The following is a 72,089-nucleotide window of genomic DNA, read 5'->3' on the forward strand; positions in this document are numbered from 1 at the left end:
AACAATTAATGCAGGAAAGTCTGGGCTGATTGATATGGATTCTCAGTCATAGTTGAACTACTATTTGAAGTATTTTTGAGCTTTTGAAAATCCACAAGGTTTTCACTGCAACACCGAAGTTTGCAAAGCAAAGCTCAAGCTGAGCTCAGAAAATCATTCTTACATGCTCAATCTTTGAACCTAAACCTAGGTTCAAGTGCTCAGCGCGCCTGGTCAAGTTAGAATCAGGGAACTCCCTCGCTACTATAAAATTCAGGTTCAAATGCTTAGCGCGCCTGGTTAAAATGGGACTGGTGGCTAATCCCTCCCATTTATTCTGCAATCCAAGTTTTGCCTCTCAGTGCGCTTGGTCAGGTTTAATGTGGTAATCAAACTCCCCCTGTAAAAATCAAGGTTCCAATGTTTAGCATGCCTGGTCAAGTGAATGGCATTGACCCTCTGGCTTGGTACAGACTTGAGCGATCCTCATGTTTGTGAAAACCCTCTACATCGACTGGGGTCGATGATAAGGCAAGTGCTGTGAGTGCGTCAGGCTTGAAAAATGTCCCGTACGACTAAAGTATCGGGTCCAGGTATATGGCTTTGACCCTCTTGCCTGGCTTCGGCGTGAAACACAAATCCCCAAAGTTTAAAAAGCCAAAGTACAGAAGGTCAATGTACCTTGGTCCAAGTAAATGGCGTTGACCCTCTGGCTCGGCCCTATTTGTGAACTGGGTAACTCCGAACTTTTGGGACTTGAAAAACCCAAGTGCTTGATGCAATCTATCCCTTGGAGGCACCGCCAAATTTGGATAGAGAACATCGCTTGGTACAGTTGTAACTCTCTTATCAGGGTGGTTATCTCCAGAATTGTCTCTCATCTTGTGGCTCTTTGAGCAACCAAAGACATGGTTAGAGCTAGCAGACTGTACATCATATCTACAACATCAGGAATTGGTTCAGAAGTACCTTATCCTTCCACATTGGCATGAGCATGGTCTCGTTATTTGGGCCACACTACATCGAGCGACTCCAAAAAGCTTACTTGTTAGACTCTTCAGTATTCAACACCTCTCATGCTTACTAATCCAGCAGCAACATCACGATCTTCATGGTGAATCATCACAGAAGATGGAACAAAGCTAAAGCAAGGGGGCATCAACCATCAACTTCCACAACATCAGGTGGTACAGAAGACGGAGTGGAAGACAATAGTGTGCGCTGAACATATAACTGGGACTGACCTCACTGTCACTAGGCGGATCTCAATTTTTAAGCATCTCCAAGACTTCTCCAGGTCCAAAACTCTACAGACTGAATGAAAATATTTTTTCTCTACGTTGATGAGCTCAAGATCATATATCCTCAAGCTAGATTATTTGTGCTCTATGCTCTTAAGACAGAGAATTAGAGAACATTTATGTGGCATAAGCTTACGAATGTCTTTCCGCAAGACTCACATATGCTGCCAAAACATTGGGGCCTAGCCAGAGACACTTGGGCGGACACACATGAGATTTTGCAATACAACTCACTTATGTTCTTAAGCATCAGACTCAGTTTCTATGCATTCTGCTCTTTGAGGCATCAATGACGAAGGATGCTGAAGAGACACCATGACATTTTATGTCTACATAATTCAAATACAAATATTAAGAACATTCTCTTTCTTTTCTCTACCACGTGGCTGCTCCGCGTGACAGAGAGGGGGCGATGTGTGGATACTCATAAATGGTCTGCATGGAATTATCTGATCCTCCTATTCTGGGGCTTCATTGGACCAATTGTGGGTAGTGAGACTTCCAACTCGATGACATGTTCAGCAACACATCGTCTCTATGGACCAGCTGGGCATGTCCTCTGGACATGGCATCCAGACTGGACCCTTCATATCTCCAGGCTTTAGCCCAGGTTTGTAGCTAGGGCACAACATGGCATGTGGGCCAAGCTTCACTATAAGCCCGTAATCAGCTGAAAACAAGGACCAGCCGGATCTCACAGAATCTGGAGATTTTGACTCTATCCAATGTAACTGAAAACTAGGGATAATGATCCATATCCAGAGATTCCCTAGTTTTTCAGATGGTTACATATTGAAGAGTTTTCAGCAACAGAACTACATTGGAAGCTCTATACTCCGTAGACTTTCAGAGACTTGATCCCTCGGGGGTATGTTGGCAGCCACCGAACTAAAAAGTGGTTCAGTCTCAAACATCCAAAAAAAACCATCCCATTTACTATCATTATCATTCAATTGTGTGTGTCATTCTATGGGTTGTGATATTCATAAGATAGATTTTTAAGAGTGTCTGGGTAGATCTGTTTTGCTTCAATTTTTGCCCCGACAATGATATTTTGACATTGGCATGTCGGTTGGAACCGAAATTTCACAGACTCATCGAAATTTCAGATTACTATAAAACAAAAGTTAGGTTTTTAGTAATCAAGTCTTGAATAGAAACCCAATTTTCAGAGCAACCAAAATTGAGAGAAAATTCTTGCAAAGGGAAAAGCTTGTAATGAGAGAGGAGTGATCTAGTAAGTTTAAAGAGACTTGAGAAGAGTGATTGTAATCTTCCTTCCCATGCTCTTATAAAATGATTTGCTCTTGTGGAAGTATACATCATTGGCCAAACCACGTTACATCTTGTATTGTGGTATGTTTTACTTACTCTATATTTCTATTGCTTGTTTGTGATAATTATATCCATAATTTAGGTTGTGGTTGTTGGTTGTAGTTAAAGTTTAGATTCTCTAATTGGAGTAGTAAATTGTTTAAGTGCAAGCTATCTTAGTGGGGATAGATTGGTATCGTTTTCCCCAATATTGGTTATGGATGAATTATAAACCAAGTTGAGCCAAAAAAAATGAGGTGACCTGACTGAATGATTTAAGCATTTTCATCTGTTAATATCCACAAGCTCATATCATGAAAAAACCGTCGAAGATATATCCTGGGTTTTGGTGCTACCGAAGGCTGGATTCTTGACATTAATTTTGATTAAAGATAGTGTAGTAGCCATATTCAGGGATGTATCACGTAGGTACTGAGCCAAGAGATAAGGCCCAGACCACAGTATGTATTAAGCCAAGAGATAGGCCCAAGACTAGACTAGGCCCCATGGGGTAAACCTAAGGAGGAGATATAAAAGAGAAGAGAGGGGAGACTCGAAGGGGAGGGGAAAAGAGAAAGAGTAGAGGTGAACTACGGCGGCTTGATCCCGGAATGGGTATGTAGGCAACCGAACGAATTGGTGCAGCCGATCCAAAATAGAGCGGGAATACGAGTAAAGTCGGAGGTCGGTATTTGGGTGTGACAAATGGCGCCGTCTGTGGGGAACGAAAAACACAAATCAAACACAAATTGTAACCCCAATTCAACAATTCGAGGAAACCTCACAATTCACAACACAATACACACAAGAGACTCTCAATTGATCCCAAAGCAAGCCGAGAGAGAGAGATGGGCATTTGTCTTCCATTGTTTAAATGAAACTTGTACCAAATGTTTCGTAGCTGCTGCTTTCAAGTATACTAACTGAAGACTTTGTCCAAATAAGTAAGAAGAAATTAGAAAGGTTGCACCTTTCAAAGGTAACAGCGAGAATCATGTTCTTGGTGTTGATATTCATGGGTTTAGTGGTGAATCTAGTTTTTCGAGGGAACACGTGTAACAACAAGCAACAACCTTTGATCGAAATGTTTACAGGTCGGAATAAATTAGAGATGAACGGGTATTCACGGTATGATGCAAATCTCACATGAAAACCAGCTGATTTTCAATCGACAACTACAAGATAAGTATCTTTTCATTCCCCTCTTTCTGTTCCATTAGCTGACCATTATTTGAGGTTAATTTGAAAAATCCATCTTTCTTTACATAACCCACTGGTGTTGGGTTTGTTACAGTTGGAGATTTTGGGTGGAATTCTAATGTATAGTTTAATTGGTTTAGCAGCAGCAGGAAGAACTTCAAACTGGATAGGACGCAAATATACTATAGTCGTTGTCGCTGTTATTCTCTTTGTTGGTGCACTATAAACTACTTCACGGCTCAAATCATAAGAATGTGGGAGTCCTTTCCCATCAATCGAGTTGAAATGCAATAACTCAGTTCTGAAGAGAAGAGTTATTTATGGAGATGCCTGCGCGAGATGATGTTTCTTGGAGTGCAATGATTGATGGTTATATGCAAGGAGGTTATTGCAAAGAAGCTTTAGCAATTTTCCAAGAAATGCAGAACCAAGGGATTAAGCCTAAGAAGTTTGTATTATCAAACGCTCTTGCTGCTTGTGTGAATGTAGGTTCTTTTGATCAAGGTAGATGGATACATGCTTACTTGTGAAGGAATTCTATCAGAGTGGATGTAATTTTAGGGACTTCTTTGGTTGACATGTATGCCAAATGCGGGTGTCTAGAATTGGCGTGGGAAATATTTGAGAATATGAAACAGAAAGAAGTATTTACATGGAATGCGATGATTGGAGCCTTGCTATGCAAGGGCGTGCACAGGATGCTATCGACCTTTTCTTGAATATGCAGAGATAGAGGTTCGCACGCACAAGATAACATTTATAGGCGTTCTAAATGCAAAAGCACGCCAGGATTGGTTGAAGAAGGCCTCTAATATTTCCATGCTATGAAGCTAGTGTATGGGGTTGAACCTGCAGTGGAGCACTATGGGTGTGTGGTTGATATCCTAGGCCGGGCAGGGCACTTAACAGAGGCCGAAGAGTTTATAAGATTTATGCCAATGAAGTCGAATGCTGCTATCTGGGGAGCCCTTTTAGGTGCTAGCAGTATTTATGGGAATATTGAATTGGGCGAGAAAGTGAGGAAGCTCTTACTTGAGTTAGACCATCAAAATAGGGTCGATATGCACTTGTATCGAACATATATGCAAAAGCTGGTAGATGGGATGAAGTTGCACAGGTTAGGAAGTTAATGAAGGAAATGGGGATAAAGACCACTCCTGGAAGCAACTGAATCGATTTGGATGGCGTACTTCACAGATTTGTAATGGGGGATTGAGCTGCCTCTAACCCAGAGAACGGGGGGATGAGCCTTCGTGGACCGCAGTGTCCGAATCAAGCTTGGAGCAAAATGAGATGCCTCTAAGCCAAAGAACGGGGGGATGAGCTCTTCGTGGACGATGAGGTCCGAATTCAACTTGGGGACAAACTGAGCTGCCCCCAACATCTCCAAGGAAGTGGAGGGGATGAGCCCTCCGCGGACCCTCGTGTCCAAACAGTGCGTGTGGGGTAGGTAGAGCTGTCCCGAATCGTCGTGTCCGAAGCCTCGAGCGGGATAGGATCCGCGGACCCTCGTGTCCAAACAGCACGTGTGGGGCAGGCAGAGCTGTCCTGGATCATCGTGTCCAAAGCCTCGAGTGGGATAGGATCCGCGGACCCTCGTATCCAAACAGCGCGTGTGGGGTAGGCAAAGCTGTCCCGGACCGGCGTGTCCAAAGCCTCAAGCGGGACAGGATCCGTGGACCCTCATGCCCAAACAGCGCGTGTGGGGCAGGCAGAGCTATCCAGGACCCTCGTGTCCGAAGCCTCGAGCGGGATAGGATATGCGGACATAAGATCCGAGTCAAGCCTGGGGGCAAGCTGAGTTGCCCCTCATCAGACTCCACTCCAGAGTAGAGACAACGGGGGGGATGAACCCTCCGTAGACATGAGATCCGAATCAAACATGGGGGCAAGCTGAGTTGCCCCTCATCAGACTCCACTCCTGAGTAGAGACAGCGGGGGGGATGAGCCCTCCACGGACATGAGATCTGAATCAAACATGGGGGCAAAAGCCGAAGTTGCCCCTCATCGACTCTACCCCGAAAGGCAGACGGCGGGGGATGAGCCCTCTCATGGATATGAGATCCGAATCAAACATGGGGGTAAGCTGAGTTGCCCCTCATCAGACTCCACTCCTGAGTAGAGACGGCAGGGGCGATGAGCCCTCCGCAGACATGAGATCCGAATTAAACATGGGGGCAAGCTGAGTTGCCCCTCATCAAACTGCAGAGATAGCGGGGGGGATGAGCCCTCCGACATGAGATCCGAAACAAACATGGGGGAAAGCTGAGTTGCCCCTCATCAGACTCCACTCCTGAGAAGAGACAAGGGGGGGGGGGGATATGAGCCCTCTGCGGACATGAGATTTGAATCAAGCTTGGGGGCAAGCTGAGTTGCCTCTCATCAGACTCCATTCCATAGCAAAGACAGCAGGGGGGATGAGCCCTCTGCGAGCCGGAGTTCCAAAGTGCAATTGGGAGCAAGCAACATATCCAGAAGGAACAATACTATTGAGTTCGACAAAAGAGAAATATAGGGGATGATGCCCTTTGCGGATGGGATATCGAGTTCCATGAGTAAGTGCAAAGGGGATGAGACCCTTGGTGGATACAAGGTTGAGTTCTACGAAAGGGAAATGAAAGGGTGAGACACTCTGCGGACATAGTAGTGAGTTCTGTGAAGGAGAGGTTATGGCTGGGCTGAGACACTCCGCGGACATAGTGGTGAGTTCTCTGAAGGAGAGATGGTGGCTAAGGTGAGACACTCTGCCGATAGGGTAGTGAGTTCCGAGAATGAGAGCTGGTAGTTGGGGTGAGGCGTTCCGCTGACATGGTAGTGAGTTCTATGTGAGAGGTGCTGGCTGGGTTGAGACACATCGTGGGCATTGTATTGAGTTGAAGAGTGAGAGCGAAGGGGATGAGACCTTTCGTGGATACGTTAATGGGGTATATGAACGAGAACCGATGGATTGAGTACTTCACAGACATACGGTCCAGTAGCAGAGTACATGGATATGAAATGTCCTGAGGAGAAGAAGATTACGTACAGTCACAGGATACTGTAGATATCTAGAGTTTAAAGAGAGAGACAAGGAAGTTTGAGGACTTCTCGGGTCCGCCGTCGTCATCGCCGCCGAACCCGAGAGGGGGCAAATGTGGTAGCCATATTCAGGGATGTATCACGTAGGTACTGGGCCAAGAGATAAAGCCCAGACCACAGTTTGTATTAAGCCAAGAGATAGGCCCAAGACCAGACTGGGCCCCATGGGGTAAACCTAACTAGGAGATATAAAAGAGAAGAGAGGGGAGACTCGAAGGGGAGGGGAAAAGAGAAATAGTAGAGGTGAACTACGGCGGCTTGATCCCGGAATGGGTACGTAGGCAACCGAACGAATGGTGTAGCCGATCCAAAATAGAGCGGGAATACGAGTAAAGTCGGAGGTTGGTATTTGGGTGCGACAGATAGAATTGCACAAGCTAGGCGGAGTTGTTCCATCTGTAAATCCAAGTAAATGGCTTGTTGTTGTTAAGTTGTTAACTTCAATGGCAGAAGTTGGAAAAAAATTCATTACGTCGGGATCATGTATCCTGAATGTAATATGCCATCTTTATTATTCCAATGCCAAACTTCTTGCAAGAATTTCACTTCGTTTGCCTGTATGTTGGGCTTCTTGGGACCTCATTATTATTTGGTTCACACGATTTTGTGCTATCTAAGCATATATCTTTACTAAACAGATGATTGCTTATTTTATAACTCACCTAATTGTAAAGTTGTAGTGAAGTAACAATGGTCATCCCTCCCCCTGGTAATGGTCTAAGAATCACAGAATATCTTAAGCCTTATATTCTGAATATGCATTTTAGAAACAAGTATGTGAATGCCCAAGTGATCTAGGATTACTTACGCCAATCTTCATCTATCTAGGATTTCATTACACTCTAATTCCGTTAATATCTAGAAGTGGTTGCCTGGAACTTTGTTTTTTATTTTAAGAAAAGGTTAATGGGGTTAAGGCAGACTCCCACCTATTTTTATATATAGCAAAAAGATAAACCTTACAAGCCTCTCTAAGAGTCGGATCATTAAAAGGAGGCACACAAAGACACAAGATCGACAGGCTTCAAGCCTAACATACATAAGATCGATTACACACTAGTCATGCCACAATCGAACCTTAGAAAGTAGAGACAAAAATCCTACTTCCCCATGATTTCCTTTACTATCTTAGGATGATCCTTCCTCAGATGGAACTTTGTTTTACCTACTATGTTGCGTACTACAATACTGACCCCCTTCAGTGTGGTTGATCTAAAAGAATCTTTTACTGACAGGTTGTCAATTCATTATCTCCTTTACCTTGCATTCCTTGGTATCAGTCTCAATTCTCAGCATTGCTTGTTTCCGCTACATGCCTTGCACTAGCTCTTCCTACATACTCTGTTCGACTCAATTAACAAGGTAGAGAAGCACTAAAATGGTGCCCCATATACCCTAAGAAGAAAAATTTTCTTCTTTTCTGGAATAGAAAGCTGTAATGAGAACAACACATGAAGTGTGGATGAGTCATAAAACCAAAAGACTCGTTGGTTGAGATAGTCAGATAGAAATTGCCACCATTTAAGAGCAAGTACAATGGGAAGCTATATGGGTTGCTAAAGGTAAATATAGCATCCCAACCACAAATATGCCATTCCAATGGGACTGCTAAAAGAGTCTTAAATTTCGAAATAGTCAAAAACCGAGCCAAAGTTAAGACCTTCGCTAGCAGCTACTATAATAAGTTCGGGAGATGGACGACATAGTTTCTGCCGTCCGTGTGTTAAATTTCGACGGACGACAGAAACTGTGCCGTCCGTTCAAAAAAAATTCAACTTAAGTTACAAAATAATAGATGGACGGTAGAAACTATGTCGTCCGTATCATTTAGCACTTCAAAACAGAAAATGCGATTGGATTGGTTTTTTGATTTTGGGGTGCCAAATTTAGCTAGACAAGCTAAAAGGCCTATGTGGCATCTTTTAGCAGCTCTCCATTGGACTTGCTCTAACACGCAGAACAGATTGAAAACCCTCTCTATCAACGACAATTGCATTTGTGGAGCCATCTGCTATCACTGTGGCTACTAACATGTTCATGAGGATTAAATGAATGAGTGTACGTGTATAAGTAGCGCTGAGTGGCTAGCTATTGTGTGCAGTGTGCGTACTTGACTAACGAATTCGCTAATACATAACATCCAAGCTTATGTTTGGGATTGTGGAGATGTAAACTATCTATAAAGTAATTTAGTTGAAAACTAAGACTACACTGTTGCAGTCCGGCCAGTCCCTAATGGCGCAATACGACTAACAAGCAGCTGACCGGTTCTGTATTGTATAATAAGCAACCAAATGCCCAAATATAATGCAACATCTTAGTTACAGCCCATATTGAGTAAGAAGCGATTTTCATGCTTTCTTTAGCATTTTACAATCATCACACTCATATGTTATCTATAAAAATGTTTAAAGGTGTGATCTTGCTAATAGATGCTCAATGCATGGGACAAGCGACTTGGATTCAAGCAAGTGAGACCTTGTCACTGTGTACATTCGAACGACAATTCATAAAAATTCTTGGCATCAAGTTTGTTCAAGGTCTCATATAGGTTGCTTCCAGTACTGGGAACAAATTTAGCCTACCTCCATATTTGTCCTTGTGTGACTTTCTCATTTACCCAAAATTGGGTCGTAACATCCCTCGAAGTTTTTAGTCCATACAAAGGAATGTCAAACCCTTGTAACAATTTTAAGGAGTGTCTACACGAGGATCTGCGGATGACTCCTCCCACCCGTATCCATTCAAATAGCACGAAATATATTCAGGGACTACTCAGCTTGCCCCTAGTTTGCATTGGACACGAGGATCCGTGGATGGCTCTTCCCACTCGCACTCATTCGCATAACGCGTATCATTTCCTAATATAGATTACCGCATTTTCCAAGTGTGATTCGGGCATCAGGGTCCGGGAAGGGCTCATCTCCCCTCACTCATTTGGATAGCTCAATGGCATATCTACAAGGGTCTTCTTGAACCCATCCGCTCTCTTTCGGAAAGAGCAATAGCTTTATCCATTCGCATTTGTTGTAGTCTTGTTATGGTTTTATTCTTCGGGTACCGTGCAACTTAGGCGCGGCGAACCCTCTGAGGCTCCCTGTAGCTTGTACTTGCTTGACCTCAATCTGATTCTTGTAAAATCACTAAGTAACTCTTGCTCATGTCCTTGACCTCCAATGCTCAAAATTGTCCTCGGTAGACAAAACTAACCCAACATCTCTTCTCAGTCAACCATGCCCTAGAGCGTGGTTGAAAAGAAGTTAAGCACATCTCTACTCTTAGAACTCGACTAAAGTTAGTTGTGGTGTATACAATACCCGTTTGCTTAACCTCTCCGATAAGGGAAAAAACAACTTTCTCAGTTGATTCAAAAGTCTTCCCTATCTACTACCGCGGCCTACCAAAGGATGCATCTATCTATGCTAACATCTATTATCAATGTGATATCATACAATCATTATTGTTTGAAACACTCAGTGCTGAAACTAAGCTCTTTGATGGCAATAAAAATGCATGCAAACATAGTAGGTAAACGGGCTGAGATGAATCTATCTCTCAATACCAGCTCAATCACAACTCTGCGGTATCGTGGGTCTTTCTCTTTCTCTGTAACATAAAACTTTTATGCTTGAGTGTTGTATAAATAATACGTGAGTTATAACAACAGAAGTATATGTATACAAGAAATAACGACGATCTTATGCTCAAGACTATGTATACCCTGAGGTGTACGGTCATGTTACCCATCCGGGTTCGCAGACACCTAGATAACCTAGAGCTAATAGATCTGTGGAATATCAATATCACAAGGTTTGGGGACAACCCAACTCGGTCCCCATATACATCTCTGCCAAGGATGGGGACAAGGCTTGCCTGCCCCCAGTGTAACTCTGGTTGACGGTTGAGTCACTACTCGTCCATCTATTATGTACATGACAACAAAATAAACAAGTTACCTGCCGCGGTATGTCTTTGCACATCTTCTGTAATCATCTTACCATTCGTATTTAGACGCTCCAATCCATCGATCTCAGTCCCAAACTTTGGATCTCCTTGTTCCTCTATCTCGAAACTTCATAGCCGTCGATGTCCGAATCATTGGCATTGAGTGGGGCTTAGAGCAGTGATGAATTGATTAGCTCGCCACAACCATAGCCTTCTAAACATATCGCTAAACACCTTTTGTTCTACCAAGCGAGGTGTGACCATTGGTATACAAGTAGTCCTCATCAGATTATTTAGGCCACAACAAAAGACTTCGCTACTTCACTCCATGATAATGTTTGAAATAAACTAATCAAATCAGAAAAACGCTTTCATGTCCATTTCCTCGAACACTTTCAATGCTACTATGACTAGCAATAGCAGCAAGACCCCAGTAGTGCAAAGCGCTTCACAAGCATCCGAAACATTTTACATAAGTGGGGTAGACACATAGATAATCAAATAACACAGTACAGAGCCTCGACTAGGAACCAAACAATCATCTAAAATTCAAAGATGTAATACCAATTATTAATTGTACATGTACATGCTCATGTTTGAACGTGTTTTGGAGGTCTCCATAATATAGCATGACAATATGTGAACTAACAAGGATATAACCATTCCAAATCAGCTCAATATATATTGCAATAAGGTTTTCTTGACTTGGAAGTCTATGAAACTGAAAACAATGTCAACTTCCGAACCTCGCCACTCCACATGTGATTCACATACATGAGACGTAACCAACTTCATCTACCTCTGTCACAGATCACTAGAGAATGGCCTAACCAACTAGAAATAGCTACATCACGCGCATCAATTTAGTTTTTTTTTGTTCCTCTTTATGTAATTAGTTTTATGAGCTTAAATACTCAAAGGAATAACTAACCAACCCACTCTCCTATTGATGAACAAGAATAGTAGAATTATGAAGTGAACTGTGAGATACGACGACTTATCTTTTCTTTCCGACGACTCGCACTGCACGGTGACAATCATTCTATAACACCTACGAAACCAAAGTTGTTTGAGCCAACAAAAGAGAACCCAAGAAATATATCAACAATCTATCTGTTATGTACCAGAATTCTAAAGGGGTATGCAATGAGAACTTGAAGTATCGATTTCTTCTGCGTCACCGGATCAAGGCTCCTTTTCTTTCCACTGACCAAGCTCCCATTCTTTTATGCTATTAATCCGCTGAAAGGTGTCGCCTTTTCATTGTGTTTGTTGCTGAACACAAAGGGTATTAGTGGCAGCCACCCTTTTCACCTCATCTTCTCCACCAATCTATTGTGTTTAAAAATCAACCGACGTGGTCGTGATGTGAGGTTCCCACAGACGGCACCAAATGTAACACCTCATTTGGTTACCTTCTATCTTACATGTCTATCTTGAGGAATAATGATCATTCTTACTAACCGGCTGAACCCATTTCCTACGTACCCCCCTTGTTGGAGGATCAAGCCGCACCATAGTTCCATCCTCTCTTCTTTTGCCTCCCCCCTTCTCTTTTATATCCCCTCCCCCACTTTAATCTTAGCCTTCCATTTCTCTTTAGGCTTATTTTATGGGATATAGTATGGTCTTAGGCCTATTCTCTTGGCATATAAGATCCATAACTATAAATATGGCTAATACAAAAAACTACGTATCCGTACGTTCCAAGTGTAAAAGTATTTTCCATCAGCATTACATATAATTTACAGCACACCAATTCAAAGTAGAGACAAACTTAATGTCTAATTTTTTCTAACTTTCTTCAACTCCAAAACACGGAGAGGACAGACCTTTCTGCAGACAAGCTGCCAAAGCATGCATGGTGCTTGAATTTGTATTAGGTTATGAGACTTAGTTGAAGGATATCCACCATTGACGAATAACTAGGAGTGCATTTAGTCATGTAGGCAAGAACCCTGTTGACGATAGATGGATACTAAACAAAACTAATATGGCGATAGCAGTAAATGCAAACTCAAACAACATTAATGGAGGAAAACATATACGTGTTCAATGAATGACTGGTGCGGTGCATTCATTATACCGAAATAGAAAAAGTAGGCCGATGGAAAAATACCTTCAACTTGAACTCAACATAATTTTCTAGGAGAGATGACGCTCGGTTTGAAAAGAATTGTCTGGAAGCACTTCGGTCTGCACCAAACTCCCCGAACAATTAAGCCTGTATTTGTTCCTGGATAATATAGAGCAAAATGGTAAACAGAATCACCGCGGCATTCATAACAATTCTTCAGCCGTGATCCTTCAAACAATAGGCTTCCATCACTCCACATACCCACCAGTGATAGCCCAGAATCGAATTGTCTACCTAGGACAGACACATCATAACTATATCGTCCGCCATCCCCCCTACTATGCACTAATTGCCATATCCGAACCAAATTTTTGATGGATCCATTACCCTCAATTAAAGAAAGAGACTCCCCAAAAGTTTTTAGATCCAGATATTCAGGTAGCTCAAGAGAAGGTGGAAACCAGATCGTTTCAAACTTCTCATCAATAATATTAAGTACAAGGATTTGGACTGGACACAAGCTACTTCCTTTCTTATTAATCAACCAATAAAAGGCCCCATTGAAGAACACTGAACTTCTAATACATACACTGCATGGAAAATCTATTGTCCTCCATGACTTCTCACCGGTATGTGATAATTTCACCCAACGTACAGAAATCACGTGGCTTATCACCAGCATATAGTTCACTTAGCTGGAGCACTTTATATTTGTTGTTGACCGAATCAAAACCAATTCTATCAACAAAATCAAAAGAGTTACGGAATTTAAACTCTGACTTTGGCAGTCTCACGTAATCTTTGGTAACTGGATTGTATATAACGACATTGTGATATCCTTCTTATGAGAATGTAAAAGGATATGTGACAGCTACTGATACAGTCTTAATAGATTGTTTATAGAGTTGGATTAATTCGAGGAAACCTGAGACCTCCTAATAATGGCTCTATTGAGGGAACCAATGCCTCCAAGATAAACACAATGTGCCAATCAAATAATAATCAGCCTACATTCTTTATTCACTCACAAGCTTAATACAAGTTCCTGTAAATTATAGCCATAAACCACTACTCCACGTGCTAGATAGTGTTGGAGTTATCCCTCACATGAGGAGAGGAGAGGATTAGTGGAGAAGAGAGAGCGCACCCTGCACCCTCCACAAGCCATTCTGGAGCGCACCCTGCGCTCAAGCTCCTGGACATCGACCAAGGCAAGAGCGCACCCCGCGCCCTTGATAACACAATTCCGAGAGCACCCCGCACCCATGCCTATTTTGGTAGGATTCTATTTTTGCGGAACCGCGAGTTTTGCACTACATGTTTGGGTTTTTGGAAAAACCAAACACACGAGAGGCAGCACAAAAGTAAAAGAAAACCCAATCTTGAAAGCTATCAAAATTGAGAGATAACCTTTACAGAGATACAACCCTGTAAAGAGAGAGGAGTGATCTAGTAAGGTGAGAGACTGCAAGAAGTGATTGTAATATTCCTTCCTACTTTATAAAGGACTAGCTCTTGTGGAAGTAGGCACCATTGGCCGAACCACAGTATATCTTTGTGTTGTGGTTTGCTTTTACTACTTTACATTATTATCTATTATTAATAGTTGTTTAGCGAGTTGGGCATGTTAATATAGGTTGTAATTGATATTTAGAATTTGTCTGAAGTTGAATTGAGTTCAAATACAAGTTATCTGTGTAGTGAGGGAATAGATTGGTATTGGTATTAATCCCAACAAATGGTATCAGAGCCAGGTTAGATTAGCCTAGGGGTTATCCAAATCTTGGTCGGAAGGTGTTTGACAAAACTCCTCAGAGAAGATTTGAGTTTAAATAACTTGTAGAAATGGACCATTCCATGAACACTCGCATGATGAGTCTGAATAGGAAGAACTACACCATTTGGAAAGCCAAGATGGAAGACTTGCTTTATTACAAGGACTTGGCACAACCCATTGAGAATGGAGGAGAAAGACCGGAAACGGTTGCTGCAGCTGAGTGGAGCAAGCTTGACAGAAAAGCAATTGGGTATATTCAATAGTGGATTGACGACAGTGTCTTTTACCATGTATCCCAAGAGACTACAGCTTTTGGCTTGTGGAAGAAACTCGAAGACCTTTATGAGAGAAAGTCGGGCAGAAACAAAGTGCTAGTCGTTAAGAAGTTTGCCGACACGAAGTACCAAGAAGGTTCTTCAATGTCTGAGCATCTTAACGAAGTACAGAATATCATCAATCAGATGCATTTGATGAAGATTAATTAGGAGACGAAGTTGAGGCTTTGTTTCTATTAAACTCTCTACCCTAAAGTTGGGAGACATTAGCAGTCTCTTTACACGGAGCAGCCAAGGATGGAATTGTTACCATGGAGATGGCTACCATATCCTTGTTGAATGAGGAGACTAGAAAGAGTTCAAAAGGCAGCTCCTCTCGCTCAGAGATCCTTGTCACAGAGAAACGGGGGAGAGATAGATACAGAAAACCATCTCGTTCTAGAGGTGATGACAGAAGTACATCTAAGGGTGAAGCTAGAACTCCTAAGGCAAAGAGGCAATGTTACTATTGTGCCACTAAGGGCCACTTCAGATATGAGTGCAGAACACTTAAGAGGGATGAGAAGAATAACTGTGTACATGAAGATATGGTGCAGATGAACAGAAACACAGGCAGAGATACTACCGCACTAGTCGACGACCTAGTGGGAATTGTGTCAGATTATGGTGTGTGCTGTCTTAGAACCTCATGTCAGGATACAGAGTGGGTGATAGATACAGGAGCATCCTATCACGTCACACCGCACAGGGAATTCTTCACTACCTACAACTGTGTTGAATATGATGAAGTGAAGATGGGTAACAGTGGCGTCTCAAAGATTATAGGTATTGGTGATGTTCATGTAGAAACCAATGTCAGTTACACCTTGACACTCAAGGATGTAAGACATATCCCTGACATTCGGCTAAGCCTAATTTCGGCTGGGAAGTTAGATGACGATCGCTTTGTAAACTCGTTTGGTAACGGGGTATGGAAACTGAGCAGATGTTCTATTGTAGCAGCCAGAGGGAAGAAAACTTGCTCTCTTAATTTGCAAAACACAGGCTAGTTTGTGTAAAGTAGAAGTGAATGCGGCAGAAGAAGAAGCTTCCTCCGAACTGTGACACAAGAGACTGTGTCATATGGGTATAAAAGGGATGGAAGTTCTTGCTAAGCAAAAGGCCTTGCCAGACATCAAAGGTACACATTTAAATACATGTACTCACTGTTTGGTAGGAAAGCAACACAGGGTATCTTTCCAAAGATTCCCGTCTCACAGAAAGGACAATATCCTTGAACTAGTGCACACAGACTTATATGGTCCTAAAAAGTGAAGTCCCATGGGGGAGCTTCATACTTCGTGACCTTCATTGATGATGCGTCAAGAAAGATATGGGCCTATAGTTTGAAGACCAAGGATGAAGTACTTGGCATGTTTGAGAAATTCCACAGCATGGTGGAAAGAGAGACTGGTAAGTTGTTGAAGTGTATTCGCTCAGATAATGGGGGTGAGTACATTGGGCCGTTTGAAGAGTATTGCAAGAGTCATGGGATTCGTCATGAATAGACCGTTCCTAAGACACCGCAACATAATGGAATAGCAGAGAGAATGAACCATACCATTGTAGAGAGGAGAGATGTATGCTATCTCACTCTAAGCTACCTAGAACCTACTGGGTAGAAGCAATGCGTACAGCCGTGCATGTGATCAACTTATCGCCGTCGAAGCCTCTGAATATTGACTATCTAGAGAGAGTATGGTCAGGCAGAGATGTTGATTATGGATACTTTAGGGTATTTGGGTGCAGGGCATTTGTGCATATTCCGAAGGATGAGAGATACAAGCTTGATGACAAAGCCAAGCAGTGCATTTTTCTGGGTTATGGAGATGAAAATTTTGGTTACAAACTTTATGATCTGATTAACAAGAAGATAATCTGAAGTCGAGATATTGTGTTCTTGGAAGACCAAACCATAGCAGACTTTGAGGAGGATGAGAAGCTACAGGCTTTCACCAATGATCTTGTTGATTCAGAACCAGAAGTTCCTACTGTGGAACGTACAGAAGGCATTGAGAATGCAGAGAACCATGAGTTTGAAGCTCATGATGAGAATCATATTGCTCATGATGGGATAGAACCTATTGGTATAGAAGATGTAGATGAGATGCATGAACCACCACCAGAGCAAGTAGAAGTGCATCCTCCTGAGGCACCAGCAGATGGGGCAAGGAGGTCAAACAGAGAGAGACTAGCTTCAACCAGGTATCCACCACATATGTACGTGCTACTATCAGATGGTGGAGAACCTATATACTATCAAGAGACACTTGAAGGTACAGACAAAGAAAAGTGGTTGAAGGCCATGCATGACAAGATGAATTCTTTGCATAAGAATCACACTTATGAGTTAGTTGAGAAACCGCAAGGACAAAAAATTCTCAAGAATAAGTGGATATACAAAGTCAAGCATGTGGAGAACAATCCTCACCCAAGGCACAAAGCTTGCCTTGTTGTGAAGGGATTCGGTCAAAGAAAAGGGATTGACTTTGATGAGATTTTCTCTCCTGTAGTGAAGATGACTTCTATCCGGGTGGTATTGGGTATGACCGCAAGTGTGAACCTAGAGGTTGAGCAGCTAGATGTTAAGGCAGTCTTTCTTCATGGAGACCTTGAAGAAGATGTCTATATGGACTAGCCAGAGGTTTGAGGTCAAAGACAAGGAGCACCTAGTATGCAAGCTGATAGAGAGCTTGTATGGGTTAAAGCAAGCACCGAGACAGTGGTACATAAAGTTTGATTCCTTTATGGCGAAGCAAGAATACAAGAAGTTTGCTTCCGATCATTGTGTGTTTGTTCAGAGATTTCCAGATGGGGATTTCATAGTGCTATTGTTGTATGTGGATGATATGTTGATAGTTGGCCCAAACATCAACAAGATATCCAAACTGAAGAAAGACTTAAGTAAGTCCTTTGAGATGAAGGATTTGGGTCAAGCAAAGAAGATACTTGGGATGTGGATCACTCATGACAGAAAGAGTGGGAAGTTGTGGCTTTCTCAAGAAAGATAAATTGAGAAGGTGTTAAAGAGATTCAATATGGATCAAGCGAAGCCAGTCAGTTGTCCTCTTGGTGGCTTGTTCGGCATGACCAAAGAGATGTGTCCAAAGGGTGGGCATGAGCAGAGTCAGATGGAAAAGATTCCTTATGCATCTGTAGTGGGTAGCTTGATGTACGCAATGGTGTATACAAGACCGGATATTGCTTTCACCGTTGGTGTTGTAAGCCGTTTTCTGTCAAATCCAGAGAAAGAGCATTAGGAAGGTGTTAAGTGGATATTGAGATATCTCAAGGGCACTTCCAAATCGTGTTTGTGCTTTGGTGGAAGTAAGCCCGTACTTGAAGGCTACACTGATGCAGAATGGCAGGTGATGTTGACTCGATGAAGTCCACCTCCGGTTATCTGGTTACTTTTGCAGGGGGAGCAGTTTCTTGGCAATCAAAGTTGCAAAAGTGTGTTGCCCTCTCCACTACTGAAGCCGAGTATATTGCAGCCACTGAGTGTTGCAAAGAGATGCTATGGATGAAGATGTTCTTCGACGAACTAGGGCTAAAGTAGAAACAGTTTGTAGTTCTATGTGACAGTTAGAGTGCCATCTATTTGAGCAAGAATCCGAGTTTTCATTCTAGATCCAAGCACATACATGTGCGTTATCATTGGATTAGAGAAGTACTCGAAGACAAACATTTGTGTATCGATAAGATCCATACCGACAAGAACGGGTCGGATATGATGACCAAAGTCTTACCAAAAGGTAAGTTTGCTGTGCTACCGCTGGAATGGTAGTACACTCCTCCTGTTGATTTAGAAATTGCATGGAGATTTTCCCCCTCACTGTTCGGGAGGGGGAGATTGTTGGAATTATCCCTCACATGAGGAGAAGAGAGAAATTCAGTTTTAGCTTGTGCGGAGAAGAGAGAGCACACTCTGCGCCCTCCACAAGCCATTCTGAAGCGCACCCTGTGCTCAAGCTCCTGGACATCATCCAAGGCAAGAGTGCACCTTGCGCCCTCGATAGCACAATTCCGAGCACACCCCGCGCCCATGCCTATTTTGGCAGGATTCTATTTTTGCGGAACCGCAAGTTTTGCACTACATGTTTGGGTTTTTTGGAAAAACCAAACACACAAGAGACAGCACAAAAGTCAGAGAAAACCCAATCTTGAAAGCTATCAAGATTGAGAGATAATCTTTACAGAGATACAACCCTGTAAAGAGATAGGAGTGATCTAGTAAGGTGAGAGACTGCAAGGAGTGATTGTAATCTTTCTTCCCACTTTATAAAGGACTAGCTCTTGTGGAAGTAGGCACCACTGGCCGAACCACGGTATATCTTTGTATTGTTGTTTGCTTTTACTGCTTTACATTATTATCTGTTGTTAATAGTTATTTAGCGAGTTGGGCATGTTAGTATAGGTTGTAGTTGATATTTAGAATTTGTCTGAAGTTGAATTGAGTTCAAATACAAGTTATCTGTATAGTAGGGAAATCGATTGGTATTGGTATTAACCCCAATAGATAGTAGCAATGCAAGGAACCACCTACTCCTTACGCCCATACTATAGCTACAACTACACTAACCACTAATACTCAAACTCTTAACTAAGTAACTAACACACTAAAATTACCTAACTAGCTACAAATACTACCTAGATTATAGGAACTACTAACCAACTCAATTCACATACCCATCATGTACGTACATAACAACCTGATTATTATTTGATTGACACATTGTGTTTATCTTGGAGGCATTCGCTCCCTCAATAGAACCATTAGGAGGTCTCGGGTTTCCTCAAACCAACTCTATAAACAATCTATTAAGATTGTATCAAGTAGTATCGGAGCCGTAAGATCTTCAGCTTGTGGTCTCATAAATTTATTAATCAAATATGGTTTCCGAGAGAGATATATTCGAGTTGCGTGATTTGTTGAAAGAATGCTAGGAATGTGCCAATGAATTGGCTGCAAGCTTTGCTAAATGCATCAAAGTATGGAAGATCTTTGAAAACCGCGACAATTGATGGATTGAAGTTGCTATTGTACCATCAAAAGATAGTCCCTTGGCTAGACCTCTAGTTGCAGGTGATGCATTCTCCAGTACTTCTAAAGCGCTCCTGCTACGAGATGGACAATATGACATCCTTAAAAAAGGTGTTTCAATGGTTGTTAAGAACTTCAATGAGGTCACCAAACTCATGTTGATTGGAAGATTTCCAAAAGCACATTCCCGTACAAATAACAATATGGTCAAGCAACTTGAAGGGAATCTGAGGCGGTGTTGTAAGCAAAAGTATGGGGGTCATGCAATATACAAAGCAGGTGCTAGCATGAAAAGTGACCTCCTTAACAACAAGACAATATTAGCACTTGTTCCTGCCATCAACCGAAAGGAGTGTTATAGGAAGGAGTGCTATAGGGCTTGGCTCGCTTATGGGATCATGGAAAATCGAAGAGCAATGCTTCAACCTTGAGGACAAGGTTGTTTTCAAGAGGGGTGGAGTTGTTATGTACCCACGTGATGGGTATGAGAATTGAGTTGGTTAGTAGCTCCTATAATCTAGGCAGTATTTGTAACTAGCTAGGTAATTTTAGTGGGTTAGTTACTTAGTTAGGAGTTTGAGTATTAGTGGTCAGTGCAGTTGTAGGTATTGTATGGGCGTAAGGAGTGGGTGGTTCCTTGCATTGCTACTATCTAGCAAGTGGAGTAGTAGTTTATGGCTATAACTTACAAGAACTTGTATTTAAGCTTGTGAGTGAATAAAGAATGTAGGCTGATTATTATTTGATTGACACATTGTGTTTATCTTGGAGGCATTGGTTCCCTCAATAGAACCATTATTAGGAGGTCTCAGGTTTCCTCGAATTAACCCAACTCTATAAACAATCTATTAAGATTATATCAGATACGGCTACACACAGCAAACCATTGTAATGGTCTGCTATGCGGTAGTCTGGAAAGGGGCTCATTGGAATCTCTTCACATCGTCCGTATATCTCATCTAAATAAACGTTACTCTCTAAATGAAACCAAAGAAGTTTATCCATTGTATAGACTTGGTTGTCAACTAGAAGGATGCAACGTGGTTGACATATTGCTCTTCTCAATTGCAAGTCGATAAAATAAGGCTCTTTCGTTAGTTCATACCAACTCTTACAAACAATACAACATCCCAAGATATCCTCTGGAGATAATCTAGACAATATCAGGTATGACATCGATCGGTAAATCTAGAAAGTGAATTCCTTTCAAAGCATTCTTTTTTCTTCTTTCTCTTCTAGACCTATTTTTCCGGTTGATACTTTTAGCACTCTTTCTTGTATCTTCAGTGACAGTTATGGATGGAAAATTTATACAAAGACTTATTGTAGCACTTGTTCTTGTATTTTGACTTACATTTGTGGATGAAAGACGTCTACAAATATCAGCCAACGTCCTTCCATCAGAACAAGTTCCACTTTCTTCTTCCTTTTGCATTATCAACAATTGTTGTGGGCCTGTGGCAATGTACATAAATAAAGTTCAGTCATGGAACATATATATTGGTAAAAACGGATAAGTACAGAGGTTACAACATAAGATTGTTTTTGATAGACGAAAATTTTCCCAAAATGAAATTTGACACAAAAAACCTCAAGATCGTGCGTTAAAGGGAAGATGGTCTGCTAATGATATAATACATCTCTACCAAAAATAAATCCATATGCGATATCTACCAAAATCTATACATTGTACTATAAAAAAATGTTTCTGTTGAAGTATGTAGAGTCGGTCTCACACATTCTATAAGTGTGAGACCGTATCTTATTTTAGTAGTTGCTATTTCGGTGAAGTCAATCACCTTAGTATAAATATATGAATTGTAGGTTAGAGTAAATATACTCTAAACCCTACCTTCTTCTTGTGCCTCCATCTCTTCTTTTTCTCCACTCCATCTCAATAATCTAACCAGCTAACCACTATATTTATCTCTTAGCATAATTTAACATGGTATCAGGAGCCGACTCTATTTAGAGAATGCTAAGAGAGAGATCCGCAGTTTCAAAGTTTCAGTTTTAGTATTAGTTGATGTCTTAGTATTGTTTCACTTCCGCAATCTCTCGGTATTGATAAAGAGGAGTACGTCAGGTTTTCAAAAGGGGAAGGCATGGTATCGTCATCTTCTTGTGTATCTCTCAATTTTCTGCGGCAGCGACACATACGATTAAAGAGTATTCAAGCGCCGCACGCCGGAGTAATCTGATATATCGCAGTTTCTTATTCTTTCCATCAAGTGAGTTTTTCTTCTCTTTACAATGACTGATGTTGTTCCAAAATCCAATGAATTCGGTAATACGTCTGTTTTCTCTGTTGGTACGACCTCTGTCAAATTGGAGGGTGTTGTCAATTACCTTCAATGGGCAGAGGCAGTTACTATTTATCTTACTAGAAAAGGTAAGGAAAATCATCTGACAAATCCCCCAGATGATAAAGGAAAGACAACCTGGACGAAAGCTGATGCCTTGGTTAAGAATTTCCTGTGGAATACTATGGAGAAGGATGTTTGTAATACTGTGAGGTTTTTCAAAACCTCTAAGGAGATTTGGGAGTATCTACAAGAATCATACTCTCAATCTCAGAATACTTCTCGTATCTTTCAGTTGTATGAGAACATCTTTGATCTCACTCAAGGCGATATGTCTATCTCTGAATATTACAATTCTCTTCGTAGCAAGTGGGAAGAACTGAATATTTATCACTCACTTACTACAGACATAAATCAGCTGAAGAAACAAAGAGAGGAATTTTGAGTCTCAAAATTCTTATCTAGGCTACGTCCCGAGTTTGCTAATGTGAAAGCCCAAGTTCAAGCTGAATCTAAGCTCCCTACTCTGTCTGAAGCTTATTCTCGTCTTTCTCGTATTACTGCACTTCCTCCAAAGGCACAATGACAGTGCGGATTTATTGATCCCTCCAAGTAGCAATAACAACCCCTCCTCTAGTTGTGGTAATGGAGGTAAAGTGGGTAGAGCCGGTCGTGGACGAGGAGGTGGTCGTAACCAAGGGAGTGGCCGTGGTCGTGGTATTGGGGGTTTTGATCCTTGTGAGCATTGTGGGCGCACAAATCATAGTTCTAATTTTTGTTGGGATATAACAGGACGCCCACCTTTGCACAAAGCCAACAATGCCACAATAATTGATCAGAAAGTGATCGATTTTCACCAAGTTCAAGAAGACCTTATAGCCTTGATGAAGCGGATACAAGCTATTCCAGTCAATTCATCGAGTTCATCCAACCATCCCACTACAACCCTAGCCGATTCAGGTAAAACATGTCTTCATACCAGTGGTAACAACTCTTGGGTCATTGACTCAGGAGCTTCTGATCATATGATAGGTAATCCCCAGTTGTTTTCTAATCTTGAGTATACTCACACACCATCATATGTCACATTAGCAAATAGGGCTAATGCTAGTATTTGTAACGCCCTAATTTTCCAGACAATTGAATATTCTAATAAAAAATCTCGATCCAAATATTCAACCGTCTGATAAACCAAGACGTGAGTGGGTTTGACTCACATGAGTCCAACTATAACTAAAGTATAAAACACCCTTTGAACATCGCGTTCAAGGAAATTTCGACAGAGTTTCCTCTGTATTTCCAACATTTCATAAATTTACAACCTGTCCTAACCTGAAAATCAAATAATATACTTCCATTTAATATATTACAACCTCATCGTGAACCAAACTACTAAAAGATATATTGATTCGTGGCACCGACTACTTAACCATCTCGACAAATGCCAGTTAAATCAAGTAACTGCAGCGCCCCGAAACCGATCTTTTACCCAATTATCGTCATAACTTCTAATTAATGAATTCACAACTAAAGACAATTAACATTATAACTAAATTATTACAAACCCACTTAAGGGAATAAATTTAGAAACAAGAAAGAGCTAAAAGAACCGCCTTAGCCAATTAGAGTACGCTTCACATAAATTTTTCTTAGTGAGCACATACGCCTTTTCCTGTATTCTGGGAGTCTGGTTGTCCCTGTCATTTAACACTTTCTAACACGTAACGTTAGATGGTTAGCCAGTATATAACAATCGCCATAAATTAAATTTATTAACAACTGACAATATTTACTTAACGACTTACCTTTAAGCTACATTGCAATACTTGGCTTACCGTTTTTCTTATAAAAGTCCCCGCGTGCTTAATTAATTAACAAATATTTAAGAAAACACTTAAACGATCAACGTCAATAACTATTGTTAGATATTATGTACTACGAGATTAAGATCATGCTTAACACGTAGAATCATATGTTAAAACCAAATTAAACATTAATAACCTATATAACATAACCGATTTCTTTGTTACAAGGGGTGGGGGTTTTTCTATGGAAGTGGCTGAGCTGGGTGGCTGCCTACGTACCCATTTAGGGATCAAACCAATCATAGTTCTCCTATTGGGGTGTAAGGTTCTATGGGAATAGATTAAACTGTTCCGAAGAGGAAGGTGGTATGGGTTCCTCACTCATGTTCTAATCAAGTAACGTCCCCTAATGAACCGATTCTCAACCTTGAATCGGTATTCTACCTAGCATGTCACTTCGCTTTTACTTATTCGAGGTTTCCCCGAATATCCAATCAAACAAACACCCTCAATACAAAAAAAGAATATTAACTTATTTATATTTGAACTAGGAAGGGCTTTTTGTGTCACTTTTTTTTAAGCCTTGTGTCACTTATTGAAAAAAAGTGACACACCAAAATCTTATGTGTCACTTGTTTATAACATTTGGCTAGTTGTGACACTCGTTAAGAAAGTGACACAATTGAAATCAGGTTTATGTGTCACTTTGGTCAGAAGCGGCACGTTTAGAGATATTTAATGTGTCACTTTGGTCAGATGGGCCATGAGTAGAGAAATTTAATGTGTCACTTACAGATAAAACTACACGTCAACTTTTTACCGTATTTTGAATTTGAACAAAAAGCGACACACGCAAATGTTTCCTAGAGCTCACGGGCTTTAAAGCGCCCATCATCATCCTAGTAAGGGTAGAAATCCACGATCCCTCAAATAAAATAAGGGCACGAGTTCTCTCTCTCTGTTACCCTGTCTTCTTCCCACACACTAACTCCCCAAACTCCAATCTGCACCGGAAGTTTTTTAATTGCCCAACTAGTGCAAAGTGGAATATTCTCCTCCTTCTCAACACCCTCAATTCACTCAGTTAGGGTCGGGCATGTGAGGTAAGCCTTTCCCTTCCCTGCTTTTCGGGTGCTATGATGAGATCCGTCTTTCGGCAGTTTAATTATGGGTACCTCAAAAGTGAAAGATCAATTTGGTAAGCTCCTCAATCGGTTCTTCCTCTATTAATTTTCTATTAGTTAAGGTGGGGAAATACCGACTGTAGTGGCTTGATATCTCCGACATATTATGATATATCAAAACGGTTTCAGCCCTAATTGGATCAAACCGAGATATCCGAGCTCGCCTCGAAACTGGAAAAGGTATGAGGTAATAACTAACCGTTTACCAGAATTCCAAACACTTAAAAAAAAACTCTATCTTCTCTCTACAAACATCGCGCCAAAGTTTGAAAGATGCCACTAGTCTGTTTTTTGTTTAATCTTTTGTTATGTTGAAAGAAAACTTATTTTTGGTGTGTCTGTCTTACAAGAATTTCCCGGGTTCTACTTTGATCCAAACAAAAATAGGTACTTCCCCAATAAAAGATCCGATACCTGGTTCCACTTCCTACTCTCACAAACCTCCTTCTACTTCCAAGCCCAACCTGGTATGCTTTACTTACCATTGTTATGTATATGCTACTTTAATCAAGTTTTCATTGAGGAATGCATAGTTAAGTCAATGCCCCTGAGGTATCCCTTTTTATTTCGCCTCATATATATGCTGTGTAAGGTACATAAAACGAATGTAATAGTCCATGCCTTAGCAAATATTATGAGTTTGATTTAATTTTGTCTGACTTGGATTAGGAAATCGATACAAGATCAACACTTTCATTAATTGTTTAACAATTGAGAAAGATGGGGGTTTTCTTGTATGAGTTATACTTGTTACTGATCTTATTTCAGTAGAAAATGATGGAATTAAAAAAAAAATGAGGGTATCTTCTATCTTGTTAGTTTCAGATCAGTAGAATTCCCTCTAATACAGGCTTGAATGCTTTAAGGGAGGGAGAGAAGGAGCTGATAAATGTTACTGATCTCATGTGTTGCATACTATGCAAGGCATTGACTAGCTAGGCAAGTTGCGTGATATCTATTTGATAAAATGTCAGACAAAATTTTGCTTTCGGTATTCATTCAAGTTTCAGTCTTATTGGTTGCTAGTTAGTTCCTGCACAAATGCATATATATATATATATATATATATATATATATATATATATATATATATATATATATATATATATATATTATGTAAAGGAGACTTCCTTGTGATCTGCCCTCATAAGGATGTAATGGCTTTCCAGGGTGTTAATACATGCTAATCTTAGTATATACTATGTAGGAAGGCGTACCTACTTTATAAAGTGGACTTCGCAAGTGTTTATATCAAATTCAAGTTATACGAGCTAAGTTACCTTGTGCACTCTGCACTGTCTGAAGTCTCAATTTCACACATTAACTACTCTCGCTGGCTCGCTGCATAAATTATAGTTATGCAGACTTCTGCTGCCTGTAAGTTTCCGGTTTATTTCCTTGAGCCTCATAAGATTATAACCAACTTTTCATATTGATATATATAGTAATATATAAGTGCATGCATTTCCTTACCGAAGTGTTAATAATGAGAGTCGTGTGGTATTATGCATGCACCAAGGACTAGCTGAATTACACTTATTGCTTCAAGTGTAGCTTTTAGCAATCCTATTTGTATCAAGAAAAATTGTATGTTTTAACATTCCTATTTTCTTCATTCATATTGTATCAAGAATCACGGAATGTAATTTCATAATTATTTATAGAGCTAAAATTATCATTTGGGGTGCGTAACTAATTGAGAACCAATAACCTGTGGTGAAACAAAAGAAAAGAGAAGAAGCAAACATCATACGTCCATACTTTTGAATTTTGATAGAGTAATAATAAAAGTGCCTTTAAGCTTAGGTGCTTAAGTGGACAAAAAATTTCTATGTTTTCTTCATGGACTTATTGAAAGGTTGAAACCGGTTTTTAAGCGCGTGCATGAACATGTTACATTAAATGTGGTCCTCTCCAGAAGCCTAGATTTGAGCTAACCGCGCGTCCCTTTATGGAAATCACTTTTTGATTGTAACTGTTTGCTAAATCAATAATAAAACTACACCTTCTGTCACTTGACTCACTTCTCGTATGACTGATGTTCCTTGTTAAGTAAACTTGTATATGTCACTAAAGCTGTTTGTATGTTGTAGTATAGAGAACGAATTTGTTGATAGGCATAGAAGTTTATTGGGTCACGTCTCATAGTTTGGCAACCTGGACTCGAATAGTTTAACACTTCACTTTATCTTTCTTTTTATACACAGTTGCTGCTTTTGCTTTTGCACTTGGAACTATGAAGTATATCTTTATGTTTTCATTCAATACAAGTTTATTGGAACCTACGATTAAAGTTGCATCTGCTCTTATTTTTTATTTATTTTTTGTGATGGAATGGTTAGGTGCTTATGGTGTGCACTACCACACCATTTCGCTTGCATTTTTCCAACTTCTCACATTCTGAACCGACTAGTTTTGCTTCAATCTTGAATGCACTTGATTAATGTTTATTTTTCTAGCTAGTTCAGACCACTCAATTTTTCAATATCATCTTTGCTATACTGAAGGACTTTTATAAAAGCAGATCGAAGTTGTGAATGGTTGATTTTAATTGAATACAAGTAAGGTTTGAGTTTATGGACTGAAACTTTGAGTTGCAATGTAAGTTGCCTCTGCTGCATTGACCATTCAATTACGTTTATGTAAATTTTGGTTATAAGACTTGTTGTAGTCTTTATGCTTGACTTGTCGCAGCATAATGAACAAATAGAAGGCTTGAGCTACTGCAACTTGAGATGAATTGAAGATGGAGCGGATTGTTTCCAACTCCCTAATGGTATGCCTATTTTCTATTTTTACATGAGAAATGGGTGGTGAATTTTGATTGTCCACATTATTACTATCATCACATTTGATTGCATTTTGTTCAGAGTTAATTCCCAGTTAGACACAAGTCCAATGATGAAGACCATGCACCTCTTTTGGAGTATAGTTCTGAGGTAGTCATGCTTGATGCCTGTGTAGGAGGAAATGCATTTGTGTAGTTTGATGAAATGTCCAATGCAAAAACAGGAGAGAATCTAGGAATTCCAGAGTTAGATTATGAGGTAATTGTCTCTGTTCACTAATTTATTTTGAATGCATTCTTTCTTTACGAAAATAATAATAATTAGAATCACTATGCTACTACCAGATTTTTGAATGTGAATCTATTTGATGCTTTCAGGATGGAAAGTTAAGAATTGATGATTTTGGTGGAACTTCTCAATTCTTCTCTTGGAGAATTCAATATTAGTACTTTACAGGCATGATTGTTCATGAATAATTGACATGCTTGACACGATACTATGTGAAGCACACACACTATGGTGACACCATGCATTAATCAATCTTTTCTATTAGTGGGATAAACTAGTTCTCTGGATTGCCTGTGTTAAGGTTAAAGGTGACAAATATGCTGCTTTGGTCAACTTCGTTCTTTATATGAAATTCCCATGAAGACTGTTGGACTCTTTTGCTAACGTATACTGTTCTTATTGATTTTTTTTTCCTACTTTTGTAATATATCGTACCCTTCTTGATTCACTTGCTCTTTTATTTTTTGTAGTCATTGTGGAATGAGGACTTTGTGATGCGGATGCATGGATCGATTAACAGATGAATAGATAGCAGCTAGGTTTTTTTGGTGTTGGAAGTGCGCACAACAAGCTAAGATATTGCTAGGATAGTATTGACACTATGTAGTTTTTTTTTTTTTTTGGGTATTGGAATGACTTATTTTATTGGGAGTCAAACTAGATGATAAATACTTAGTTTGATCGATGAAATCAATAGAAATTAATTGTTTTGAATGTTGTTTATTTCTTCTCGAGTGGCTATTGTTTCCATATCATAAAGCAGGTTGAAGTGATTTTGGTTGTGATGTGTTGATAAATGTATGTGAATGTTGTTCCTGTCATAAAACAGGTTAATAGGATTTTGGTTATAACGTATAGGATGTAGGTTGAGAAATGAATACGATCGAATACAAAAATGAGAAAAAGTTTTAAAAAAGATTTATTTTCATTTGTCTCGCTTTTGGAAAAAGTGACATAATATATATTAAAAGTGACACAACTGACCACTCTTATGTGTCGCTTTTTTTTTTTCATACGAGTTATATGGAGTTGATTTCCAAAAGTGACACAAGAAGTAAGGGCTTTTGTGTCGCTTTTGACGTACTTGTGTCTCACTCTGGTCCAAAAGTGACACAACTAGTATACTTAATGTGTCACTTTTGACGTACTTATGTCTCACTCTAGTCCAAACGTGACACAACTAGTATGCTTAATGTTTCACTTTTGACGTACTTATGTCTCACTCTGGTCCAACAGTGACACAACTAGTATGCTTAATGTGTTACTTTTGACGTACTTATGTCTCACTCTGGTACAAAAGTGACACAACTAGTATACTTAATGTGTCACTTTTGACGAAATTATATTCCACTCTGGTCCAAAACTGATACAACTAGTGTCACTTTTGACAAGCACTATGATACTCTTTCTTAAAAGTGACACAAGAGGCTATTCTTAAGTGTCACTTTTATTAACAAAAAGTGACACATTTAGGAAGGCTTTTGTGTCATTTTTGGTAGAACTTTATGTGTCGGGGGCTTATAGGTCACTTCAGAATTAGTTTCAAAAGTGACAAAAAGGTGACACAAAAAGCCCTTCCTTTAGTAGTGGAATATATATAATTTCGCGAGAAAAAAAACAATAATTTACGCATGGCCTAACGTTGTCCCTAACAAATGGCATATGAGTGACTTGGATGCGGCCTAGAGGAGGCCTGTAACAGTCTGGCGAGTGGCTTGTAGTGACCTGGTATGGCTTGGTGCTGGCCTGGCAGAGGACAAATGGTGGCCTATAACTACCTGGCTAGCATGCTTAAATACTAGTTCGGTTAACACATGAACTGTTTTTCCAACCAAACCAACTCCTCCATTAATTTTTTCTCAGTAACAATAATTAATAATCTTCTAACTACCCACCAAAACCAAACTTTAGGTATAATGTGAACCCATGAATACCCAAACAAGTCTACTGAAACAATTAAAAAAAAGATAGGAGAAAATCATAATTAACGCATAGCAAGCATGATATTTAAAAGTGGAGGGAAATCAAACAATACCATCGCTATCTCGCTGATCCAACCCCCTTGTACATACCTTGCTCCTGTGTTCCGCAAGCCCAACCACAACTAAGTAAGACTGAACTAATCTATGGGCGATTAGTCAACCATCATATATAAACCCACTCCCTAGTTCCATCAGATAAAGTGGTGTTCATCTCCTTCCAATTTCAAACCCCCCTTTCCGATTTGGCTTTTGGTATGGTTAGAGACGAAGAGTCTGTTCCTCACCTCTCTTTTTCCTCTATTTTTTCGTCCTTATCATCTCTCCCCTTTTTCTTTTAGGACTGTAGGAGCAACCCAATACATATGAACAGGCCCATATAATAGCGTAAGCCCAAGTAACTAAGCAAGGCCCATAGAAGAAAATAAATCCAATAATATAACATACTCAATATTAATATAGAAGGCCCAATAAATAACATGCCCAATACAATAAATAGGCCCAATATAAAAATAACCATCAATGAAAAGCCCATAATCATTAAAGGCCACCAATACTAAACGTTAAAACCCCACCAATGATAAACTTAACCCCGCCAATGACCTAGTAATTAACCGGTTCGATTTTAACAGTAACAAACAATAAATTTGCATTAACTTTGGAATTTACCGCATCAAACACCCATACCAAAAATTTTAATTACTAGAATACTTAAATAAAACAGATACCAACACTCGTCACCCATATCAGTCTACACCAATTATTCTATAGTAGCACTGAACTAACACGTGAAATGACCAGATTGTCTTTAGGTAAAATTCCGGGTCATTACAGTATTCTTGGTAGGGGTACTATTCAGTTAACTCGTAATATATCTATTGTCTCTGTCTTGTTTATTCAAAATTTCCCCTTTAATCTATTGTCTGTTCATCATCTCATCCAATCTCTTCACTGTAATGTCATGTTTTCTTCCACTCATGTTGTGTTTCAAGATCTACAGACAAAGACACTAGTTGGTGGGGGGTATGAACACGGGGGCATCTATTACTTTCAAGATGGTTATGGGCACTCTCACCAGAAGCAGGCTCTCACAGTCTCAGTCTCTCCTGTTCAGTGGCATAGACGTCTTGGTCATCTTCCTCTGGCTAGTTTGCGAAGTTTAGTTCCCAGTATTTCTTCTAGTATTCAGTCTTTAAGTTGTGAGGTTTGTGAGTTAGCTAAACATTGCCGTGCTACTTACAAAAATAGGTTAAATAAGTGTTCTAGTGCTCTTTTTCAGTTAGTTCATTCAAATGTCTGGGGTCCTTGTAGAACCACTAGCTTTTTTGGAGCCAAGTATTTTGTTACATTTATAGATGATTTCTCTCGTGTTTGTTGGGTATATATTATGAAAAATCATTATCAAGTATTCTCTATTTTTCAAAAATTCTATGCTGAAATTACTAATTGGTATTCTACACACATGCATGTTTTTTGAACTGATAATGCCAAAGACTATACCTCTGCAATATTCAAGTGTTTTTTAGATGACCATGGCATTACACATCAAACCGCCTGTGTGGATACACCTCAACAAAAAGGGGTTACTGAGAGAAAGAATAGACCCATTCTTGAAGTCGCCCGATGCTTAATGTTTCAAACAAATCTCCTAAAGTTTTATTGGGCAGAGGCAGTCCTTACCACATACTTGATTAATCGTATGCCCTCTTCAGTGTTAGGCGAAAAAACACCACACTCTGTTCTTTTTCCTGGTCAACCTTCTTTCCATCTTCCCCCTCATTTTTTTGGTTGTGTCTGCTTTGTTCATAATCTTTAACCGAGTCGTGATAAGTTGGACTCTCATGCTATTAAGTGTGTTTTCCTTGGGTATTCATGTACACAGAAAGGGTACAAGTGTTATAGTCCTCATCTGCGCAAATCATTTGTCCGTGCTGATGTTACATTTTTTGAAGATGTCCCGTTTTAAAGGGAAGATGTCCTCTAAACCATTTGAGGATTATGTTCTACCATCTGGTGTTGTTGAATATGATCTTCCTGTGACTATTGGTGCTCATGAGGGAGCTAATAATTAGGTTAGTACTACTGATGATGGCACTCAAGAAGACAGAGCGCATGCGCGCCCTACTAATGGCCTTACAGAAGCGTGTGTGTGCCCCCTTGATGTTCGAGTTCCAATAAATGGAGTGCATGCACGCCCACCAGTTGGCCTTACAGAAGTGCACGCGCGCCCCCTTGATGTTCGAGTTCCAGTAGATGGAGCGCGTGCGTGCCCACCAGTTGGCCTTACAGAAGCATGCGCACGCCCTTTACCTACAGCTGCTATTCAAGAGTTTGAAGCTGAAAGTTCAACTGCTCTGCTGCCCTCACCTCTTCCCACTGTGTCTGTGGATGCAATTGTCCTTCCGTCTGACCTCGATGTTCCTATTGCCCTACGAAAACTTCCTAGTAAGCATGCCCAGTATTCTATTTCTCAGTATGTTTCCACTGATCATTTACCGCCATCTGTCAAGTCTTTTGCTACGTCCTTATTATCTGTCTTTGTCCCTTCTGACTACAAGGACGCTCTATCCCATCCTGGCTGGAAGCAAGCAATGGATGAGGAGTTGAGTGCCTTGTACTCTAATAACACTTGGGTCCTTACAGATCTTCCTTCTGGGAAGAAAGCGGTTGCTTGTAAGTGGATTTTCACTATTAAGCATAATCCGGATGGTACTATTTCTCGTTTAAAAGCTCGCCTAGTTGCAAAAGGCTTTACCTAGACTTATGGTATTGATTACTCCAAGACATTCTCTCCGGTTGCAAAGTTAGTCTCTGTGCATATTGTTATTTCTCTTGTTGTTCTTCATCACTGGCCTCTATTTCAGTTAGATGTAAAGAATGACATTTTACATGGAGATCTCTTGGAGGAAATCTATATGGTCCAACCTCCTGGTTTTGTTGCTCAAGGGGGAAAAGTCTGTCATTCTTTATGGGCTCAAGCAGTCTCCTAGAGCTTGGTTTGCGAAGTTTAGCCAGGTTTTGATAGCTAATGGAATGACTAGATGTGAATATGATCATTCCGTGTTTTACCAAAAGACCCATGAAGGGATTATTGTCTTAGTTGTGTATGTTGATGATATCATTGTCACAGGGTCTGACAAACAGGGTATTGATCGACTTAAAGTCAATCTCTCAAGATAGTTCCAGACTAAATATCTAGGAGAACTGAAGTATTTCTTAGGCATTAAAGTTACAAGGTTCCCTGGTGAAATTCATCTTTCAAAGAGAAAGTATGTATTAAACCTGCTCAGTGAGATAGGTAATTTAGGAGATCGCCCAGTAGAGACTCTTATGGATTCGAACGACAAACTCCAGTCAGATGTTGGAGAGTTGTATGCTGATATTGAGGGATATTGTAGACTGGTGGGAAAGTTGATCTATGCTACTATCACTTGCCCAGATATCTCATTTGCAGTCAGTGTAGTATCTCAGTATATGCATGCACCACGGATTCCTCACTACCAGACAGTTATTCATATTATGCGGTATTTGAAAGGTTCTCCTGGTCGTGGATTGGTATATCATTATAATGGAAAGTTTGATGTTGTTGGATATTCAGATGCTGATTATGCAGGATCAGTTTCAGATAGACGGTCCACCACTGGGTATTGTACCTTCCTTTGTGGAAATTTGGTGACATGGAAGAGTAAAAAGCAAACAATTGTGTCAAAGTCTAGTGCAGAGGCTGAGTATAGAGCTATAGCTCAAGGGACTGGTGAGTTAATGTGGATTCGTAATCTACTATATGAGTTAGGTTTCCAGGTACAACTACCGATCCCTCTTCATTGTGACAATTAGGTAGCCATTCATATCGCTTCTAATCCAATATTTCATGAGCGAACTAAGCACATAGAGGTAGATTGTCATTATGTTAGACATAAGGTTGAAACAAAGGAAATAAGTACTCCTTATGTGGTGTCTCGAGATCAGTTAGCTGATATCTTCACCAAACCAGTGATTCATCCAGTTTTGAATTATATTGGTAACAAGCTGGGCATGAGCGATATCTATGCTCCAGCTTGAAGGGGGGTGTTGAAGTATGTAGAGTCGGTCTCACATATTCTATAAGTGTGAGACCGTATCTTATTTTAGTAGTTGCTATTTCGGTGAAGTCAATCACCTCAGTATAAATATATGAATTGTAGGTTAGAGTAAATATACTCTAAACCCTACCTTCTTCTTGTGCCTCCATCTCTTCTTCTTCTCCACTCCATCTCTGTAATCTAACCAGCTAACCACTATATGTATCTCCTAGCATAATTTAACAATTTATGAATTTGCTAATCTGTCAAATTTCACAAGTCCCTCCACTCGTTCTTATAAACACCTAGGAAAAGCATTATTACTGAATGAAAATACATAGTGAAGATTTGAAACAAAAATAATAGCACTGTGCAAATCTAGAAGATTAGATTTTATAAATTATATCATTGTAAGGATATTAGAAGAAATGTACCTCATAGATTATGTTTTACGGATAAGTTGATCTTCTCTTTTGATAAAAAATTTGTTAGACAGTAGACTCCTCAAACGTACCACACCAACATATATAACGCATTTCCATGTTGCACGTGCTTCAGACTTTAGAGACATAATTGTGATCACTTTTGGGATAAATTATGGGCAAGGGCTTGGGCTTTTTCAATATTATTAGTCTTGAAAATTTCCGTAAGCCGAAGTTGTTGTCTATCTTTGATCTATCAATTCAGAGATGTTTTTGTAAGTGCAAGCGAACAGTGGTAGCATGCTTGTGAGAACTGTGGGATAGTGCATTCCTACAGTGTAGGAGGAGATGAGAGATTTATAGAGATTTGTTTCTTTTATTGGGTTGATTGATTGATCATATTCTCGGCCTAATATAGATTTCTTAAGTATCAAGTAAAAGATTCTTCCCATTGTAGCTATATAAGTGTTGGTGTGTTTTTCTTTAAGCCACCAATGAATAAAATCAACTCCTCTCTTCTCTTGTGGATGTAGGCTACTACACTGGCAACCGAACCACGTTAAATTATTGTGTTTTTTGTTTATTTTTTATGATTTGCGACATGGTATCAGAGCGGTGATTGTGATCCAATCCACACTATTAGAAAACAAGAAGAGAATTTTTTGTCTTCCAAGTTCGTATTTTTTTTAGATTTATTTCTCTGCGCAGCCTTCATTCAAACGGTTGTAACTTTTCAACCACAGATCAGAAATCACACAAGGTCAGAAGCATTAGATTCATAGCATCCGTATCTGTCCACTGTATTTTTTGGGGATTTATTTGAATTCGTTGATAGGCTAAAATCGGATTCAGATTCAAAGTCGGACAAGAAAACAACATGGCAGAATCCGATTCAAATCTTGGTTGGAAATTTTCATCAGTCCCTTTAAATGGTGTGAACTATGTGCTATGGTCTAGAGCTGTAACTTTGGCTCTCGGTGGAAAGAAGAAATTGGGATTTCTCAATGGGTGTAAAAATTGACCATCCAAGACCGATTCAGGGTATGAAGATTGGGTTGCTAACAATCAACTTATTAGGTCATGGCTTCTCAATTCTATGAAACCCCATATTGCTGGAATATTTACTTTTTCTGATTCAGCTAAGGAGTTATGGGAGTCAGTTGCTGAACTGTATGGTAATCAAAACAATTCAGCTCTAATATTTGAACTCCAACTTGAGATTGGAGGGGCAGAACAAGGTGAGAAAACTGTTACTGAGCATCTTGGCTACCTCAAAAAATTATGGGACGAGTACAATATGTATCATCCACACACTACTGATGCACAATTCTTGTTGAAACGTTCTGAAGAAGACAAGATTTTTTCTCTCCTTCGTAGCTTGAAGCCAGAATATGACCACGTCAAGAGTAATGTCCTCATGGGTGGGTACTTTACCATCATTTACTATTGTTTGTGCCACTATTCAGAGGGAGAAAACTCGAAAGAAAACAATGATCATTGAATCTAAATCTTTTAATGAAAAGATCGAGTCTAATGTTCTCCTGGCAGAACGAAAAAAGTCTTGGTTATGACAAATGGAAGAACAATGAACACACCAAAGGAAAGAAGGAGCTTTATCATTGTGATCATTGTGGCAAAGCTGGACATACCAAGGAACAATGTTGGGAGTTACTGAAATGCAGACATTGTAATAAAAATGGGTATTCGAAGGATCGTTGTTGGGAACTACATCCTCATCTCAAAACTAGAAAAGAATATGTTGTTGTAGCTAAAACCTCAATGTCAATGAATCAATTGGGTCATCTTATTCAACAACTCAGTAAGTCTATCTCTTCAAATAAGGATAAGTCTTTTTCCACTCATGTTTCAGGTAACCTTCATGCTTATCTTGCTTCACATTCTAAAGCTAACTCTTGGATTATTGATTATGGAGCTACTGATCATATGGCCATCAATCCTTCTTCTGTTCATAATTTTATTCCAACTTCTTATACGCATGATATTTTTGTTGCTAATGGCTCTAAAGTTCCTGTTATAGGTATTGGGAGAGTTAATTTTTCCCCTAAGAGTCCAACAACTGATGATGTTGTTGTTCTTTCATTTCCCGTTCAACTTCTTTCTGTTGGTAAAATTACAAATTCTTTAAATTGTGATGCAATCTTTTCACCTACTTCTGTCATCTTTTAGGATCGACAGTCGAAGAAGACGATTGGTGAGGGCACATATTAGCATGGACTATATTTTTTAAATTCTTCAGATAAGGCGTGTCATGTTAGTGGTTTAGTTGAGAGTTGCACTCTACACAAATGTCTTGGACATCCATCTGACCATGTTTTATCAAATATATTTCCTTCTTCTAATTTTAATAAATCCAATGTTTGTGATGTTTGTCAATTCTCAAAACAAACTCGATTTCCTTTCGTTAATTCATTGTCTAAAACTGATGAGTTGTTTGAATGAATTCATTCTGATTGGGGACCTACACCTACTGATTCATTTGATGGGTATAATTATTTTGTTTTATTTATCGATGATCAATCGTGTGCTACTTGGTTGTATTTGTTAAAAGCGAAAAATGAGGTAAGCACTGTTTTTAAAGAATTTCATAACATGGTATTGACACAGTATGGTGCTAAAATCAAATTTTTGCGTTCTGATAATGGCACTGAATATGTTAAAGGACCTTTACCCAATTATCTTCGTAGCTAGGGAATTTTTCATCAAACCAGTTGTGTTGGTACTCCACAGTAGAATGAAGTTGCCGAAAGAAAAAATCGACACATTTTGGAAACTACTCGAGCTCTTATGTTTTAGATGAACATTCCCAAGCGATATTGGTCGCATGGAGTCTTGATAGCTGCCTACTTATTTAATCGCCTTCTGAGTAAAGTCCTTGACTTTAAGTCACTACTGGAAGTGTTGAAAAATCGAAAGCCCGACATATTACATTTACAGGTATTTGGTTGTGTTTGTTTTGTGCATAAACAAGCTCCTCATAGAGATAAGTTCGATGCTCGGTCTACTAGATGTGTATTCTTTGGATATTGTTCTACCAAGAAAGGGTATGTTTGTTATGATCTAGTTTCTCAGAAAATTGTTATCTCTCGTGATGTGAAGTTTGTGGAGACTAAATCATATTTTGAGTTTGGGAATCATTCCCAGGTGGAGTACTTGTCTGGCCTGGTACCATTTCCTTCAGTTTCTAATGTGCCATCTCCTCCTGTTATAGAAGTCAATGAAATGATAGTTGTCCCTGCAGTAACAAAAACTCATGTTACAACAGAACCTCTTATGGTTCCTTTTAGTCCTCAACCTACAACGGCTCCCTCTGTCCCACAGATGACTCGACAGTCAGAAAGAGCGACTCGTCCATCAGTGAAATTGAAAGATTATGTTACTAATTATCATGCAGTTTCTTATCCATTACAAGAACACTTAACATATGATAATATCAGTCAGTCTCACAGTGCTTTTCTGAGTGCAATTTCAGATATTCAGGAACCAAAGACTTTTCGAGAGGCTAACTCCAATCCGGTATGGAGAAAGGCTATGCAGGAAGAATTGCAGGCTGTTGATGCAAATCATACATGGGAGATCATTCCATTACCTCAAGGAAAGAAAACAATTCCGTGTCGTTGGGTCTTTAAACTCAAATTCAAAAGTGATGGTTCTATTGATTGGCCTAAAGCGAGACTTGTTGCTAAAGGATTTACTTAGACTTATGGAGAAGATTATAAAGAGACTTTTGCGCCTATTACAAAAATGAGCACCTTTCGCGTGCTTTTATCTCTGGCTGTCAATCAAGATTGGAAATTATTTCAAATGGACGTTAAAAATGCTTTTTTGCATGGTGATCTCAAAGAAGAGGTTTACATGAGTATCCCACCTGGACATCTACTAGAAACTAAACTTGGCCTTGTATGCAAGTTGAAGAAGGCAATATATGAGCTTAAGCAATCTCCATGAGCTTGGTATGCCAAGCTCAGTTTCGTGCTCTTAACGAATGGACTCAAAAGAAGTGGTGCTAATCCATCTCTATTTGTTAAGAAGACCATGTACAGTATTGTCATTGTTTTGGTTTATGTTGATGATATTGTCATTATAGGTGATGATCAATTTAAAATATCAAAACTTAAGGCGTTGCTGCATGCGCTTTGCTATCAAAGATTTGGGTGTGTTGAAGTATTTTTTGGGATTAGAAGTTGCTTACTCAAAATATGGCATCTTCTTAAATCAGCGTAAGTATGTGTTGGATTTGCTCAAAGAGACCGGAAAGCAAGCAGTGAAATCGTCAAATACTCCGATTGATAGTAAAGCAAAGCTTGATAATGATGGAGAATTAGTCTCGGACGTTAGTCAGTTTCAAAGGTTAGTTGGTAGACTAATTTATTTGACTATTACTCTCCCAGACATCTCTTATGCAGTAAGTTTGGTAAGTCATTTTATGCATGCTCCAAAGACTCACCACATGAATGCAATTCATAGAATATTATAGTATTTAAAGGGTTCTCCAGGGAGAGGCATATGGATGAGCAAGAATGGCCATGCTTTTATTGTTGCATACAATGATGATGATTGGGCTGGTTGTCCAGATCTACAACCGGCTATTGTACTTTTGTTGGAGGTAATGTGGTAACATGGAAAAGTAAAAAGCAAAATGTTGTTGCTCGATCAAGTGCTGAAGCAGAATACCGAGCTATGGCATCTACCACTAGCGAGATTATTTGGCTTCGTGCCGTATTGCGAGATTTAACTTTTGATGCTCCTCAGCCAACAAAACTATTTTGTGATAATCAAGTTGCTATCCACATTGCATCGAATCCAGTGTTTCACGAACGGATCAGGCACATTGAAGTAGATGATCACTTTGTGCGTGAAAATGTGGAAGCCAATGTCATTTTGTGCGTGAAAATGAGGAAGCCAATGTCATTTGCACTCCTTTTGTTCGTAGTGGTCAACAATTAGTAGATATTTTCACAAAAGGATTACCTGCTACCAAGTTTCAAAAGTTATTATCCAAGTTGGGCTCCATCAATATTTTCTCACCAAATTGAGGGGGAGTGTAGGAGGAGAAAGATTTATGGAGATTTGTTTCTATTATTGGGTTGATTGATTGATCATATTATCTGCCTAATATAGATTTCTTAAGTATCAAGTAAAAGATACTTCTCATTATAACTATATAAGTGTTGGTGTGTTTTTCTTTAAGCCACCAATGAATAAAATCAACTACTATCTTCTCATGTAGATGTAGGCTGCTACACTGGCAGCCGAACCACGTTAAATTATTGTGTTCTTTGTTTGTCGTTTATGATTTGTGACATACAGGATACAACTAAGAAGGTCAAACGGTATCTGTCTGAGGTTGGCTGTGTACGGACCAATATTGATGGATAACTGGGGGAAATATTAGCATATGATTGGAGCTAGTTTCAGAGAGTAGAATAAACAGTTCTTTCTTGTTATGAGTATAAGAACATTTGAGTTCAGAAATAGCTCATATGATAATATTCCAGTGCCTGAGATTAACTGTGGAACAAATCTTGATTAAGAGATTGGTCATTTTGTGGATCGAGTCTAAACCGATGGGCTGTAGTGTAAACAAAATCCCAAGATCTTGAACTCATGAACTCTAGTTCCCGCCCTCAAGCCGTGTTGGAAGGCTATGACCGCTGTATGTTCATCCAAATTTTTTACTCTCAATGTCTCCTCTTTGAACCTACACAGAAACTCTCTCAATGATTCTGCGGACCTTTGTTTTATGTTGAACAGAGCCGCGATATCAACCACCGTTCTTTTCTGGTGTATGAAATGGTCAACAAATGCACACTCCAGTTCTTCAAACCTTTTGATGCTCCGCGAAGCCAACCTGTATTACCAATATGAGGCTCCCCCCTTAAGACTGGCGGGGAACATAATGCAGCGAAGCCCATCATATTTATTCTCCTACCATAACGGCATCTGTTGCCGAAAATGGTGCAAGTGATCCGTCGGGTCTCTCTTCCCATCATACCTCTCAAATCTGGGTTGGGAGAACCTCTTAGGCACTTCCGAATTCCATATCGAATCTACCAATGGATTTTTGTTGAGGCTTGCAACCTCCTTCTCTGTAGCACTCTGGTTCGCCTTTTCTGCTACGCGGTTCATTTCCCTATCTTTCTCAATTATAGCAAGTACTACCTCCAATGTGATACCTGCCATTTGTTCTGCGTCTGGTGGCGGGTACTCCTCATTCTCCCCCTCTACTTTGCTGCTCCGATGATCCCGGCCCCCTGCTCCGTTTCACCATGTGTAGTCTCTCTCTCCTTTCTCAACTCGTCATTCTCATTCCGTAGCCTAACTATCTCCTCCTAGAGAAGTCTAGTAGCGTCTGCCGCCACGTCATATATTTCTTCCTCTCCTACCCTTTCCACCTCAGTGTTCTCGTTTCCTCGACCGCTTCTCTAACTGTTGCTTTCTTAGGTCTCTTTACTCCTCTTTTCACTATAGTGGCCATTTTCTTTCGGATCCCCACAGACGGCGCCAAATGTATCTACTGTTATTACAACCTAAGGGATTACTTGTATTAATTCCTTACTCTTCTCTTTTTTTTTATTCTCTCTCATTTTTTCTTTTTCATTATATCTCTCTCTTTCTCTAACTCCTTCTTGTGGTTCGTTGATCTCCTTTCATCTAGCGTCCCCTGTCTCCCCACGTGTCGTGGCGGTTTCCATGCGGTTAGGGTTCCGTGGATCTTATCCACCACTGCATGTTTTATCTTTCCTATATCCCATCCGCCCACTTGCCCCACTAACCTCTTATGTCATGAATATGCCTTATACAGAAGGCCAAGCCGAACTTGCCTGTCGACATGAGTTTTTCTTTACCTTACTTTAATTTGAGTTTTATTATTATCATGTGTAACTAAACTCTGTCTGGGACTTTGATGAAACTTTAGATTACTGTTTGTGTATTGGGATTGATTTTGATGCTTTCCAGTTGGTTTAATATTGTTATATTCTTCTAAGTTCGTAATTTGATAGCAAGAATTTATCTTTCATAAAGTATGTGATAACCGTAAAAGTAATAGAATCCTAAATATTAATGTTAACAACACTAATACGTAATCCTACCGTTCTTACGTTTAAATCAATTCTTCTTACTCTCAAAACATAATCATGCAATACAAGGAGTAAGGATTCGTTCCACTCTTAACTGTCTAGACTTAAATTGAATTCAACTAATCAAACCAAAAGGAACAATGGTGAGAGTAATGATTTGATGTGAAATTTCTATACTACCATTCCCAACACAAGAACAATAATAAGAACATGTCATTATGGAATAAGTAATTAACTTTATAAATCTAATAGAACAATAAGAACAAGATATGATTGAATGAATAACAACTACTTATTAATCTAATGAACAATAAACAATGATTCAATACTCAAGAAATAAACTAATTAATTAATCTAAAACTAGATCTAGAACTAAGGTTTAATGGCTACTTTTCTTATCCTAACCTAATTTATTTTCTAACCTAACTATCTACCCATTAACAAAGAGTCAAGCTCTTGTTTTTATACTTTCAGATCCAAAAATCGTGCATGGGCTTGGAGCCATGTTTTGGGCCGGAAAATCGGGCCCACAACCCAATTCTTTCAGTCTGAAAAGGCCTCTTCAGCTGGATTTGGCTTCAATAGACTTTTCGTCTACTTCTGCTCCTCTGATTGGGTCAAGGCTTGACCATTGGAAAGCTCTTTCCGAGCCGGTCGTTTTGACATAAGGTAGGCCCAATTCCGAGGTCTGAGTCCAAAGATACGGCCTTCGGAAGTTCTGCTGACTTTGTGTGTTGTTTCTGCCCGCGTCGACTTTTCAGCTTTTGACCGAGCTTTACAAAGGCTTTGTCTTCTTGAATCTTGGCATTTAATCACGAAACTCTTTAGCAATCGACCTTTGCTCCTTTATCTCGCTAAAGTGGTACATTTCTGCACATAATGGACTTTGAAGCCTGAAATGCATAAAAACACGTAATCAGTATTAACTCTTAATTATTACTCACATAATTGGTCTAAAAGTATGATGGTTAAGGGGTTAAAACTATAGTTTTGGGCTCTTATCAAACCACCCCCAAACAGCATTTTGCTTGTCCTCAAGCAAAGATGAGAAATTAGAATAAGTGACCAAAAATGGAGTTCTATCTACTCTCGTTTTTATTTGAGTGCGATTGCATTGACCATATGCAACAAGGCCTTAAACCACTAGGAATTCCCTAGTGGACGAAGTTATAGCCTCGTGAGAGTTTTCCAGTGAAGGTAATCACAAACTTCATCTATACTACAAGGACTAAGAAATAAAACTATTGTTTCCTTAGTTATGTCTCAATTATCTATACATCTCACTAGCAATGAATACAGAATAATCATGTCGAAACCTAAGCTAATATATGCATAATAATCAATCATCTACGAATAAACATATATACAATGAGTAATGCTATGAAATGCAGTAACAGGTCCGTTTATGAAACTTTGGAATATCGTCCTTAAGTAGGTTCTCACATAAAAGTCAAGACAAAAATCACTCTGATTTTTCCACTCAAGTTTTGCTACTCCAGTGTGCAGTGGGCATACTTTACTTTACAATCTCAATGACACACAAGGAAGCCGAAGTTGATCAAACACATCTGCCACTTACTATCCCACTAACCTATTCCTAATTAAGCTAGAGGTCTTTATTAGGTGTTGTGGGGATTAGGAGATGGTTTAAGAATGAAGGAAACGGATATTCAAAGAGACAAGTCTGGGATAATAGAGTCTTCATATTATGTAACTTAGAGAAAACCTTGTTATTTTTTTTTTTTGCTTCTATACTTTGTTTCCATCCTTAGCCATATTTTTCTTTTTATTTTCTTTGGCTTTTGACTCCCTTTTATTCTATTTTTGGAGTTTTTATTTATTTCTATTTTTTTTTCTTTTCCTTGGATGGAAACTTCTTTTCTTTTTCTGAAGCAACTAACTAATTTTTGTTTGCACATGTTTTTTCTCTTCTTCTTTCTTCACTCATTCTATTCTCAGACATATTCTAGATTGGGTAAGTTGAATTTTTTATTTTGTTTTGTTTTTGTAACAGGGTAAAGGAATTGTGGTTTATGGAAGGCTAAAGAAAGGCTCAGAGGGGCGACTAGCGGAAAATAATTCATAGGTTTGAATTTCTGGCTATATCGATCCAAAGAGGGCCTAAATTCTCGCTTAGGATATGGCATAGTGATCAAGCAAGTGGACGTGTGATTTCTCTATTCGGAATATACTTCTCCCTTGTGTCATTTCTCAAATGTTTCACTCATATATGGCTTTAGGCTATATTCTCACAGGATTTGTAGAATAAGTACTCTAGCCTAGATTTCAGAAACTTACTGCCAAACAATCATAGATACTCATGTAATATATTTATAGATAGATGCAAAGATTATTACCTACATATTAACCTAAGTTTCTAAAAACTATTCTAATGCAAAAGCTACATTGAGACTTCTAGATTATTAAGAGCATAGAGAAAGAAACAATACCAATATTCCTAAGTGTATAGCATAAACTTTTTATTTTTATTTTTATTATTTTTAAGACAAATAATCGTAATATACAACCTAATATGTGCTTAACATTTACATCGTGTTTCTATACCACCCCAAACAATTTGGGAGAAGGGGTTCATGAAACAATTCAATAGCACAATTAAATTATGTAACTAACTAATTTTTATAATTTTTAACATTTTATAAATAAAAGTGCGTACTTTACATCCTAAAAGTGTCTAATTTTTGCAAATGTTTCTATCCCACCCCCAAACAATCGAACGCTTTGTCCTCAAAGTGTAAAGAGATAAGGAAAGAATTTACCATAGAAACGTGTCAAAAAAATTGGCGACTGTAATGTAAATATTGTAAAGATGATATGATAATATGAAGTACAATTAAACTGGTACGTACTAACTAACACAAACTCTACTAGAGTAAACATGACAGGCTTAGGGTGGCAACATGATTTGAAATGAATACCAAAATATGCCACCCCCAAACAAAATTGGAAAACTTTTTTTAAGTTTGAAAATTTTGTTTGGCCTATACTCCGAAAAGTTATTATTGTATTTAAAACTTAGGTCTTTTAAAGTCAGATTCCCTAGACTTAAAGTGATATATATGTATTAACATGCAGTTTCCCATATATCAATAATCAACAATTGTGGATTTTTCCATAAATAGTTAACATGGAATGCACCATCAAACAGAATTAAGCACCAAGATTTCCTATGATGTAGCTTAGTGGAATGAGAGCAAAGCCTTATAGATCTAAAACCTAATCGAGCATACAGTTTCTTCTTTGTCCTCCTACGAAGGGGATGCCAAGTAAATGAACGTGAGAAAATTGATGGTTGTGGAAGATACGTAGGATGTGGATAATTTTGAGAAGGAAAAAATGGAAAAAATGAAAAAGTGTCAGGTGGCTTGTCCTTGGGTGTTACTTCTTCACCAGTTGGTTTTAGATAGTTATGAAGCATAGGAGAAACGCCAAGGTCAAGTACAAACTCAATGGTTCTTTGAAAAGGTAGAGGCGAGGAACATTCGTGATGGAAGGTGAATGAGTGACATGAGGATGTGAGGTGGGTTAATGGTGTTCAACTAGTGTTCTTAGGTCTATATCATCAGAGGCCTTGAGATATGCAAGACATTCCTCAATAGGTGGGTAAGAAGAATCACTGGGATAGAGGGCGAAAAATTCTTCTTCCGTCATGGCGTCAAGAGATGAATGGATGTCAATAGGAGAGAACTCGTGAGGCGGCAAAGAAGGGTTGCAAAAGAGTCGAAGGAAATCCTCCTTGATGTTATCTACGTCTAGGGAGTAGAAATTGTGATCCTTGTCTTCTTCCATAAGAGGGGTATCTACTAGTGTGGGGACTAAAGTGTCAGCCGCACTAATGTGAGGTACAAAACTCTCAATGGACTTCACTTCCCATTCTACAGGCAAACCTAGTTGTCCTTGTTTTTGTCTAAACATGTTAACTTCTACAAAAAGATTTGAAAAAGAAAGAGTCATTGAGCCATCCCGACAATTGATTTGGGCATTGGCGGTTGCCAAGAAAGGACGCCCTAAGATGATGGGAATGGAATCATGAGCAACTTCTGTGTCAAGAATAGCAAAGTCAATTTTGGATAGTAAAAATCCTAAACTTTAACGAGAATATTTTCAACTACACCCTTGGGATACTTAATAGAACGATCGGCTAACTGCAAAGTCATTTTGGTTGGTTGAAGTTTTGTTAGACCTAGTTGTTTATATAAATAAAAAGGGAGTAAGTTAACACTCACCCCCAGGTCTAATAAAGCAGTTGTTATGAAGGTATCACCTAAGGTGCATTGTACAGTAGGACGACCAGGGTCCTTGTACTTAACAATTCCGTTATGTTTAGATAAAGAGGGATATTGTTCAGTTAAGAATGTGATAAGAGCCCAAAACTGTAGTTTTAACCCTGTAACAGTCATACTTTTAGACCAATTATGTGAGTAATAATTAAGAGTTAACACTGATTACGTGTTTTTATGCATTTCAGGCTTCAAAGTCCATTATGTGCAGAAATGTGCCACTTTAGCGAGATAAAGAAGCAAAGGTCGGTTGCTAAGGAGTTCTGTGATTAAAGGCCAGGATTGAAGAAGACAAAGCCTTTCTAAAGCCCGGTCAAAAGCTGAAAAGTCGACGCGGGCAGAAAAAGCACACAAAGTCAGCAGAACTTCCGAAGGCCGTATCTTTGGACTCAGACCTTGGAATTGGGCCTACCTTATGTCAAAACGACCGGATCGGAAAGATCTTTCCAATGGTTTAAGCCTTAACCCAATTAGAGGAGCAGAAGTGGATGAAAAGTCTGTTGAAGCCAACTGCAGCTGAAGAGGCCTTTTTGGACTGAAAGAATTGGGTTTTGGGCCTGATTCTCTGGCCCAAAACATGGCTCCAAGCCCATGCACGATTTTTGGATCTGAATGTATAAAAACCAAAGCTTCACTCTTTGTTAATGGTAGATAGTTAATGGTAGCTAGTTAGACCTAAAAATTTATAGAATTCTAGATCTAGTTTTCAGTTGATTAATTAAGTTTAGTTCCATTTCAATTCTTGTTTTAGATTAAACTCTTAGAATCATTATTCTTAATTAGTTTGATTAATAAATTAGCTACTTTGTCAATTTCGATTCTTGTCATTTACAATTGTGTAGATCTAATTTCCCTTATTACGTAGATAGCTAGACCTAGATTAGTTAGATTATTAATTTAGTATTTGAATAATTGTTTTATTATTTATTAGATTAATAAAATAGTGTTCTCCATAAGTTAGTTTCATTTCCATTAACTGTTTAATTTCAATTCGCAGATTTAAGTAATTGTCATTATTAGTTTAATTCAAATTATTGCATTAGTAGTTTTGAATTGGGTTTAAACAAGCAAAGTTTCAATCTTTATATCATGTCTTGTTTGAATTCCATTGGGAATGATAGCGTGATAATTCTCGGCTAAACCTCCATTGAGGGGGTTGAGAAACCTTGATGAAAGCTTGATTCCGATTATCATAGAGTCGTCGTAATTTCCTTTCCACTCTAGAAATGATTAGTTCACCATGAGAATGGGTTTAATCGTTCACATACTAGTTATGAATTGGTAGAAATGCCATGTGTAATTAGGGATTAGGAGTAACCATATTGTTCTGCGAAGCAGTTCAATTCGGATTACGATTAAATTCGCCGTTAGTAGGATTAAGTCGAGTTAAGGTGGAATCAATCCCCCTCTAACTCCTTATCATAGAATCAACGTAGCATTCCCATAATTGTTCTGATAGTCGACTAGTTGCATCTTGTGGGTAGTTACATCGTAGTCTAGTTGCCACTTCGTAAATCTCTCATTAGACTTTAGAGTTAAGAATACTTATACGTAGAGAACACAGCATGCGGAAGGACTAGGAGTGGAATGAATCACTCTACTCCACTATATCTCATAGGATTGAGAGTAAAAATCTTTGATAAAATATAGGCACATAATATAGTTTTAGTTTACTTACGTTTTGAGTTTCATCGTTCATTTCGTAGGTAAACTATCAATATTCTGTTTTACCAAAATGGCATACATACCGCCATCTTAGTTTCACTTTCGCATTGTTTTAAGTAGTGTAAGTACTTTTCTTAAAGTCCCATTTCACCCACCCACCCTTGTTTGATTCATACCGTGGTTGTCCGTTTCAAAGATTGAAAACTTCGGAAAAAAAATTTTATGCGGAGAGCGACTTCGCGCCAAGTGGAGCGACCTGCGCCCAAGTTATCGCAAAAGCCGAAGCCACCCACGCCCAAAAGATCAGAACACTGAGCGACCGCCCGCCCCCATGTGGATACACGACCCTAAAACACTGTAATTTCAAGATTACACGGAGCCGCATCAGGCCTAAGTGATTTGACCCCGCTCTAAGCTAGAGTTTTTACGGATTTCTACAGTTTTGATTCGAATTTTGATTTTTCAAGTTTTTCAGTGTTCTAACTTATTATATACACTGAACACGCGTAAACAAGACGCTATTCATAAGCGAAACAAGGAAGCAATCAGGTATTCCTTTCTTCCACGCCTCGCATCTCCTGTTAGAGGTTTATACTAGTATACCAGAATAGTTTGGAGTGTTGATGTGTTTAGCTAAAATATGTCTTAGCCTTGTATGAGATTAAGGTCTGGCCGAACAAAAACACCGAACGTAATTACACAACAACGTTAACAAACAAGTCTATCTAGTATACCACCCACTACACCTCTAGCTACTATTTCACACACACCACCTGACATAATGCCCGACGAAGGAGAGAATCCTCTCTCAGACTTTTATAAAGCCTTGAGCGATAGCCCCAAATTTTGCATCATTCTAGCAGACCCTGTGGGGGATTTCCGAATCCCCCCAAATATTTTTAATTTGTTACCTGTTTTTCATGGATTAGACCATGAAAAACCTTATCAGCACATGCGTAGGACTGAACAAGTCCTAACAACATTCCACCATCCTACGGTTGGTTCAGAACAAATTAAACTAAGAGTATTTCCTTTCACCTTAGCTGATAAGGCGGTGTCTTGGTTAACTGCCCAAGCGCCTAATTCTGTGGACTCGTGGGCTAAACTTGTTCAAATTTGTTTATGGAACATTTTTACCCACCCCTAAAGACGGATGAGATGCTTTCCAAGATTCATTTCTTTCAACAAAATCCTCATGAATCATTTTCAGAGGCTTGGAATCGTTTCACCGATCTCTTTATAGAGTGTCTACATCATAACTTAGCGAAAGACACGTTAGTTCGTGCCTTTTTCAAAGGACTTCTACACCACCATAAAGAAGTCCTAGACATAATGAATGGGGGTAGTTTCTTAAGCAAAGGAGCCTCGGAGGCTTATAAATTTTTAGAGGATCAAACTAAGCGAAATAACAACTGGGGGGGTAGTGACGATATCCACCGCTCCGCTAGTTCTTCTAATACGATTAAAGGCGCGGTATGTTTGAAATTAAACACGATCCCGAAAGCTGAAAACTCTAATCGAATCACTCACTAAAAAGGTAGAGGCCATTTCGTTCAACAAAGCTTATCCCCGTCATGAATGTAAATTCAAATCCATGTAGTTTCTGTTGGAGCCCACGAAAGCATCCCGACTTCCATCGTCCTATAGCCTATGAACAGGCTTGTTCCATTAATAGTGAACCTAACGCCCTTTGGAGACAAAATCCCAACTTCGGTTGGAGAAATAACCAACACGCCACACCTCGAGTGGTACAATAATCAATATGTTAGGCCAACGATAGTTTTAACCAAGCTCCACCACGACAAGGACAGTGGTCGGGTAATTTTAATAATTATAACAACCAAGTGCAACCTCGATAAGGTCAAGCACAAGGTCAAGGTAGTTATAATAATTATAATGCTAATAGAGGTATTGTTCCGGTAAATAATAATTATCAAAATCCACCCATAAATAATTCACGCGAAATAGTTCCAGTCACACCACCGTGACTACGCGACTACACCCACACAACGGATCGTCTTTGACACCTTCATACAAGTGAGCCAAAAACTTTTCCAAACCATGGCTCAATCTAACCAACAGCTTCTACAATCCATTAATAATTTAACCCAACAGTTGGCTCAAGATAAAGCCCAACCCAAAGGTGTGTTTCCAGGTCACGAAATACCTAATCCTAAAACAACAAATACAGCCTTTAAGATAACCGATAATACTAGTAATGAATATGAAAATGTAGGTGAGCTAAAGGCCATCACCACCACTCCGCTCGGCAGAGTGGTTGATAACAAAGTAACTATGCCTATAGTTACCCCCACTAGTAGCCCCCCTACACCGCTATTTTACTAGATACCGAAATAGAAACCCAAGAGCCTATCATTTGTAGAGGTACCGCCATTACAACACAACCTAAGAAACAGAAATCCATGGTTAAACATCCAGGTGATACCATTGCTAAATATAGACAGAAACCACCGTTTCCACAAAAATTAGCCGTGTTAACTAGGGATACTAATTATGAGGAGATTAGGGACGTTTTCAAGAATCTAACTATAAACCTTCCCTTCCTCGAAGCTATTAAAAAGCTACCACACCATGCTAAGTTTCTTAAGGAGTTATGTACTACTAGGCGTAAGACAAATATACCAAAAGACGCCTTTTTAACAGAACAATTCCCAACTCTATCTGAACATAATGGAATTGTTAAGTACAAGGACCCTGGTCGTCCTACTGTACAATGCACCTTATGAGATTCTTATATGACGACCGTGTTATTAGACCTGGGGGTTAGTGTTAACTTACTCCCGTTTTATTTGTATAAACAAATAGGTCTAGACGAGATGCAACCCACTAAAATGACGTTGCAATTAGCGGATCGGTCTATTAAGTATCCTAAGGGTGTGGTCGAAAATGTTCTGGTAAAAGTTCTGGATTTTTACTATCCGGCTGATTTTGTCATCCTCGATACAGAAGTCGTTAACGACTCTATCCCGATCATCTTAGGGCGTCCTTTCCTGGCAACTGCCAATGCGCTCATTAATTGCCGCGATGGTTCAATGTCCATGTCTTTTGGCCATCTTGCTGTTGAAGTCAATGTTTTTAAAACAAAGACACAATTACCCGATTCGTCTATGGATGGAGAGGTTAGCATGATCGAGAGCTTTGCTCGAGATTATTTCAACAACACGTTCCCTGATAATCATATGCCCAAATTTCTTTCCTTTGGAAGTTCAGACTCCAACATTTCCATCCCTACACTAGTAGATACACATATTTCGGATGAGGATGAGATAGATGACTTTCTCAAAGATGTAGAGGACTATCATAGTAACGAGGATATGGCCAATCTAGATGAGCAATTCGATGAGTTTCTTAGAGCAGGTGATGATTCACCCTATCAAGAACTACTTTGCACAACATCCACCTCGACTCCCCTCCTTCCACCCTTTCAAAGGAATCTCGAGTTTGCACTCGATCCTTTTGTTTCTCCTGTGCTTCATAATTTTTTAAATCCACCTAGTAAACAAATACTTCAGAAGAACAAACCATTTGACACCTTCATTTTCAGACTTGAGACAGTCCCTACCTACACCATGAATGAGTTTTGTGTTAAACCCACATCATCATTGTCTACATGCTTTCCCTCTACAACTTATCCATATCCACCATATTTTCCACAACCATTCACTTTTCCACACTTATTCACTAGGACACCCTCTCGTGCAAAAATGAAAAAAAAGGTGCATGCTTGGTTACATTATAGGGTTACCCGACTTCGTTTTCAGTTCACTAGGATGCGTCATAGGAAATCTTGGTGCTTGATTGTGTTTGGATATATTTTCTGTGATATTTATTTATGGAATGATCCACAAATATTTCGGTTGTTGATATATGATAAACTGCATGCTCATACATATGTTTAGATAAAGTCTCGAGTATCTGACTATAAATGACTCAATTTTTTGTGTTTGGTGCATTCCTTTCATTTCCAGATATTGGTTAATGCACCATTAAGGTAACCGGGCCCTCCCTATGGAGTGTATGGCTGTAAGTACCGGATCCTAAGTCCACGTTTAACATAATTCACGTTTTCCACTCTTGCATGTTTTCTCGGATTTTTTATTCATGTTTCTCTATGGGGTGAATTATGTCTTTCTTGCTTATTGTTTTTCCTTATAAAAGTAAAAAAATATTAAATAATAAACATAGTAATCTAGGAAGTCTCGGGAATCTGACTTTAAAAGACCATTTGTTAAAAACAAATTTTCTAAACTTTGTTGTAAAAAATTTGTTTGGGGGGGGGTGTTTGTGTTTCCGGTCCTAGAATGTTTTATGTCCCATTAGAGTTGCTTAGGCCGTTTAATTGTATTTCGATTCGGGTTGACATACTCTATGAATTTAGAGTTCATTCGTTCGCATAACATACGTCATGCACGCACTTCGAGGCGTTTTCCACTATCTTATATGTCATCCACGGTTAGAATAAAGTGTTTTATGGATCATTAGATTGGAAATTCTCTCCTGATCATTTCCATATCTCATTCACAAAAATCGGACCGGTAACGAAGCGGCAATTTTGATTTGAAGTTTCGCGAAAAATCGAAAAATTCAAAATTTTGAATTGGGCTTGGGCCCAACCAGCCCACCGGCAGAAGCGCACCAGCCTTACCTTTGCCCAACAACAAAGCGTTCATCTTCTCAAAACCGCCATTAACGCCCACCAAAACTCCAAAAACCTAAAAAAAAAAATAATAATAAAAATAAAACCAAATTAACCCACGCCCACAGTTCAAATCTACTTCCAATCTAATCTAAAAGCTTTCCACCACCACCTCCACCAAATTAAATAATCAAAAACCACCGAAAATTTCAAATTTTGAACTACCGCGCCACCACCACAGTTTGTTTCAGTCCGTCGATTCAAATTCCAACACCACATCCCATTTAAACCCCCACTACATTCCAAACACTAAAATGGCTCAACAACGTCGAATTTTGCCGGAGCAAGCTTTTACTGGCGACCACTTCGCGCCGTTTTACGGTGACGAAATGATCAGTAGAGACTGGAATAGCTTGTGGTACTTGACTGAAGCCTTTTACCACGAAGACTTAGTCCGACGGTTTTACAACACGAAGGAGGTGGAGGGGACTAAAATTTTTGTTATGGTGGCGAAAAGGAAGAAGGAAGTAACTACTGGGTTGTTGGCTGAGATTCTAGGCATTCCGTCTAGAATGTATCTGGATGTCATGTTGCAGGAGTCCCAATATAATGGGTAGAACCATTGATGAACGTGACAGTTACCGAAGGGAACTACAATGCGAGATCGCATTGTGTTCGCCAGGCATCCCTCAAAACCAAACCGGCCGGCACTTCGATGGATTGGTCGGAACGTCCTGGGCAAGGAGAAGGTCAGCGACATCGGTCTGAACTGCCTCCACATTTTATGGATACTCCAGGAGCAGAAGTACGAGTTTTGTATCTTGGAGTTTTTGCTTAGCATGATTAGGGGAGTAGGGAAGGCTGTTGCACCTCTCCCTGTGTTGATAACCAAGATCATGCTGAAGTTGAGAGCAGCTCCGGCATCTGATAGGTCTTACATCACCCTGCACCGAAATCCTCGCATTTATAAGGAGTGTGTCCAATGAGTTTGGTGGTTGCCTGAGGATAGGGTAGAGGACGAGGAGTATGGTGGAAACGAGAATGCCGAGGAGGATGGGGGAAATGAGAATGCCTCGGAGGATGAGGAGGACTTGACTTGACTTTTTGATCGCGGATGTCCGGAGAGGTGTTGGTCAGATGCAGAACGCATGGCCGTAATTCATCGTGGCATGCGTTCACTCAACACTATCTGCGAAGACCTCCGGACTCGACAGGATACTATCCATCATAACTTCGAGATCCGTACCCAAAGAGAGGACGAGCGGTGGGAACAGATGAGGGCCGAGCTAGAAGCTCAGCGCCAGTTCCGGGCCGACATGCTTGCACGATTCCCACCTCACGGGGATTCTCCTTCTGAGGACACACCATCGAGGCACGAGCGTCGTCACCGAAAGACGAATGGTGCTGGCCCATCGGGAGCTCAGGAGCCATCTCCGGACCGTGTGCCCTCCGCTACCAGTACCGGAGTGGTTAGGGATAGTATCGTTTGATGTTTCTATTTTTATTTGTAGTTTCATTATTGCCATTTATTTTAATGTAAGTTTTATTTCCGTAATTTGAATTTTGTAATGAAATGTACTTCGAATGAAAATTTTAATATAATGAGGTTATTTTCATTGTGCGTGGTTGTTTAATATTGATCCCACCTTCCCAAATTATTTGGGGGTGGTGTTATCTATTCCAGCATGATTTTTATATGACCCTCGTTTTAGAAGTTATTGCGGAGTCAGGGTGAAAATATGGTCGTTTAGGCAAATCTATGAATAAGTATCATGGTAGGATGAAATCTCGATTAAATAGGTAGATTCTATCCTAAATTCAACCTAAAAGATACTAGGGTTGTTTTAGAATCAAGAATATGAGTTGTTTCCGTTTTCAGGTTTGCAAATTTTAGGATTTCCGGAAACTGCCGTAAAAACTTTTTGGCAACTTCCCGATCCGTTTTAGCAACTTAAAACCTATATAAACTTCATTCATTCTACACTCACAACTCACACTACACCTAACCTCCATCACTCACCTTTCACTCCCACGATTCCCCACGTTTAGGTCTCATTTTCGATCTTTCAAGACCTCGGGCAAGGCGCTTGAGGAGAACACACTCAGCTCACTGCATTTTTTCAGAATTTTTGTCGAGTGCACTTTCGCTTCAAGGTGTGAGCGACCCGCTCAAACACTGGAATTCCAAAATCTTCAGAGCGACTCGGCGCATCTACCGACTTCCGTGGACCAGAAAAATTCCAGTTTGTCTGCGGGTTGTTCCCAGATCATTCGCAGCTACTTCATAGCATAATTTTGAGATGACATCTCCTACATTGATATCGGAACAATCCTTCGAAGATTTGTTCCAAAGCACTACTTACAGTGCTTGGTTTCGCGAAGCGATCACATATGTAGGCTGGGAACCGCTTATGGTAAGACCTAATGCACTTTATTCTCCAACACTAGCATCTTATTTTTACGATAACTGCATTTTCTTTGAGAGACCAGATGGATAATGAACCAATGGAAATTACCAGGTTCTTGCTAGCATTTGTGCTTGGACTTGCTATGCCCGCTGAAATACAAGACCCATGGTGTTATTGGGTAGATAATATGTATGTCTACACTTATGAGTTTTTGCATGAGTCGTATGGTAGCGGGCATTTTTCGTATCGAGGACCAAGGGGAATATAACGTCGCCTTTGGTAGCTTGTCCATGAACATTGGAACTGTTATGTTTTCGATCATGCTAAACATTTTAGGGGAATGGCGTTTTTCTTCTGTGAATGATGCCACTTGCAGCGTCTTCCTTGCTTTAGCCACGGGACGTATGTGTCATGACCTTCCCCGAACCTTGATGTCTAGTTTAGCTCGATCCCATAGCATGAGGCATAAGTTCCTTCTTATGCCTGTTCTAATTTCCCGTATTATGCTATGTTTCTTTCCTGTTTTTTGTACACGTTTCACGGATTGGATTACGGTCGACACTGTACGACCCACCAATAGTATTATTCGATCTTTCCGTGCAATGACTTGGCAAGGGTGGAGGATACAACCTCATCAGGTTGCACCCTACACCCCGTCAGACCAAGTGGCTCTTAATAGGTTAGCAAAAATAGATGATAAATGGCGGGAAGCCTGGCAAATTATCATGGCATGGCGGGGCATTTAAAGGAACCTCACTTCTTTATGGAAGAAGAGGATGAGGAAGATGATGAGTATCGCGGGGAGATAAGGTAAGTTTTCATTCTAGTTAGTGTCGCTTATGTCCCAAACAATTTCATTCTTGTTAACCCCATAATGGGTAGAACTTCATTATAGAGTTGAGTCAGTTTTATTTCCTATATTAGTACGTTCTAACCTTGTTTTGCAGATGTTCCTAAATTTCACGCGATTCAATGGTATTTTTCCTACCCTCTTTATTTAAAATGCTTCGAGGACAAAGCATGCTTCTTGTTTGGGGGGGGGGGGGGGCATAGAAACACGTGTAATTAAGGCATCTGTTAGGATATAGATATGTATAATATGCATTTGTTTTCTAGTTAAAATTTCAAAAATTCAAAAATATAAATAAATAAGTTCATGCTATACATTTAGGAATAGTGGTATTGTTTTCCTTCTCTATGCTCTTAATAATCTAGAAGTCTCACGTAGCTTTTGCATTAGAATAATTTTTAGAAACTTAGGTTAATATGTAGGTAATAATCTTTGTATCTATCTATAAATATATTACATGAGTATCTATGATTGTTAGCAGTAAGTTTCTGAACTCTAGGCTAGAGTACTTATTCTACAAATCCTGTGAGAATATAGCCTAAAACTTTATATGAGCGAAACATTTGAGAAATGACACAAGGGAGAAGTAAAATCCGGATAGAGAAATCACACGTCCACTTGCTTGATCATTATGCCATATCCTAAGCGAGAATTTAGGCCCTCTTTGGATCGATATAGCCAGAAATTCAAACCTATGAATTATTTTCCGCTAGTCACCCCTCTGAACCTTTCTTTAGCCTTTCATAAACCACAAATCCTTTACCCTGTTACAAAACATAACAAAATAAAAAAATTCAACCTACCCAATTTAGATAAGTCTGAGAATAGAAGGAGGAAGAAAGAAGAAGAGAAAACCTGTGTATACAAAAGTTAGTTAATTGCTTCAGAAAATAAAGAAAAGAAGTTTCCATCCAAAGAAAAATAAAAATAGAAATAAAATAAAAACTCCAAAAATAGAATAAAAGGGAGTCAAAAGCCAAAGAAAAGAAAAAGAAAAAAAAATATGGCTAAGGATGGAAACAAAGTATAGAAGCAAAAGAAAATAACAAGATTTTCTCTAAGTTACATAATATGAAGACTCTATTATCTCAGACTTGTCCTTTTTGAATATCCATTTTTTCCTTCTTAAACCATCTCCTAATCCCCGCAAACACCTAATAAAGACCTCTAGCTCAATTAGGAATAGGTTAGTGTAAAGTAAGTGGCAGATGTGTTTGATCGACTCCGGCTTCCTTATTGTCATTGAGATTGTAAGGTAAAGTGTGCCCATCTGACACCTGGAGTAAATAAACTTGAGTGGAAAAATCAGAGTGTTGTATCTTGACTATTATCGTGAGAACCTACTTAAAGACGCTATCCCGAGTTTCAGAAACGAACCTGCTAGGCATTTCATAGTATTACTCATAGTATTTATATTTGTATCATAGATGATTGATTATTATGCATATATTAGCTTAGGTTTCGACTTGATTACTCTATATGCATTGCTAGTGAGAGGTATAGTTAATTTAGAGCATGAATATGGAAACAATAGTTTTATTTCTTAGTCGTTGTAGTATAGATGAAGTTTGTGAGTACCTTCACTGAAAAACTCTCACGAGGCTATAACTCGTCCACTAGGGAATTCCTAGTGGTTTAAGGCCTTGTTGCATATGGTCAATGCAATCGCGACTTTCAGTAAACGAGAGTAGATAGAACTCCATTTTTGGTCACTTATTCTAATTTCTCATCTTTGCTTGAGGACAAGCAAAATACTGTTTGGGGGTGGTTTGATAAGAGCCCAAAATTATAGTTTTAACCCTGTAACAGTCATACTTTTAGACCAATTATGTGAGTAATAATTAAGAGTTAACACTGATTACGTGTTTTTATGCATTTCAGGCTTCAAAGTCCATTATGTGCAAAAATGTGCCACTTTAGCGAGATAAAGAAGCAAAGGTCGGTTGCTAAGGAGTTCTATGATTAAAGGCCAAGATTGAAGAAGACAAAGCCTTTCTAAAGCCAGGTCAAAAGCTGAAAAGTCGACGCGGGCAGAAATAGCACACAAAGTCAGCAGAACTTCCGAAGGTCGTATCTTTGGACTCAGAACTCGGAATTGGGCCTACCTTATGTCAAAACGACCGGCTCGGAAAGAGCTTTCCAATGGTCCAAGACTTAACCCAATCAGAGGAGCAGAAGTAGACGAAACGTCTATTAAAGCCAACTGCAGCTGAAGAGGCCTTTTTGGGCTGAAAGAATTGGGTTTTGGGCCTGATTCTCTGGCCCAAAACAAGGCTCCAAGCCCATGCACGATTTTTGGATCTGAATGTATAAAAACCAAAGCTTCACTCTTTGTTAATGGTAGATAGTTAATGGTAGCTAGTTAGACCTAAAAATTTATAGAATTCTAGATCTAGTTTTCAGTAGATTAATTAAGTTTAGTTCCATTTCAATTCTTATTTTAGATTAAACTCTTAGAATCATTATTCTTAATTAGTTTGATTAATAAATTAGCTAGTTTGTCAATTTTGATTCTTGTCATTTACAATTGTGTAGATCTAATTTCCCTTATTACGTAGATAGCTAGACTTAGATTAGTTAGATTATTAATTTAGTATTTGAATCATTATTTTATTATTCATTAGATTAATAAAATAGTGTTCTCCATAATTTAGTTTCATTTCCATTAATTGTTTAATTTCAATTCGCAGATTTAAGTAATTGTCATTATTAGTTTAATTCAAATTATTGCATTAGTAGTTTTGAATTGGGTTTAAACAAGCAAAGTTTCAATCTTTATATCATGTCTTGTTTGAATTCCATTGGGAATGATAAGCGTGATGATCCTCGCCAAACCTCCATTGAGGGGGTTGAGAAACCTTGATGAAAGCTTGATTCGATTATCGTAGAGTAAATTCGTAATTTCCTTTCCACTCTAGAAATGATTAGTTCACCATGAGAATGGGTTTAATCATTCATATACTAGTTATGAATTGGTAGAAATGCCATGTGTAATTAGGGATTAGGAGTAACCATATTATTCTGCGAAGCAGTTCAATTCGGATTACGACGATTCGTCGTTAGTAGGATTAAGTCGAGTTAAGGTGGAATCAATCCCCCTCTAACTCCTTATCATAGAATCAACGTAGCATTCCCATAGTTGTTCTGATAGTCGACTAGTTGCATCTTGTGGGTAGTTGCATGATCGTAGTCTAGTTGCCACTTCAGTAAATCTGTCATTAGACTTTAGAGTTAAGAATACTTATAACGTAGAGAACACAAAGACATCTTGGAAGGACTAGGAGTGGAACGAATCACTCTACTCCACTATATCTCATAGGATTGAGAGTAGAAATCTTTGATAAAATATAGGCACATAATATAGTTTTAGTTTACTTACGTTTTGAGTTTCATCGTTCATTTCGTAGGTAAACTATCAATATTCAGTTTATCATAATGCTTCGTGGGGTATGTTGGTTTTCCTCTTCTTGGTGCACAACTCTTTTAGAAACTTAGCGTGTCCAGGTAGACTTTTTATAGCTTCTAGAAAAGGTAGGCTTATAGTCAAATTTTTAAACACTTCCCTAATCTCATCAAAATTCTCGTCCTTTTTAAACACAACTAATCTTTAGGGATATGATGCTTTATCGCTATTTTTAGCAGAAGGGATAAAAGTATTATTAGTCTTTGCTTTATCTCTAGCCGTTTTCCAGCTAGGTGTTCATATTGGAACCTCTACAGGTATAGGGTCTTCACTTTCTATTATTGGGTCTTGTAATGTTTTCCCTTTTGGTTGTGGTTTAACTGGTACTTCTACAGTTGTAGGGTCTTCAGTTTCTATTATATTATTTGGTATGGTATCATTTTTAGTTTGCGGGTAATCTTTAGGCATAGTCACTTGGTTATCAACTACTGCATCGAACGAAGGGGTAGTATTTATCAGAGTCCCCTTGGTTTATATTTCCATTACGAAAAATCTTAATTTTATTTCAAAGGCGGTGTTTGTTGACTTAGGATTAGGCCTTTGCTTGACTTGGAAACACGCCGGTTTGGTTATTATTTTGGTTAGAAGATATGTCAATAACCTTTTGGCACAAAGACTACATCATTTGCATCGTTTGTTTCATCATATTAGAGTTTTGATCTTGCTGATCTTTCATCAAGTTGGAGTTTTGTTGCATAATTTGATTTTGTTTCTCCAACAAGGTCACTACTACTTTGTCTGTAGATGGTTGTATTGGATTAAAGATTGTTGAGCGTTCATGTCTTGATGTTGATAGTTCTGGGTTATGGGTACTAAACCTCTATTCTGGTCACCTAAGTTCCCTTGTCCTTGATGTTGAGTTAACTGGTTGAAGTGTGATGGTTGTGGTGGTGTTTGTGCATAGACAAGAGGACAATATAAGTCGGAATGCTCAAGACTACAACAGACATTACAACGAGTAGAGTTAATGTTCATGACTGGAGTGGGTTATTGTTGAACAGAGATGACATCTACCTTTTTAGTGAGGGCATCGATAAGAGTTTTAAGCTCGGGATCATATTTAACCTCAAGAGAAGAAGGAGAGGAGTGGGAGAAATCGTTACCTCCCCAATTGTTGTTCTTCTTAGATTAATCTTCTAAGAATTTATAAGCCTCCAAGGCTCCTTTACTAAGAAAACTACCCCCAGTCATGATATCTAGAACCTCCTTATGATAATGTGAAAGCCCCTTGAAGAAAGCACGAACAAGCGTGTCTTTCGCAAGATTATGATCAGGCATTCAATGAGAAGATCGGTGAAACGATTCCGGCCCTCGAAAAGGATTCATGAGGATTCCGGGTGAAGAAATGAATCTTGTGAAGCATTTCATCTATCTTCGATGGTGGGTAAAACTGTTCCATGAACAATTGAACAAGTTGAGCCCATGAGTCCACGAGTTTGGCGTTTGGGCGTTAACCAAGATCTTTGCCTTATCGGCTAAGATGAAAGGGAATACCCTCGGTTTAATTTGTTCCGCACCAACCGTGGGATGGTGGAATATTGTTAGGACTTGTTCAATCCTACGCGTAATGCCGATAAGGTTTTTCATGGTCTAAACCATGAAAAGCGGGTAACAAATTAAAATATTTGGGGGATTGAAAATCCCCACCGGGTCTACTAGAACAATGCAAGATTTGGGGCTATCGCTCAAGCTTTTTGTAGAAGTCGAGAGAGGAGTCTCTCTTTCTTGACCATTATATCGGTGGTGTGTGTGAAATTTTTAGATAGGTGTGGTATTTATGTCTACGAAAAACAAGCCTGATTATACTAGAATTAAAACTCTTCTGACAAAAGAAACGAGGAGTGGAAGAAGGGAATGCCTGATTGTGTCCTTGCTTCGCTTATAAATAGCGTCATGTTCACGCGTGTTTAGTGTATATAACAAGTTAGAACACTGAAAAACTTGAAAATTGAAAATTTGAATCAAACCTGCGGAAATCCGGCAAAATCAGCTGAGGGCGCAAGTGTGCTTCACTTGGGCGCAGGTGCACTCAGTGCAAATTCGAATGTCCAGTGTTTGAGCGTGGGTCACGCTCGGTTTGGGCGCGGGTCGCGCTTCAGGGTTTTCGAATGTCCAGTGTTTTGAGGGCAGGTGCGCTCCTTTTGGGCGCGGGTCGCGCCTCAGGGTTTTCAAATTATAGGCCTTTTATCGTACTCCAAAAAATTTGAAATTTTTACGGTACTTTGCTAAGACGTCTATCAAGTATCCTGTAAAGTTTCAGATCAATCGGAGCTATGAAGCTCCCTCTACTGCCCTGCAAAGTTTGCGAAACAGTTTTCGGACACAATACAAACAACCGAATGGTTAACCCATCAAAACAAAGCCAAAAATTTCCAAATTTTTACTGGAGACTCCTGACAGATCCTACTTGTTCCTGTAAACATTTTAGAGCAATTGGAGTTCTACAACCTCTCCTTATCGGCTGGTGTTCCAGATATTAAGTGTTTGCAACACTGCAGAAACACACTGGAAACACTCTACTATTTAGGAGGTCAAAACAAATCAAAAACTCGTCAAATTTTTACTACAAACTCCTGACTTAGGATAGATACTCCTATAAAAATTATAGAATTTTTAGAACTCCCTAAGTAACCTTACTCATCTATTTGTCAAGAACATATGGTGTGAAAACTGAAATGCAGCACTGTAAATATCGTATTTTTTTCACAAGGTAAACCAACTTTGAAAAATCTGAAAATATTCCAGTAAATCAAGAACACATTAAATATTATGTCTGAAAATTTTCATAATTTTAGAAAATTTAGAAATACCTTCACCGCAGTGTTTTTCTCTGTGAATCCGCAGCTCGTATGCCTAAAACAGTGAACAGTTCCGAAAATTCAAGAAATAAGAATGAAAATTAAAAGGGTGGGTGGGTAGAGAATAGGGGATTTCCCCTTGGATTCAAGCAATTGAATTCTTGTCTTGAACGAGATTAAGATGGCAGCAGCGCCATTTGATAACCATAAAAATAATAGAATCCTAAATATTAATGTTAACAACACTAATACGTAATCCTACCGTTCTTACGTTTAAATCAATTCTTCTTACGTTTAATGACTACTTTTCTTATCCTAACCTAATTTATTTTCTAACCTAACTATCTACCCATTAACAAAGAGTCAAGCTCTTGTTTTTATACTTTCAGATCCAAAAATCGTGCATGGGCTTGGAGCCATGTTTTGGGCCGGAAAATCGGGCCCAAAACCCAATTCTTTCAGTCTGAAAAGGGCTCTTCAGCTGGATTTGGCTTCAATAGACTTTTTGTCCATTTCTTCTCCTCTAATTGGGTCAAGGCTTGGACCATTGGAAAGCTCTTTCCGAGCTGGTCGTTTTGACATAAAGTAGGCCCAATTCCGAGGTCTGAGTCCAAAGATACGGCCTTCGGAAGTTCTGCTGACTTTGTGTGTTGTTTCTGCCCGCGTCGACTTTTCAACTTTTGACCGGGCTTTACAAAGGCCTTGTCTTCTTGAATCTTGGCCTTTAATCACGAAACTCCTTAGCAACCGACCTTTGCTCCTTTATCTCGCTAAAGTGGCACATTTCTACACATAATGGACTTTGAAGCCTGAAATGCATAAAAACACGTAATCAGTATTAACTCTTAATTATTACTCACATAATTGGTCTAAAAGTATGATGGTTAAGGGGTTAAAACTACAGTTTTGGGCTCTTATCAGTATGTCACGCATGCGATATAGTTCGATATTCGTCGTTATTGATTAAGTCTGTTTTAACTGTTTGTATCAAGTTTAGATATTACTCATGCTGTAAAAAGACGAGTAATCTTTTGAGTTTGATCATTAGTGCTAAACTTTTAGAAGATACATGTTTAGTTAAGAGTTGTCACAATCATATCTTCGAGAAAGCAAGGGTTACCTTTCCCTCGTGCTACTCAAATTAAATCTGGAATATTAAAATTACTCCTAGAAATATAAACAGAAGTCTAAGGTGGATTCAACAGTCCTAGAATTCTCTCCATTTGATAAAACCCAATTATTTAGTTTATAGTTTTCATAGTTTAAATAGTTTAGTGAGTAACTAATACAATTTTCCATAAAAAGAATATTGTCTGAATTTGTTAAGTATAATTTTAATACTCGTTTTTCCTAAGTAGCAATCCCTGTGGGATCGACCCGTTTGCCACAACTATTTTCAACGATAGCTGTGCGCTTGCAGTTTAATTATATGGTTAGATTAGTCTATTTAATTAGACTGTTTAATTTCCTATCAGGTGACCTCCCTTCATACGTGCACAGTTCCAAATGGTCTAGGGTAGTACCTTTCTTGGCAGCTTGATCAGCTGAAAAATTAGCTTCTCGCCAAGTGGATGATATGAACAATTGTAGAAAGCTTTGTACCACTGAAAGCCAATTATGCTTTAGAAGCAGGGTGGATGTGATGCATGTACTCATGTTGTTAAAAGGTTTTGCGGAGTTTGGTTAGATTTGCAAAACCATGATTGTTGTGATCTTGAACTGAATTTCATTGTTTTGAAGTTGCTGTTAATCTTCTAGAATAAACTTGTATATCATAATATCTCGACCTATTGTTCAGCTGTTTTTAAAATTTTGTAGTTGGATCCTCATTATTTTGCTTCTACAGGTCGTTAGTTTACTTGCTAAAGTTGTGGAGCATCTGGTTACTAGCGAAACCATGTAAATGACAACCACATTTGAGCAACACTGTAGGTAGGCCAAGCTGTCCTCATAAACTAATGTATTTACTTGCTTCCTGCATTAAAAGTACAATAATCATAATAAGAAAGTCTCTCATAATTTGGTCCTAGGCGTAGTCAACCATGATGCTTGTAATAGAACCATAATTTGTAGCTCTTGTTTTCAGCCACATCTGATTGTCTCTAATGGAGATGTCTTCAATATTTTTCTAAACCAAGTTCTATTGCACACCTAGTCACTCACTTCGATGTTGTACCCTTATCTTATGAATGAAATGGAGTCCACCGTAGTGTACACTTTTGTTGATATAACAATCTACTCTTTCTACTTAAGTTCATTAAAGGAATGCTTCCTTTACATTTATGATCGATTAATTTCTTGCATAATACAAATATTTAATATGTTTTATAGGAAAGAATGTATGGATTGGATTTAAGAAATTGGAGATGCCAAGGTCTGACATAGTGATTACCATAATGGCATGGCAGCAGATCTCCTACAGTTGAAAAAGCACTTGGTTATTTGCATCGTATCAATGAATTCGAAATCAGAGACTTCAATTTTGAAGAATTATTAATGAGACGTAGTCAAGTTGAAGAAGCAACAATCCAGATAAACAATCTTGAAGAGACAAATCATTATCTAAGTGTACTATTACAATCTCTTCAAGTTCACCACATTGGCGTTCAGCAACAATTAATTGATTTGGAGAAACATAACATCGATTTGAAGAAAGCTGGTACAAAATATGCGGAAATAGTCAACATTATAAAAGACTCTAATGATCGCAACAGCTAATGATATTGCCCAGACTCTCACCTAGAAAAAGACTCAATCGAGTAGAACTGTAATCCGATTGAAAACTTATTATTCTGAATATTAGTTACTTTGTTTTAAATATGAAGAAATTATCTTTTCTTAGTTGAATTCTCATATGCATTTAGCCGTTTAACTGCATGGATATGTCAGAACGTTGTATCTTACATAGCTGTTTGCTTTGCAAGTTCTCGAAAAACTAAGCAACATATCTTAAATGACTACTCTTTAACAGATTTGTCATTGACAAAAAACCTTTTCTCTCTCAACCTCCTAACAGTGCTCTCTACTTCTTAGACCCCTTTGTCCTTGCAAAAACCATCAATCGAAGTGGTAAATGTGGAGACATTGGGGAAATGACCAACCTCCAACATCTTAACACAAAAGTCAGCAATGTCCTCCAAATTTCTGCCTCTACAGAGCCTTTGAATCAAGACGGTATAACTGAACGCATTGGGAGGGATGCCATTGGTCATCCTGCTCAACAGAGAGCATGTTATATTACAACCCTTTTCTCCCTTCTAACTATGGGTTTTATTTTCTGTTTCCGCCAGTTTTCACCTAGAGCTTTCGAACTTGACACAAGCAGAGAATGTATGTGTTCTCACTGTTTCTTCCTCGGAATGGTTGCCATCAACTAACAAAACGTTGAACAAACTGCAGAGAAATTTGAAGTTCCTTATCAGTGCAACGGAGTCCAAGTAAACCACAAATAATAGTAGTAGAGTAAAAGTAGGTCTGGAAATGGTAAATTAGCATCACGAGGTGCTGAGGATTATATATTTTTCCTTAGATATCTTCCCAATCCATTAATACCATTGAATTCAATTCGGCCTCATTGGGGTTGTCCACATCAGTAGAAGAATTAAGATAAAATTGGAGAAAATACTGCCCAACTAAGAGTCTCAATTAAATTCAGATGTCATTATATGAAAAAAGCTTTCGAACCTTTTTTCAAGTTTCTAAGAACTTTTATAGTTATCTGTTTCTAATTTGGATAAGTATTTCTTAATTAAACTTCTACACATGCTACAAGTCCAAAATAGCTACACTTCTAAAACTAGAATAAGACTTTATAAACATATAAATACAGCACAATAATGCCTCGAATAATATAATTTTAAGAAAATGTATCATCATAAACAAGGATTCAGAGCTACTACAAAAAAAGGTACACATGAAAATAATTTTTTTTTACAATCTTATTAGATTTTTTAATAATATTAGTTAACATGTGTTATTTTAAATCCATGAATTCAGCATAAATATTCGAAACAATAGTTATATGCTTTAGACGGTGAATTTCAGCCCATTACCAGTACTAACAACCACAAGCCTAGGAATCCTATCAACAAGTCCTAATTCCTTACACATATGAAAATCATTATAAAAAGTATAAATATTCCCAAGATTTGCTCCATAAACAATAACCCAATTTGGTACTTCCCAATTAATATGGATCTACAAGAACCAAAAAAGGTCAAATATTTAATAATAAGTGTGTATTAATTTTTTTTTCCCTCTAATTGAATTCTTCTAATTTTTTCATTGCATACAATAAAAGATATTGAACTTCTTTGGATTGTCAATATGGATCTACAAGAAGCAAAGGAGGTCAAATATTTAATAATAAGTATGTATTAATTTTTTTCCTAATGTGTATTACTACTATTTGAACACAACACTTTTTTTTTGGTTATCTTATGTAAAAAACAGAAAAGGATCACTATGGAGATGAGGGAAGGACAGTATTCAAGAAGGATTCAAGTGTTATTCAAATCCATGTTGGAAGATATTATGAGACAACTTAATTTGAATCAACCTATTTACGAAAATTATTTGAAGAACAGAATGTATAATGTAAGTGTCCAGGTGAGCAACGATGTAGTAGGTATTACAAATATTAGAGGACAACCATCACAAACACTTGAAGAGTCTGAAAACTGTGCAGCTAGAAGCACAATTAGATTCACACGTAAAGTGTATCTTTTCGAAGTTAGTGACTACAACTTGGAGAAGTTGAAGAAAACCCAAAAGTTCATAAAAGAACAACAAGAAATAATCGAATTTCTCGAGAAATCAATGAATCTCAAACAACGAACAAAGGCAAGTTTTAAATTTAATATTATTTTTCATAAAGATATATATCATTAACTTCTAAAACTTTAGGTTGGAAGAATTGACGAACATAGCAGAATATCCAGTACAGATATTAGAAGTATTATTTTAGACAATACCAAACTCATGATCAAGGAGAATGAAGAATGGTACTCGAGTCTCAACAGATTCAATAAAAAGGTAAACAAATTCAAAATTCATATTTGTTTGGTTAATTTTAATTTTTAAGTGTTTGCCTAACTATAAATTGATCTATGAAATTATGCAGTGAAATCAATTTCGAAAACTTATCACTCAAAACTTCAAAGATATGCTAATGTACTGCACCAAAATATTAAAGATGGACGACCCAAAATTTCACAATGAAATATTGGGAAAAAATCAATACAAATGTCAAATATCAATTGACGTTCCAATCAAAATGTTTAACATCAAAGACAATCACCAGTTCGAAGGAAATTCAACATGTCTAGAAGATTCAGAAAATTCAACATCAAAGAAAGCAATTGATTTTTTGCGCAATGAGATAAGCTTCGAAGTAGTAGACTATAACTATGAGCAAATAGAAGAAATTTGTAACAAACTTGAGATTGCAGAAAAGAATGACACGCTTAGAAATCAATGGATACAAATTCAGGAAGAAAAAATTAACAGTTTGAAAGAAGAGATTGAGTATCTAAAGGAAATTATGAAGAGGGAATGGGAAAACAAATAGTAGTTTTTAGAATTAGGTGAGTTATTGTTTTGTCGCTTTAAGTAATTATTTCATTTAACTATCTTTTTGAGTTGAGGTTTTTTAATAATTCTACCTATCTTTATCGCTATTATGCTTCATTTTCCTCTACTTTTTGTTTTAGTATATCAATACTTTGAATGGATGCATCTACAGTAGTTTAACTGTGGAGACTTCCTAAAGTACAAATACTTTCTTGGATTTTAGTTTTCAATAGTGCAAGTTGATGTGCTTATAACAAATGAAAGAATCCAACCCTCTTCCACACATTCAAATCAAACATATACTACACAAAGATGAAATAAAATGTCAAGAGACTATCGGAAAAAAGAGAAGTTGAATATTATCTCCAATGTCTACTTCTTTGTTACACCAACCCATCCCACCTTTTCTCACATCTTCCTCACCTTCAATTTCCTCATCCTAACTCACCAATCTTCCCTTCTACTTAAATCCATCTACAGAGAAGCCTCATTGCCATAAAAGACCAACAATAACTGTGAACCTCAAGAAAAAGAACTCGTGGCTTGACCCCTATGACTATGGAGAGGATTTTCGATCACATACGTAGAAAAGTTAAGAGTTTCCCAGTGCTTGCTCCATCAGATGCAATGGATTCTTCTATATAAGAGATATCGATCTGTAGAGGTAGATATCCATATAAGAGCCAGCATGAACTTCACATGGTTACTGAGGTACCAGACTCAGATAGAGATAAAATCCACACAGAGATTGTAACTATTTCAGATTCATAACCAAGAGATCTAGAAAATCACAGTTATTGTACAAATGAAGATACAGTTTCTACATATCATATCAAGGCCAAGAGCTCAGGGATCTTCAAGGAGGACATGATGGAAGGTACAGAGATTATATATGTACAATCCATTTATTGTTATCTGCCTATTTAATTGAACCTTACCCATTTTTTTTCTTTATCCAAGTTGGTCATGCTGCTGAATCTGAAGAAAGTAGCTTTAGTGTAGTAACTCAAGAAACTATATTTGATCATATAGCTAAGCACTTCCCAGATTTTACTACAACAAAGGTCATGCAATTAGAGCCTTTGACGCCTACGAGAGATTGCTTCAACAAGGAACAATCGGAACTACCTTATGCTGTTGGAGTTCACCAAGGAATAAATTTTAGTACCCAAAGAGAGACAAAGGTGGTTCCAGATTCTGGACATGGAGAAGTGGAAGAACATATCTATAGATTCAACAACGGGAATTGGACATGCGGCATTATTATTCATGACTACATCTAACGAGAAAGTCAATTATATCTAACCAAATGTAAATGCAGCAAGAGAACATGACTATCTCATATTTTTTGTGGATTTGTAGACATTAAGAATTGAATCCAGAACATTGAAGAACACGCATCCGATAATGTGAACAAAAAATTAGTCGGAAATAAAGCTGACATGGATGAGAGCAAGAGGGTAACACCAAACTTGGATCAAAAGATCAAATTCCCCAAGAGTTTTGAATCGACCGGGATTGATTTTTTTTAATAGGTTGTGCCAACTTCTAGGGGTGAAGCACTTGCTGATGAATATGGCATCAAGTTCTTCAAGACAGTAAGTTCATACCAGTATCACATTTCATCCCACTAAACCACTGTCAACATATTCACAATTAGCATTCCTTAATAGGTGGTATTGTACGTTCTTACCTCTGAATGATATGTGCACAAACCTTTGTTGTTTTGATACCTCTGAATGAAGTTTGCTTTCTTGGGGACCTCAGATTCTAGGTGGGCAAAGTATTAAAAGAGAAATGAATAGGGGAGCTCAAGCAGAAAAGTTCCCCAATCTGGAGTGGTGCAAACAAAGCACTTCTCAATTTAACAAACAATTTCTAGCCCAACAGCAAGACATGAGAATATGGAAGTGCACACCTAAAGGTAAATTCACAGTGTGAAATGCACATGAAGCAACTAGAAGCAAGAGAAATGAACCACTATGGCATAAAATTCGAAGGAAATCTAATGTGCATCCTAGAACAGCTGCTCTAGCTTCATTTTTTTTTAGAAATGGACTACAACGTGATGACCAGACAATTCGAAGGGAAACTAAAATTGCCTATTTATATCAGTATTGCAAGCAACATGGAAAAAACACCAGGAGCACATCTTATTTACATTCCGTTGTTCACCAAAAAGCTGGAAACTAGCTACTGGCTGGTTCAATGTAACAAGACAGATCCAGTCAGCTGCAGACATGATGAATGTCTGCAAGAACTAGAAGGAGGTCACTGATAGATTAAAGATCTCTAGAAGTCATTGCTATCACAAGTCTTACATGGAAACAAACAAACAAGATATTGTATACCGTGAACAGTGTATTCTGACTATACTCTTTGTACTAATTCGTGAAATGAGGATTAATACCGTGAACAGTGTATTCTGACTCATTTATTCCTGTTTTTTCAGCCCCAGACCATTAAAATTAGTTAACCTCATCCCAGCAAAGGTTCCAGTACAGTTATTGAGAGAACAGCTTGCTGCGGTTCCTATAGCTGTTCAGTCAATAATGATTGTTCTGGCAATTCGAGAGTGCATACTATAATATAAATCTTGAGAAAGTCATTTGTGGATGCTCAGATATGATGCTCAATTGGTTGGGCAAACCACGTAATAAAGTAGCAAGGCATCCAGTGCCACCATTGAAAGTTTCAATGTCAAGATGCTAAAGGACGTTGTGGAAATGAAGTACAAGACTTCAGGTGTACATAAAGGAAAATATATAGTATACAGTCTGATTCCCAGGCCTACTTTGATTCGGTTTAGCCAAATAATAAAAACCAAGGAAATAACCTGACTTAACTGAATTCTCACCACTATAAGGACTTCTTCAACCAAAAGAATCCTATTAATACTGAACTTCCTAAACATACCTATCTATATACAAACTGCTTAACACAAAACAAAAACACTAATTATGGATATATACAAAATAAGAATCATATTAATACTAAACTTCAAATGACATAAGAAAACCTAATCAATTAACCTAAACAAACTTATATATATATACAAAACCAACGATCTACCTAACACAAAACAAAAAACACAGGTAAACTTTCAGTTTTTTTTTATATTCTTATTTACATGTTGAATTCAATACATTAGTTTTACATATATAACTGAGTTCTTTTTCTTGATAGCATTGCATACAATAGAAGATATTCAATCAAGGCTTCAAAAAGAGTTCGAAAAAATGGATAAGGTAAACTGTTTTTTTTTCCGGTATCTTATTTAATAATTTTATTGATTTCTCATGTAGTTATACAGAAATGTTTCGCACCTTATGTACTTCATTAGATATGAAACATCAAGTAGTATTTTGATTTCTCTATTTTTTTCTCTTAAGCCTCTAAAGAAAAATATATATCTATATAACATAGCTAGAGTTTAATACAAGGGCCTAGATCTTCGTGATTTTAATATTAAAGTTTAAACACATGAGATATTAAACATCTGCCTTGAAAATGATTTTTGTTTTCTTCGTAAACTTTAAACACAATGGTTGTCAGAGTTATGCATGTAGATGGGGACGATGGATCAACGATCCCCTATACTTCTACAAGTAAACTTAGAATACATCCTTCAATTCCGTTTGTAATAATAGTATAACAAAGCCTCCGATTTATAGACTACTGCGCTACTTAGGAGATGCAAAAAATTCTATACTGGTTGGGAAAACTAACATAAATTGTTTTAACTTATGCACTAGGACAAGACTTAGAATAAGCTGTTACAAATTTGTCAATGTATGTGCATAACATAAACCAAGTACAGAGATTTGCACGAGTCAGAAAAAGTTAGACCATTTCAAAACATGACTACATAATTGTATGCACAGAAACGTCGACAAGACTATGATCGCCGCAATTAAAGCGTATGGAAATTATGACAAAAATTCATTGCAAGAAAAGCACATAACTTAACAAAATTAACATAGCCATTTTTGCAATGGTCAGAAATCAACTAAAATAAACTTGAAGAAGGCATGAGGGAATGAATAAGCTGTAAAGGAAATTGTCAACATGACTACCAAACTTTGAAGGCAAAAACACGGTAATTATATATATATCATGGAGAGACTAGGTGATATTAACACTAGTACGTGTATCGATACCTAATATTGAGGTATAGAATATATAACCTTCAAAAGCTCCGTGCGCCGTATCGATACAGATCCGTTGTTGAGTATCCATTACGATTTTATGTATTTATTTTTTAAATATAGTGGCAATGTTACATACACAATCACTAAAAATACAAAATAATAAATAATAAAAAACACCCAACCAACCAACCAAAGAAACAAAGAGCACACAAAAAGTATAAGCAACAAAGATTGAATGCAAAACAAATTCAAGTTTTATGTACCT

General features: G+C 38.5%; 1 long non-coding RNA gene and 1 pseudogene across 1 annotated transcript; one reads left to right on the top strand and one right to left on the bottom strand.

The window, feature by feature from the left end:
- Positions 1-23,591: 23,591 nt before the first annotated feature.
- Positions 23,592-30,712, bottom strand: LOC147516403 (uncharacterized). Its single transcript, XR_015213658.1, has 2 exons — positions 30,434-30,712; positions 23,592-24,046 (listed from the first exon to the last, which is right to left on the bottom strand). It is a non-coding gene; the product is annotated as an uncharacterized LOC147516403 (long non-coding RNA).
- Positions 30,713-33,254: 2,542 nt separating this feature from the next.
- Positions 33,255-39,825, top strand: LOC147516404 (uncharacterized; annotated as a pseudogene).
- Positions 39,826-72,089: the final 32,264 nt, after the last annotated feature.

Source organism: Coptis chinensis, chromosome 2 (assembly GCF_015680905.1).
Source record: "Coptis chinensis isolate HL-2020 chromosome 2, ASM1568090v1, whole genome shotgun sequence".
In the NCBI taxonomy this organism is placed as follows: Eukaryota; Viridiplantae; Streptophyta; class Magnoliopsida; order Ranunculales; family Ranunculaceae; genus Coptis; species Coptis chinensis.